We start from the raw sequence: 72,089 nt of genomic DNA on the forward strand, positions 1-72,089 counted from the left end.
ATGTCCAAATAGTGTCGAAACTCTGCCGAATTTTTGAGAAATTAGTTTGTTTTATTTGCCAATGGAATGAAAAAAGACTTTTGTTTTCGAAAAAAATAGTTTGTTTTATTTGCCCGAACTACGCCAGTTTGATTCTCACAGGGTGTGAGATACGTAGACAACCCCCATCAGATCCAACTTCCTTTTTGCAAAAATAATCCAAAAGAACAAAAATTTTACTTTTATTTGAAAATAGTTAGGGTGATGCCATTCTTGTCAGAAATAGCCGAATGTCTCTAAAAGGGCGCCGGAAGGCTATTTCTGCAAGAACAGCTGCATGTGGTCATTTTTCAAGGTTTTCATCGGTTAGCCAATACAGCCTTAAAATCTTCGTCTTCGAGGTGTTGAAAGGCCGTATTTGCAAAACCGGATTTTATTTTTTGAAAAAAAAGGGAAAAGGAAAAGTGTTTCAATTTGTCTTTGAGTCAAATGAGTCTTGATTTTTGCTTAATCACCCTAATAAATGTGCAGAATGAGCACGAGTCCAAGTTTGTCGATAGCAGTCATGAACAAGATCCCTTTGGAGTTGCACATGTGGTGGGAAGATCTGGGAAAATCAGAGCAAGATAAGGTCAATATACATTTAGGAGGTCTCACCGGGTTGTTAAAAATCAGGCCCAGAGGAGATGTCATAAAGGCTTTGGTTACGTTTTGGGACCCGACCCATAACGTGTTTCACTTTTCAGATTTTGAACTCACCCCAACCTTGGAAGAGATAACAGGTTAAATGGGAAGTACTGAAGGGCTGAGGCATAAGTATCCGATCGCTCCAAAAGCTGTTAACTCTCACAAGTTCATGGATTTGCTAAAGATAAGCAAGGGAGTACCGTATTCCGAGTTGGAGGATGGTTTTGCTACTCTACGTTTTATATAACAGAGGTACGGGCATGTAGGAGGATTCAATGATCCGGCAAGCAGGGTTTATAGCAAAGGAAACCGAACAAAATAGGATAAGCATAGGCGTTTCGCCTTCATGGTAGCTTTTTTAGGCCTTGTGATATTTCCCCGAAAAGACGGGAATATTGATTTGCGGGTGGCCGGAGTCGTTAAAGTCCTGATTACTAATGCCAAGAGCATTCTCGCCCCTATGATAGTATCTGAGATATACCGAGCTCTCACACCCTGTAAAGCTGGGGCAGATTTCTTCGAGGGGTGCAATTTGCTATTACAGATGTGGATGATCGAGCACCTGTGCTATCGCCCTCAGTATATGAGTTACGGATCCACAGAAAAAAGTTGTATTGAAGAGTTTGACACAAGAATTGCAGGGTTTAAGTGGCCAGAGGGTTTTGAAGATTGGGTATCCTGCCTTCGCTCCATTACTGCAGGGCAAATAGAATGGACATTGGGTTGGCTTCCTGTTGAAGAAATTTTGTATATGCCCGCCACTAGTCCTTATTTCCTCCTGATGGGTCTGCGAGGTATTCAGCCTTACGCTCCTTACCGGGCGATGAGATAGTTGGGAAGGTGTCAGGTGATGCATCCAGATGAAGATCTTAGTACGCATGCCGTCGAGGTTAGTTCTGACGGTCAATTTCATGAAGAGACAGTTTGTTCTATTTGGAATGAATGCCAGTACTTGAAAGTAAACACTCGAGTGCATGATTTATCTAGAGGCGAAGTCTCACCCGCCTATCTTGCTTGGTATAGAAAGAAGAACACTGCAAGGGATGAACAAGAAAGACCAGCCAAAAAGCCTCACGTTCAGAAATTCGTTGAAGCATCATAAGAACAGTGGGCTTGGGTGGCTAAGGAGAATGTGTACAGGGCCACAATAGGAAAATTGGAAAAGCAAATCAGGGAGCTTCAATTCGAGAGTAGCTTGCAGATTGCGGCGGATGAAGGGGAAAAGAAAAGGCTAGCCAAAGAAAATGAAACCCTTCGAGCTCAAATTCAGAAGATGAAAGTAGCGGCAGAAAATCCAGCCCGAAGCGACAGGGATGAAAAACTCATAGCTAACCTAAGGCAGAAAGTGAGTGACTATAGTTTCGATTTGAACAAAGTAGAAAGTGAACTAGCCAAGGCTGAAAAACAATTGGCTAAAAACGTAGACGAACGGGTATGCCTGGTTAAGTAGTTGAGAGAAAGGTACGACGATGAGGTCGCAGGGTTAAAGAAAAAGGTCATCGCCACAGAAAACAAAATGATCAAGCAAGAAAAAGACTTCAAAGTAGAAAGGGAACATTGTTATACGACATTGGCGCAGTTAGAACTAGATTTACAACAGCTTCAGGAACAAAATTATGCTGCTGAGCAAACTTTGGAGGCCAGGGCCCAGCAGATTGGGCATTTGTTACAAGAAAAGGGCGTCATAAGAGAGAGAATTAGAAACATCGTTGACTACATCGTTATGAAGTGCCACGTCTGTGAGGATATGACTCGCACTACATTCTTTACAGTGGTGATGACCTTTGTTAAACAAATAATGAACGACTTGGACCGACTTCAAAGGGATCTTGCACATAGGCCCGTGGCGAGATCGAATGATGTCCTGCAGGCACCAGGAGCATTGATGTACTCGTGATTTTTTGTTGAGTCTGTATTTCCTTTTCTGTTAGAGTCTATAAGTCATGTTGGGTTTGTATTTTCTTTCTGTTTTTGAGTCTGTATTTCTTTGGAGTATGATAGCTTAATTTCGGAGTCGGTATTTTTTCTTTGCATCAGAGTCTGCTCGTCTTTTGAAATTTGTTAGTATTGAGCCTTTATATTCGAAGCATCTGTGTTTATAAAACTGAAAATCCCAAAAAATGTCTTATTTTACTTTCACACTTATCTACAAGAACTACGCTTGGTCTGATTCATGCGGGGTCATGATATGTAGGCAATATCCATAGGATTCGACCGCAACCAAATAAAAAAAAGAAAGAAGAAAAAAGGAAAGAAAATAAGAGGAAAAGCAAGAGAGTAAAGAAAAGGAAAAAGCGGAAAAGCAAGAAAGAAATATAGAAATAAGAGAGAGTAAAAACAAAGAGAGAATAGAGGCCAGAACGAGAGAAAAGGAAAGAAAAGAAAAGAAAAGAAAAGGGGATGTTTGCAATTAAAAGAAAGGAAAGGTCGGGATGACGCATGCAACCGATCAAATACATAATAGAGACGGTTAACTGTTTAGGTGCATTCATGCCCAATGTTCGGTTACCAATCTGTTAAAGCCTAATCGCTAACAAGGTTGTTGTTTGATGTATTCAGTTCAGGCAGGTGGTTAGTTGACTGGCATTCTAGCAACTCACTCCTACAACACCCGATCGAAAGACAGGCTGAATATAGTCGACTAGGAACCGGAAACAAGTATTGTCGACCCATCGAAAGAGGTGGAAGAAATGGACGTTAATGCAATGAGGGAAGAAATGTATAAGCCGAAACAACAGATGGCTAAAATGTACCAAGCTTGGGAGAAGGGGCATCCACCACCGGTTTATCCTGCATCCTGCTTATATCCCACCATCAGCCTAACCTCCGGAGCCTCCAACTGTGAACTCATCTCCAGCCTTTCCCCTCTACCAATAATGTCATGGCGCCACTTCCCATACTTCTCAAGCTCCACCACCCAAACAAGTCTCATACCCTCCACCACCAATTACACCTGTTTTTGTGGCACCTCCACCTGCTACATTACACCGATCCTTCAGTGAACCTCTGTTCCAGACTCATGACAACCAGTATTATCCTCCTGAACCCACCTTCAAAGTTCCAGAACCATATCCTTACACTCCTTATCTTGATATCCCGGCGGAGACTGAGAAACCGCCTAAGAATCCCGAGCATGAAGATATAATCAGAAAGGTCAAAAGCTTAGAGCAATCGTTCCGAGATATGAGGGGGTTAGGGGGCCAAGTAAGTGTGGCCTACAAAGATTTATGTCTGTTCCCAGATGTTCAGTTGCCAGCGGGGTTCAAAATGCCCAAGTTTGATTTGTACGATGGGCATGGTGACCCGGTAGCACACTTAAGAGGATTCTGTAGCAAGATGAGAGGAGCAGGTGGAAGAGATGAATTGCTGATGGCATATTTCAGCCAAAGTTTGAGTGGGTCGGCACTAGAATGGTACACCAGACAAGATCATAGCAGGTAGTACACATGGGACGATTTGTCTCAAGCCTTCGCCTGTCATTTTCAGTATAATCTTGAAATCATCCCAGACCGTCTGTCATTGACGAAGATTGAGAAGAAGCCTGGTGAGAGTTTCCGAGAATATGGGTTCCGTTGGAGAGAGAGCAAGCGGCGAGGGTTGACCCTCCGATGAAAGAAAGCGAGATGGTTGATTATTTCTTGCAGGCTTTGGAGCCCACTTATTTTGGTCACTTGGTGTCAGCAGTGGGCAAGTCCTTTAATGAAGTTGTGAAAATGGGAGGCATGGTTGAGGAGGTACTCAAGTCCAATAAGATCATGAGTTACTCAGCAATCAAAGCAACCACCCAGGCCATTCAAAACAGTACTGGGGGTGTACTCTAAAAGAAGAAGAAAGAGGATGTTGCAACGATCGAGTCGGCATCTTGGGTTGGATCCAGGAACCTTCCATCGTTCTACAACCAGCCTCGACCCTATCCACAAACATACCCCCACACTCCATATAGCCCACCACAACACTACTACCCACTGCCAGATCCCCATTTTTCTGTCTATCACGCACAAACCTATACCCAACCTCTCGCTCACGCACAATGGTGTGCCCCAGCTCTACAGAGTCCCTACCAAGCTCCACAAAATATCCATCCACCCCCAAAAGCCTACAAGAACCCTCCTGGAACAGGTTTTCTACCCAATCAAGCCTTTAAGAATGAGAGGTTGCAGAAGCAGAAGACTTTCACTCCATTAGGAGAATCATATACCAGCCTATTCCACAGATTGAGACAGTTGGGTATGTTGAATCCGATCGAGGCCAAAATGTCGAATCCCCTTCCCAGAAATCTTGATCGTTTGGTGAGTTGTGAGTATTGTTTAGGGGCCCTGGGCCATGACACAGAGAAATGCTAGAAACTAAAAACAGTTGTACAAGATACTCATCGGATCGAGGTTCAGGCCCTAGAAACACCAAATATCAACTAGAATCCACTACCAGCTCACCATGAGACCCATATGATTGAGTTGATACACAAGGGAGGGGAGGCTAAGAAATCCTCGCAGATAGTGATGATGATCCGCTCCAGTGAAACCAGTTCAAAGGAAAAGGTAACCAGCGGGAAATCAGTGGTTCAGTTGAAAGAGGTAGACAACAAGCCAGTTGTGGTAGCTGAGAAAGGGTCATCAAGCACTGTTGCAGTGAAACCAAAGAAAGCTAAAGTGGTGGTACCAGGGATTACAAGTAAACCTGTTGTGTTCGTGAAGGGTGCTCGCGCAGAGCCTGTTATTATAAAACCAGTAACTCAGCTTCCAGTGATCAACAGCAAGGCGGTCCCGTGGAACTATGAACGAGTGGCAATAACTTACAAGGGGGAAGAGGTCAGAGAAGAAGTGTGTGAGACCCATGGCTTGACTCGATCAGGGAGATGCTTTGCCCCCAAAGATTTGAGAAAAGCTAAGACCTCAAAATATAATCCAGTGTCGGTGAAGAAAGCGGTGACTGAGGAAGAAGCAGAAGAATTTCTAAGAAAGATGAAAGTGCAAGACTATTCCATTGTGGAGCACTTAAGGAAGACACCAGCTCAGATATCGCTCTTGTCATTATTGATCCATTTCGACGAGCACCGTCGAGCTTTGATGAAGATCTTGAACGAAGCCCATGTTCCTGACAAAATCTCAGTAAACCACTTGAAAAAGATAGCGAACAAGATATTTAAGGTAAACTGAGTCACTTTTTCTGATGATGAGTTACCCGTGGAGGGTACCGAGCACAATAGAGCCCTCTATCTGACGGTGAAATGTGAAGACTCCGTGGTTACTCGAGTATTAGTTGACAACGGGTCTAGCGCGAACATCTGTCCCCTCTCCACATTGAACAAGCTGCAAGTGGAGGATGAAAGAATTCACAAGAACAATATTTGAGTTCGGGGATTCGACGGTGGAGGGAAAGATTCAGTCGTGGACATAGTGCTTGAGCTCACAATAGGGCCAGTTGAATTTACTATGGAATTCCAGGTGCTCGATGTGGCTGTTTCATACAATCTATTGTTGGGACGACCCTGGATCCATGCGGCCAAAGCAGTCCCGTCTACTATGCATCAAATGGTCAAGTTTGAATAGGATCGACAGGAAATTGTTGTACACGGTGAAGATAATTTGTGTGTACCCAACGGTACCATTGTTCCGTTCATAGAGATTGACAATGACAAGTGACCATGGGTTTATCAGGTTTCCGACACAATCAATAGAGAAAATTCCGGAAGGAAAGTGCATGCCAACTCCAAAGATGGCTGCGACATCAGTTATGGTAACTGTAGAAATGTTGAAAAATGGTTTCGTACCGGGAAAGGGTTTAGGTGCATCTCTGCAAGGTATTGTGCAGCCAGTTTCTCTTCCAAAGAATCTAGATACTTTTGGTCTTGGGTTCAAACCTGTCGTTGCAGACGTGAGAAGAGCTAGAAAAATGAAAAAGAAAGCATAGGTATTGCCAAAGCCAATCCCGCATCTGTCTAGATCAATCGTCAGGCCGGGTATCAGAAAGCAACTGCTGTCAAAGGTCCCTGGACCACTGATTGGTGCCTATGGAGATTTGGAGAAGGGATTTGAAAGGTTATTCGCTGAGGTTAACATGGTTTAGGTTGGGGAAGGGTCCAGCAAGGCAGACGTGCAATTTGTGGGACCACGTGCAAAAGTCAACAACTGGGAAACTACTCCTCTTCCTACCCGGAGGGAGTCTTGGTAGTGGGTTTTGGTTTTCTTTTAGTTGTCTGGATTATTCCAGGGTCTGTAATTCAGATATTATGTTCCGTCCAGTTGGATGTGTTAAAACCTTGTTATCTTTATATTCAATGAAATGCAATTGTTTCTTTTCCTTCATTTCTTCTAATTTTATTTTTGTTTTCTTCTTTGTACAGTTCTTTTTATGCTGATATCAATGACATGACATGCATGAGGAATCTTCAGCCCAGTTTTAAAAGCCAATAATAATACAAGAAATTGAGTGTGATGACGAGTTGGAATTTGAGGATGATGAGGCCTATGAAGAAATTAGTAAAGAACTAAGTCATTTTGAGGAAAAGCCCAAATCTAATTTGAATGACATAGAAGCAGTTAATCTAGGGGACCAAGAAAATATCCGTGAAATTAAAATAAGTGTCCATCTGGAACCCAACTCAGGGAAGAGATAATTAAAGAACTGTTCGAATACAAAGACGTTTTTGCATGGTCCTATGACGACATGCTGGGTCTGAGCACTGATTTAATGGTTCATAAGTTGCCCATTGACCCGGCATTCCCTCCTGTCAAACAGAAACTAAGAAAATTCAAAACAGATATGAGTGTAAAGGTCAAAGAAGAGGTCACCAAGCAGTTTGATGCGAAAGTTATTCGGGTCACGCGGTATCCCACCTGGTTAGCCAATGTTGTGCCTGTGCCGAAGAAGGATGGCAAGACCAGGGTGTGCGCTGATTATCGCAATCTCAACAAAGCAAGTCCGAAGGATAATTTTCCCCTGCCAAACATCCATATATTGATTAACAATTATGCCAAACATGAGATTGGCTCTTTTGTGGATTGTTACGCAGGTTATCATCAGATCTTAATTGAAGAGGAAGATGCAGAAAAGACGGCATTCATCACACCGTAGGGAACATACTGCTATCGGGTCATGCCATTCAGGTTGAAAAATGTTGGGGCGACTTACATGAGGGCAATGACAACAATATTCCATGATATGATACACCAAGAAATCGAGGTGTACGTGGATGATGTGATCGTGAAGTCTAGAAAGCAGTCTGACCATGTTAGGGATTTGAAGAAGTTCTTCCGAAGGCTTCGCAGGTACAATCTCAAGCTTAATCCTGCAAACTGTGCTTTTGGGGTGTCGTCTGGCAAGTTGTTGGGGTTCGTAGTCAGCCGCCGGGGTATTGAATTGGACCCATCAAAAATCAAGGCCATCCAGGAATTGCCACCTCCGAAGAACAAGACCGAGGAGATGAGTTTGTTGGGGAGATTGAATTATATCAGCAGGTTCATCGCTCAGCTCACGACAACTTGTGAGCCTATCTTCAAGCTGTTAAAGAAAGACGCTGCGGTCAAGTGGATAGATGAATTTCAGGAGGCGTTTGATAAGATAAATAGGTATTTGTCAAATCCACCCGTGTTGGTCCCGCTAGAAACAAGGCGACCTTTGATTCTATATTTGACGGTATTGGACAATTCATTCGGCTATGTATTGGGTCAACATGATATCACTGGCAGGAAGGAGCAGGCCATATATTATCTCAACAAGAAATTCACACCATACGAGGTCAAGTACACTCAGCTCAAGAGGACATGTTGTGGCCTAACCTGGGTGGCGCAGAAGCTGAAACATTACTTGTCATCTTACACTACCTATCTCATATCCCACTTCGATCCATTGAAGTATAACTTTTAGAAGCCTATGCCCACAGGAAGGCTTGCAAAGTGGTAGATCGTACTCACAGAGTTTGACATTGTCTACGTGACTCGAACTGCAATGAAAGCACAGGCCTTGGCAGACCATTTGGCCGAGAACCCGGTTGATGAAGATTATGAACCTTTGAAAACTTATTTCCCTGATGAAGAGGTGATGTACATTGATGAGTTGGAACAAGTCGAGAAGCCTGGATGGAAACTTTTCTTTGATGGAGCCGCGAACGTGAAGGGCGTGGGAATAGGAGCAGTAATTATTTCTGAAACAGGGCAGCACTACCCTGTTACGGCGTAGCTTCGTTTTTACTGTACCAACAACATGGCTGAGTACGAGGCATGTATTCTGGGTTTGAGGCTAGCTGTGGATATAGGTGTCCAGGAAGTCTTGGTCTTGGGTGACTCGGACCTCTTGGTGTACCAAATTCAGGGAGAATGGGAAACACGGGATTTGAAACTCATACCGTACAGACAGTGCTTGCATTATCTTTGTCAACGATTTCAGTCAATAGAGTTCAGGTATATCCCAAGAATACATAATGAAGTCGCCGATGCTTTGGCCACTCTAGCGTTAATGTTACATTATCCAAATAAGGCTTATATGGACCCTTTGCAGATTCAGGTCCGTGATCAGCATGCTTATTGCAATATGGTGGAAGAAGAACTGGATGAGGAGCCATGGTTCCATGATATCAAAGAATACATTAGGATGGGGGTATATCCGGTACAGGCCAATGGTGATCAGAAAAGAACAATTCGACGATTGGCAAGTGGATTTTTCTTCAGTGGAGGGGTATTGTACAAAAGAACTCCAGATCTAGGATTGCTAAGATGCATAGATGCTAGACAGGCCACAACAATCATGGTTGAGGTACACTCCGGAGTTTGTGGACCGCATATGAGTGGGTACATTCTGACAAAGAAGATTCTCCGAGCAGGTTATTACTGGCTCACTATGGAGCGGGATTGCATCCGTTTTGTGCGTAAATGTCATTAGTGCCAAGTGCATGGAGATTTGATTAATTCTCCACCATCTGAATTACATACAATGTCTGCACCATGGCCTTTTGTCACTTGGGGCATAGATGTCATTGGGCCAATCGAGCCGGCAGCATCGAACGGACACAGGTTTATCCTGGTAGCCATTGATTATTTCACTAAGTGGGTTGAAGCGAAAACGTTCAAATCTGTGACCAAGAAAGTAGTGGTCGACTTTGTGTATTCAAATATCATCTGTCGGTTTGGGATTCCGAAGGTAATCATCACAGACAATGGTGCTAATCTCAACAGTCATATGATGATAGAGACATATCAGCAGTTTAAGATTATACATCGCAATTCCACCCCATACCACTCTAAGGCGAATGGAGCAGTCGAGGCAGCCAACAAGAATATAAAGAAGATACTTCAAAAAATGGTGGAAGGTTCTAAACAGTGGCATGAAAAGTTGTCGTTTGCATTGCTGGGTTATTGCACTACTGTTCGCACTTCGGTAGGGGCCACTCCTTTTTCGTTGGTGTATGGCACGGAGGCGGTGATACCCGCAGAAATTGAAATACCATCCCTTCGGATTGTCGCTGAGGTAGATATTGATGACGTTGAATGGGTCAAAACCCGCTTGGAACAATTAAGTTTGATTGATAAAAAGAGATTGGCAGCAGTGTGTCACGACCAATTGTACCAACAGAGAATGGCAAAGGAATATAACAAGAAGGTATGTCCACGGAAGTTTGAAGTGGGTCAGATAGTGTTGAGACGTATCTTGCCTCATCAGGCTGAAGCAAAAGGAAATTCGCCCCAAACTGGCAAGGGCCATTTGTCGTAACTAGGGTGTTGTCCAATGGCGCGCTATATTTGATAGATGTGGAAGGTAAATGTGTATAAATGGCTATCAATTCCGATGCGGTCAAGAGATCCTATGTATGATTTCTTTGTTTGATTGTACTTGGTTGTATTTGACATATTTTGAAGACTAAAATGACGAAGGCATTTTGTTCTGCTATCTAAACACTTGATCCCTCGTCACCCCTTTTGAGCCTTATTTATTTTCATTCTTACCCCTCTTTTGGAATCGGTAGCAAAGTTCATAAACGCAAAGCGCAAAAGATAAGTAAAGAGAAAAAAAAAAAGAAAAAGAGAAAGAAAGAATGAAAAGAGAAAGAATAGAATGAAAAGAAAAAAAAGAGAACAAAAACAACAAAAAGAAAAAAAGAAAGCAGAAAAGAGAAAGAAAAGAAAGAGAAAAGAGAAAATCACAACAACAAAGTAATTTCTATGACATGAACTACGTTTGACCTGATTGTTGTTAAGGATACATAGGCAGCCTCACGGTTCGGTCCCACCAAAACAAAATCCAAAAGTCTCCATGCAAGAAACTGGGGCAGAAGTTATGGTTGTTGTGAGAAACCCGATTCCGAAAGTTGTAATTTTAACCCATTCGTATTGTTTTGAGCCTTTTATACCCTTTCTTTCTAACCCTGTCCAGAAGCCTACATTATGATCCAAAGAAAGACCTTCGGATTAGTCTTTGAGAAATGCCAAGTCGAGTAGATAAACGTAATTCATGTCAGGGGCAACACTCTGGTTCAAGCAGGAAAAATGAAAATGAGAGAATCTTATTGGTGAAAACCTTCATAGGTACCGTAAGGTGACGGGAGTTGAGAGAAATAAAAATGAGAGAGTCTTATTGGTGAAAACCCTCAGGGGCACCGTAAGGCGATGGGAGTTGAGAGAAATTAAAATGAGAGAGTCTTATTGGTGAAAACCCTCGCGGACACCGTAAGGCGAAAGTGAGTTGAGAGATGAACGAATGAAAGAGGTCTGTTGGTGAAAACCTTTCAAGGCACCGCAAGATGAACAAGGTCAAGGTTTGGGTAAAGTAATCAGGTCATGGAAATTCTGGGGAAACAAAGTACGGCAACTGAAAGTGGATTGGTTGGACAGATTGGGCCGATTAGTCCGAAATGCATGTCATGATCATTGGTACTAGCTGTTCCACTCAGATAAGTTTCCTTTTTCTTTTTCCTTTTATAGCAGTCATCTGGTTTTGGATTCTTCTTATCCTTAACCTGCAAAGTCATTGCATTTCATTTTCTTTTGGGTACTTATCTAAAGATGTTTCAGTGACAGTTTTTGTTCAAATCAAGTGAAAGGGATTTCAAAGCTCACTACCAACTTCCAAAATTGCAAAACACGAAGTGGTCAAAGCATACTAAGGATAACATTATGTAAGAGAGAGGTACAAGGAATCACCGAAAGTTTAATCGGTGGAATGGTTTAGTAATATCATGAGTGATGCAAAGGTTCAGATAAAGGGGTTCAGAGGTAAAAAAACAGCAGGGGTATAGAACACTCGGTTCGTCAAAGGTCATGGGGTTTGAAAGTCGGTCAGAAAGTTAAAGCGGTTCAGGGCCAGTTCGGGAAAGCCAGTCAGAACAAAACAATGCAGCAGAAAGATCTTCAGCAAGAATGCCATCAGCTAACCACCACTTTAAACTGACAAAATTTTCTTTGATTGAAACAGGGGCAGAAAATTCGTTGGATTCGGAGAAACTCTTCGTGGAGAAAGGCAGTCACTAAACAGGTTTGATTTTTGATTTTCAGGACCCTCCTGGAAAATGGGACCTAGTTTGAAGTTCAGAAATAGCATAATCTAGCATAAATCTATCCCAAAAGAATATAAGTTAGCTTAGAAGTTTGCATGTTCGAGATAGAATTTAATTAGGAGTCTCCAGGACCCTTCTGAATAATGGGACTTAGCTTTAAAATTTCGATTAGATAATGACATTTGGCGTAAACTCTGCTGTAGAGTAGTATGATTCAGACATGAAAGTTGTCACCCTTAAGATAAAATTTGACATTTGATTTTCAGGACCTTCCTAAATAATGGGGAGTAGTTTAAAGATTCTCTTAGATAGCACGATTTAGCAGAAGTCACACCTGTAGAAGATATAACTTAGATTTAAAATTGTCGTTTAGTTAAGAGTTGTCAGGACCCCCTGCATAATGGGACCTAGCTTTCAAATCTTTAGTAATACTTGGTAATATGATTTAGTTTTACAATCACATCTGTCCCCAACCACCAAACTGGGGCAGAAAATTTTCTTTGTTTTTGTCTGTTTTGTTAAAGTCGGGAGCCCGCCTGGAGAGCAGGGAATACATTTCAAGTTGAAGTCAGGAGCCCGCCTGGGGGCAGGGAATACAGTTCAAATTGAAGTCAGGAGCCCGCCTGGAGAACAAGGGAGTACAATTTAAGTTTTTAGCGTTCAAATTCTTTTTTTATCTATTTTGAAGTCAGGAGCCAGCATGGAAAGTAGGGAATACTTTCAAATGCAACAGTCAGGAGACCGCCTGGAGAACAAGGGAGTACCATTTAAAGTTCTAGCTTTCAAATTCCTTGTTTCGTCTAAGTTGTAATTAGGAGCCCGCCTGGATAGCATGGGAATACATTCATATTTTGAAGTCAGGAGCCCGCCTGGAGAGCAGGGAATACGTTTCAGGTCAGCAGTCAGGAGCCCGCCTGGAGAGTAGGGAATACATTCAAGCGCAGCAGTCAGGAGCCCGCCTAGAGAACAAGGGAGTACCATTTAAGTTTTAGCTTTAAAATTCTTTGCTTTGTTTATTTTGAAGTCAGGAGCCCGCCTGAAGAGCAAGGAATGCATTTTAAGTCAGCAGTCAGGAGCCCGCTTGGATAGCATGAGAATACATTCACGTTTTGAAGTCAGGAGCCCGCCTGAAGAGCATGTAGTGCATTTTAAGTCAGCAGTCAGGAGTCCGCCTGGATAGCATGGGAATACATATCAAGTTCAGCAGTCAGGCACCCACTTGAAGAAGGGAAAACATCTCAGTTTACAATTCAAGTTGACAACAAACGGATGTCCCTGAGAGCATGGAGAACAACAAGGCAACAAGAAACACAAGAGCAAGTTTGAAGATATAGATAAGAATTTTGTAATCCATAGATCATAGTCTAGTCTAGCTTTTGTTTTGTTTTGACATGGTGTAATAAGGAGGTTCAGTAAGCAGTAGCAGCAACAGTGGAAGCCCAGCTTCATGGTAGTCCCAGCTACCAAACATTCCTGAACTACACTGACCTGATTCCTTTTTAGCCAAGGATATGTAGGCAACCTCAGAAGCAGGGTGTAGTCAACTTTTTCAAAGATGTTTTCCACGGAGTATTCAAACGGGCAAAAATCGCTCGTATCCGCTCACTTGTCTTTGCACGAAAACTCTTCGTGTTTCTGGGCAAAGAGGGGCAGCTATGAGCACGTGATTTTTGCCCTATATGAATTACTCTCATAAATTCAAAACAAAACAATTTCTTTCAGTGTTTGCAATTTTGGAGATTTTCGTGATATTTTCTGGTAATTGTTTGCATTTGTCTGTGCATTTTTATTTTATTTAATTAATGAAAATTGCAAAAAATATGTTGCATTTGCATTTAGGATTTAATTTTACATTTTAGGTTTAATTGACAAATTAGTTATTTTATAAAATGGGAAAAATCATAAAAATAGTTTATTTTGCACTTTTAATTTTAATTTTTATTTTGGTAGTTTTCCTTTAATTTGGTTTTAAATTATTTGTAGTAACAATTATTAGGGTTAATTAATTTAATATGGTAGGATAATTTGGTTTAGGATTTAATTTAGGTTGTAATTTTAATTTTGGAAAAAGAAAAAGATTTTTTAAAAAGAAAAGGAATTGAGAATTAATGGAAAATTGGAAAAAGAATTGAAGAGATAGAATTGGGCTGCCTTCAGTTAAAAGTGCCCAGGCCCAAAGCCATTTTTCCCCGTACCCGTCTAGGCCCAGACCGTCCAACCCGGTCCAAACCCCCCCAGTACCATACGACGCCATTTTCAGCAAGCTTGATCTGGGGCGTTGATATCGCCTGATCCAACGGATCAGAACTGGGGGGGTCAATATATATATGTCCGAACGCACCTTACCCCCCCTTATTTCATCGTTCCAATACCTCCGTCTTCAGATAGCCCAAACATAACCCTAACGAAACCGCCCCTTTTCTACCACCATCCACCGGTGGCGCCACATCCAACCACTCCCAAAATAACACCCCATGACCATCAAGAGCCCATTATTCCAAATTCCCCCTCCGTTTGCCTCAAATCAACCTAGAATGTCTCGAATCTGGTTTTGAAAGAAAACCCTAGCGCCTACCTTGTGCTCTCCGGTGGCGGCGTCGCCTCCGTTCAACCCCAAACTAACACCCCACAACCTCCAGGATCCCCTCATGCCAAATCCACAACTACTCTCCTTCGAATCGGCCCGGAGCTCCGTGAATCTCGAATCAGAGGTCAACCCCAAAAGTTCAAAACCACTCTTTCGTCAATCCTGGTACATGCATGGTCAGAAGGCACCGTTCTTCGAGGTCTGAAGTTCGGATTCAAATGTTCGACCTTATCTTTGTTAGGGCTTTCATCTCCGATGGATTCCGAGTCTAAATCGGTAAGCTCTTTTCTTCTCTTATCTTCTCTTCCTTTTTTGATTGTCTTATTCTCTTCTTACTCCCCTTTTCCTTAGCTTAATCTTCTTATATTAGTCTGGTTGAAACTCGACTAATCTCTCGAGTTTAGATTGGTCTTCCGGTCATTGTCCTTCTCTTCTTCGTGAAAGTTTGTTTTCTGATTTCTTTAGTCTGTTTTGTTAATAGCATGGATAATTCTCCGATCTTGCTTTATGTTTAGCCATCCAAGTTATTTTTTTAAATTAAGTTACTTCAACTGAGTTAAATCCTTGCCTAGTCATCGTTAATTGATCGGTAAGTTAGTAGATTTGCTTTGAAATCATTTCATGTTATCATGGCTTGCAGATTTTTCTTTTTTCAAATAGATAAGTGTTCGTATGGGCTTTGGTTTGTCTTTGGTCCATTTGGCAAAGAGCATCCCATCCAAATTGGTTTAGTTTCTTGGGGTAAATTCAGCCGTGAGTTAATTTGACCCATGTCTCATTTGGGGTTTAAGGTAAATAAATAACAGGGGTATGGGGGTTAGTTTGGGTAGTCTTAGCGAGGTAATCTACTTGTAACTGTCTGGGAAGCTTCTAGGAAGCTGGGGAGGGGACTACTTTGCAAAATCTGAATTTAAACCAGGGGTGTTTTAGCTAAAATAGAAACTAAAAAGGGACTGAATGGCAAAAATGTATCTCCTTGGGTCTGCCCTATTTGCTTGCCTATAAAGGCATCTCTTCCTTGTCGTTCAAGGAAGAATTAGAAGGATTCAATAGCTAAAAATACAGACCCAAGAAACTGGGAAGGGCTAAAAATCTCTGAAAATTATAGACGAAAAATTCAGAAAAGGTATTGTTCCATTGAGTTCTTTGGCTAATTTCTTAAGTTTCCCTGATGATACAACAAATCCTGACTAGTCGACCTCAGAAATGGATTAAAATCAGCTTGGGTTGAAGTTTTCCTAGTCCATTGTTTGGATCGAATTGGTTTCTGGTTGTTTATTTCAACTTCTGGGTTTGAAATTCGATTTTTGGAGCTGATGGTCGATTCTTTTGATATGCTTTGCTGCTGACCCTTGCTTTTGCTATTGCGTTGCTGATCTTCTTACCTTCTCTTATTTGTGATCTCAGGTACTTATTTAACTCTTCTCAGTGTAAAAACCTTGTGATGTGGAAATCTGGAAGACTTGAAGCATGTTGGCCATTTGTTCTTATTTTAGGAGCTTAATTTTGTCTTTATTTGGAAACTTTAGTTTGTATATATTCATGTTTGTGTGTTGGTCAATGACAATGCTCCTTGAGGGTGAGTCTGATTTGAAATAGACATGAGGTTAAATTTTGGTCGAATGCTCGGTAACTTGAAAACCAATGATGTATAAATAAACTTTGTCATGATATTTAGTTTCGAATCTGCTTGAAAGCTTAAACATCATGTTCGTGTAGTTGAATCAACGATGAAGTTCTGCATATAACTTTAAGCAGCAATCCGCTTAATTAGATGATTGAATGACTAAAATCAATAGATATAGTAGCCTCTATACATGAGCAATATGATTAACTGTGTTGTTATGAGACTGAAGTTGTTAAATTCCATCTCCTATTGTTAGTAATTGGAATTGGAACTCACGAGTGCTTTCATGATCGGATCATTATTGAGTGTTATCTAACTGGTTAATGATGAGTTAAAACGACTCTCAAGCTTGCTTGTACAGGTACCAGTCCCTTCCTTGGCTTATGTTGAATTCACTGACAGCCTCAAACGGGGTAGGGATTTGATGATTGGTTCTTGACTCAACAACTACAAGGCTCAGAATTTGGGCTCACTTTCAGGCCCAGTTCGGAAAGTGTTTTCTTGTATCAAATTGGGTTGGCCCAAGTCCTTTATGTAATGAATTAAGTTTCCCTCACATAAGCATTCCTATTTAGTTTGAATGGAACCTTTAACTATATTTAGTGTTAATTAATTAAGCCCATCAAATAGATTGAAGGTGAGTCATAATTAGATAACTCATAACTCATGGACCTTCAAGCTATAGTTTGAATATCCTCTTAAAAATGGAATCGAGGTGCGCCGCGCCAAGTAAAATGACAAATCACGTGGCCCTCTTTAATTATGTCTTTAAAAACATTTAGAATTCGAGGCGTGCCATTTAGTAAGTTTCCATGGCCCTCGCATAGTTAAAAATGCGTAGTTGCTTTAGGTGCGATATTTTAATAAAATTACTTTTCCTAAATTCGGGTGCACATTTATGTGACCCAAATCCAAATCCCAACGATGTTAAAATATGTTACAAATCCATGGGTGCATTTATGTGACATTGTTCAAGACGTGTTTTAATAACGTTGTAGTCTTCTTTAAATAATAAAATGAAGCGGTTAAAGGGTCAGAATTTGCACATAGGTTTAAAACTTGTTTAAAATCAAATAATTAAGCTGAATATAACAATTGAGAGACTGTTCTAGAACCACGGAACTCGGGAATGCCTAACACCTTCTCCCGGGTTAACAGAATTCCTTACCCGGATTTCTGTGTTCACGGACTGTAATACAGAGTCAATCTTTTTCTCGATTCGGGATTTGAACCGGTGACTTGGGAAACCATAAGTTATCCCAAGTGGCGACTCTGAATCTTTTAGCAATAAATCCCGTTTCGATTGTCCTTTAATTGGAAAAACTCCCATTATACCCTTCCGGGGGGTGTAAGTAAAAAGGAGGTGTGACACTACCTAATAAATTTCTACCCTAATTCTCGACCTTCACACCCTCCTATCAAGGGTCATGTCCTCGGTAAGCTGAAGCCGCATCATGTCCTATCTGATCATCTCTCACAAATGTTTCTTTCTCCGCCTACACTCACATCCACCAAAACCAGCCCCTCATACCTCCTTACTTGGGAATCTAAGCTTCTCCTTGTTCACATGCATGAACCATTTAAGTCTCACTTCCTATATCTTGTTCTCTATGGGGGCCACACCCACCTTTATCAGGATATCATCATTCTTAATCTTATCCAACCTAGTATACTCGCACATCCATCTCAATATCCTCCTGTATGCTACTTTCATCTTCTGGATATGAGAGTTCCTGACCGACACACACTCTATCCCATACAACATAGTCGGTTTAACCATCACCACTCTGTAAAACTTACCTTGTAGTTTTGGTGGCACATTCTTGTCACACAAGACGTTGAATGCTAACCTCCTTTTCATCCACTCCACCCCTATACGATGTGTGGCATCCTTGTTAATCTCCCAATTTTCTTGGACAATAAACGAAGATACTTGTAACTTTGTCTCTTGGGGATGACCTGCGAATCAAGTTTCACATTCATATATGCACCCCTGATCACACCCAACTATGCCTTATAAAAAGGACACGCGGACGTTGCAAATATAATCTGAGTATTTCGCCCAGAGTCGAACCCACAAGGAATTAACCCATCAATTACTCTTGTCAGACTCACTAAATTCTACGTAATCAACTTCCCAAATGTTATGAATAACAATTAAGGATATTTCTACTAACTATGAATGACTGCAATTAAGTAAACAAAGACTGACTATGATTAAGTTGTAAACAATTAAGAGAAGGATCTAAGGTTATGATTTCCCCTATTGATGGAATCCCTTCCGGTTATGCTTCACATAGATTCGCCTAATCGTCTATATCAATCATGAGCACTCTTATTACCGTAAATCTCTCCCGATTAATCACGACAATTTACAAGACGCACTCTCCCGAGTTACGCTGGCTGGCTTTGTTTATTACAGCTCACTTTAGATTGCACCCAAGGCTTCGTTATCCCTAATACCGCCTTTAAACCCTCGGTTATTGATCCCTCATATACTCTGGGAGTGGTGTTGTTCAACAGTTACCTAAATATGCACTCTCTTCCGAGTTATGCATACTAAATAGGCACAGCTAATTGAGGATCCTATCAACTAACTACAACAAGAACGTAGTTGAACAAATAGAGATTAAACCAGGCATACTATATTAACATAACAAGAAATTCATCCTTCAATAGATTCCATCAAAAGATTAGACTAAATATTTAGCTACTCATAATCGTGTTTATAATTTTCCAAATAAATTGCATAATTAAATTACAAAGCAAAGATGAAGGAATGAAGAATTTGATGCCAATATCCTCCGGAAATTGCTCCAAATGTTTTCTCCATTCCACAATAGCCTCCCTAGGTCTAAGATATGTCAAAAGTATTCAAAAGGGTATTTTTACATTAATTTATACCAAGTAGAGTCGGGCCCAAGCGAAAACACCCTTTCCTGCGCGAACTAGGACTTAGCTCTGTAAAAATTGAACAGTCGCACTGCAGGCTGTGCCGCACCGTGCGACGCGTTAGTGCATTTTATTTGCAGCATCTTATTTTCGAGTCATGCACCATTTTACACTGCTGCGCCGCACCTTGCGGTGCCCCATGCGTCGCAACAGTGCAATTTTCTCAGAGTGAACTTAATTTGTCCTCTTTTAACATCCAGACTTGGTACACGACCCCCGAACACGATCCAGGCTTAATGTATTGGGCTTTTATTCAGACTTCAAAACTCCAAATTGATCAATTTAACTCCAAATTAACTTTTGAGCTCCAGATCACTTCCTGCAAGGCATAAAACATGTACTAAGTGTAATTCACTATCATTTGAGCTCAAACGCACGTAAAAATGCAATCATTGGATTGTAATACCACGGCTAAAACACAAGTTTCTAGCCTAAGTTCAACCCCCATCACGTCGCTGAACTTGCACTCCAAGTTCTATCTCAGTCATTCTCAATTTGAAATCTTTAAACTCTAGGGTTTGTCACCAAACATCCAGCTTGTCTTTACTACCGACTCGTGTCTTATCAATTTGTACTATATTATCTGCAAATAACACAAACCATGGTACCTCACCTTGATTATGGTGCGTCCATCACCAAGGCAAATAGAAATAGGCTGAGGGTAGATCCTTGGTGTAACCCCATCATAACTGAACAATGATCCGAGTCTTCCCCCATTGTCCTCACCTGAGTCTTAGCTCTATCATAAATGTCTTAAATTACCCTAGTGTATGATATAAGGACACCTTTAGCCTCCAAAAATATCCAAAGAACCTCTCTTGAGACTTTATCGTATGCTTTCTCCAGGTCTATAAACATCATATGCAAATCCTTCTTCCTTTTCTTGTACTGTACTACTAACCTCCTAACAAGGTGGATGACTTCTATAACCAAACGTCTCAGCATGAATCCAAATGGGTTCTCGTATATGGACATAGTCCTCCTTACCCTCACTTTCACCCCTCCCCCAAACATTCATAGTATGACTAAGAAACTTGATATCCGGATGATTGTTACAACTTTGGATATTACCTTTATTTTTGTACAACGGGATCATCATACTCCACCTTCATTCTTCGGGCACCTTCTTCGTCCTAAAATTATGTTAAACAACTCAGTTTCTCACTCCAAGACTGCGGTACTCATGTGACTCCAGAATCCCCTTGAGATTTTATCTCGCTCGATCGCTCTACCCCTGCTCAGCTTACACATAGCCCCACGACTTCCTCAATATTTATGTGCCTACAATACCTAAAATCTCGATGACCCTGGGAGTGCTCCAAATAACCCAGCATAATGTTCCTGCCCCTTTTGCATTCAGGAGTATATGGAAATAAGTTTGCCATCTTCGTTTAGTCTGTCCTCATCTTTGATGCACCTTACTTGCTCTAGATCGCGAGCTTTCCTTTCTCTCACCGTGACCAGCCTGAGTAGCTTCTTGTCCCCGCATGTGTCCCTATTTCTTCATACATATGACCAAATACTGCAGTCTTAGCCTTCGTGACCGCTAACTTTGCCTCCGTCTTAGTCTTATTATACCCTTTTTTGTTCGTCCTCTTCTACTCCTCGTCTGTGTTCTCCACTAACTTTAAATACGCCCCTTTTTTTGCTTCTACTTTTTCTTGGACTTCTTTATTCCACTGCCAATCCCCTTTTTGACCGCCAAAGTAACTCTTCGAGACCTCTAACACCTCACTCGTAGCCTTCCTAATACAGTTCTCCGTCATTGTCCACATACTACTCGCGTCTCCACTACTCCTTCAGGCCCCCATAGCCAGCAACTTCTTACCCAACTCTTGAGCTTTGCTCTTAGGAGTTGAGATAAAAGTAGCAGAAATGAGGGTGTTGAAATGTATGTAACTCTTTTAATTAATAACAATAATCAAGATGTGATTAATGTGCAAGTAATAACCCTAATTTATCCAAGATCAAGTAAGGCACGCGTAGAAATAACAGGTGACAAACATATGCCTAATATGTCCTAGTTCTCTAGGTCAAAAACATTAATGAAGTAATAAAGTTCTTAGATGATGACTATTTAATTAAGTAAATGAAAGTATACTCACTCTAACATTAACTTTGGGCTATAATGACCACACACTTCAATAGTAACAAGGAAACATATAGTTGGAAGTTTCTTGTATGCATAAACACTAAGACATCTATATGCATACTAATACTATATATAATATGTCAAGAAGATATATTTAGGACAAAACAACGACCATCTGAAGTTTACATCAAACTAATGCAGGGGCGGTCCGACGAATTTTGTTGTCTAAAGCCAAATTTTACGAGGGACTTTAATTTTTTTTAATTATTATTTTTTTAGTTTGAAGTCCATTTTTCTATTTTTCATATACAAAGTTATTATTAGTTTTTTTATAATCAATTTTTTTCTAATAATTCTTTCTGAATTGACAATACAATTAATCAATTTAACCTCTCTTCAGATATTATTGAGCATAGTTAAGATTTTATCAATTTTAATTTCGAAAAACTTCTTTTTGCTGAAGTAACGGTAACATGAATTATTAACATTATTCTATAAGCAATATAAGCACTTGGAAAAGAATCAAATCTTTTTATTTGATTGAGTATATCAATTAAACTGTTATCTTCTAATTGTACTATTTTTTTTAACACTTTTAATTTAAAAAATAAATATAAACCATCAATATCAGATTGATTATTATCCTTCAAGGAACACTCAAGATTAAGACAGTATTTTTATAAATTTTCATCATCTAGTGATCTCAGTGTTTTACGTTAAATAGAAAACAAAAAAATATTTTCATATGCTTCGAATTGTTTAAATCTATTTTGAATTGAAAAAAATAGTCTTGTCTACTATGCATAAAAAACAATTTACTCTAAAGTATTCTTCGAGAGATTTTGAGATTTGAATATCAATATTCTTGGTAAATTATTTGTTTCTATATATCACACGTTTCTTATGAAGTTTAGGTTTGGTTTTCATTTCAGATGCAGTTTCCTTGGTAGAAATCATACTAGTTGCAAATCCTTTTACCCTTTAAGCTTTTAAGACCACAAGTTTTAAAAGCCTTTTTTTTTCTTAAACTCTGTGGTGAGTCAAACAACCTCATCTAAATTGAAACATATATAGTATATAATATATTAAGTGTAAGAAAAAATGCCCCCCACCCCACCCCCCACAAATGTGAGGTCTAAAACAGTTGTTTTACCTGCTTTAGGGTAGGGCCGCCCCTGAACTAATGTATGCTAAGACATTGATAATTCATTGTAAACACCGGGTGCATGTACAGTTTTGCCGTGGTAGACTATAAACCCTGTACATAGGGTATCTATCTATCAACCATTGAGAATTATAACTGCGTTTGGCACTGAAAAGAACGTGAATATTGAAGAAACAGTTGCAGAGAACAGGACTTGTGCCTATATAAATCACAAAATGAGAAATTTAAAGTCAAAATATTTCTAAATAAGTACATGATATTCTTTTTGAGACAGACTAAAAAGAAAAGTATGACATATAAATTGTGACATGAGAAATAGTATATCGTATCATCTAATACGCACAATCACCCTACATGACTAACGCTCTAAAAGGAAAAACTTTCAATAGTAATTTGGCGACGACCTATCTTAGTAGGAGCGTTTAGTCTTTTGATTATAGTAGCAATCGCGAGAGAGCATAGTGCATATCTCGAGATACCATAGTTTTTTGTTAGTCTATTTATAGTTGCGACTGTTGTTATAATATACATCTGATTCAATGTCTTATTGTTCTGTAACTTGCCTTTCTAGTATGTCCAAGACAGTGGAGAAATACCACAAATATAATTATGCTGCAGTGGAAGGAAGCAGAGGCGGATCCAGGATTTTAAGTTTATGGGTTCCTGTCGCAATTTTAAATTAATATACAATAATAACTGGGTTCACAAATAGATATTTATAGATATTTAATAAATTTTTTAACAAAAATACAGGATCTACGCAAAAGTTACTGGGTTCCCGGGAACCCGTATACTATATGCTAGATCCGCCCCCGGAAGGAAGCCAACCTTCAACAGATTCACAGGTTCGTTCTTCTTCCTCGAGCATGATAATTGCTCAAATTAAAGTTTGCTGAAAATTTTGGAAATAGTTCAGTTTTTCACCTGAAAATAGTTAGTAAAAGTTAATTTTGATTAATAACTTTGAGCAAATTGATTTGCTTGCTATGCTTTTGTGAAAACAGAACACGTACCAGGAGTATTTGAAACTTAAAACAAGAGTGGGATGTTACAACAATCTCAAAGGTGAGTTAAATACTGAGTAGATCAAGAATATAACTTTTAACTCTAGAGCACTACATTCTCTATTTAAAAGAAAGGCAGCCGTCCACTAAGCTCCTATTATATATGGGGTCCAAAAAATGTTCTGACCATATTTTCTTTTCTATTGTACGTAATTTTATCTTGGATTTCTGCAAGAGACTATTTTCATAGCTTAAACTTAAGACCTAGCTCCTGGTCACATTGTAGCAACTATGGTGCATTCTCCATATATTTTTTTCATTTATCGTATAATATCTAAGTTGCTCCAACACGGCAGTTTAGGTGCCGCACCCATGTCGACATGACACTAGTATGGGTGTGGGCATGGAATCCGTACTGGATCTGGTCAAACAATTTTGGATACTTTAACCACGATAGACGGAAAAATTCGAGCCGAGATACAATTTGATTTCCGAAATCAGAACCCAAACTAAGGAAGAAAATAACATAGCTTATCTAGGAAATCAATCTTTTACTTATCTACAACTTGAGAATAAAAAAGAACTCTACACTTTACAAACTATACGTAATTATTCTCCAAAATTTCTCATAATTTTGAGATATTTTTATCTTTTTGAATTATTTTTAGCCGGATCCGTGCATCCGTATCCGTTCCGTATCTCTGAATCTTAGAATTTACATCTCAAAGGATCCGACTTCCAGATCTGCACCCGTGTCCGAGCAACTTAGGATAATGTATGACCGTTTAACTTTTTCATATTCGTTAGGCATATTCTTGGAGAAGATTTGGGACAATTGAACACAAAAGATCTGGAACAGCTTGAACGACAAGTGGATTCATCATTGAGGCAAATAAGGTCAACTAGGGTACGTACTATGTACTTCAAATGGTATTTACAAACAATATTTTTGGCTCTTTTTACCAGGATATTACCATATTCAAAAGGGAAGAATAGCTGTTTAATTATCCAATTATAAGGTCTTAAGGTCCCTTTTTAAACTTGTTTTCAGACACAACAGATGATTGAGGAACTTACTGAACTTCAACAAAAGGTACATATAGTATACTCATATATAAGAAATCATGATGATATTACTATTTGCTCAACTGTGTAGGAAATATGACATTTCCTATTTGCTTCTTGTACAGGAAGAATCTCTTACTGAAATGAACAAATCTTTGAGGATGAAGGTAACAATATATACTGACTAAACTTTTAGTTCTCGTTTAGCCATAAATTTTGGCTTCGTTTTTTCAAAAAATATTTGAAAACATTGTTTGTTTATAAAATATGATCATGTTTTGAGATAAAAGATAATAACGGGGACTTTTATAGACCGAAAGGTTAACGATGGTAAATGTAAGACAAATCGCATAAAAAAGAGGCTGATCACATGAGGTTGTTTCCACGGCTTAAACCCTGATCACCTAATCACATGACAACAACTTTACCAGTTACACCAAGGCTCCCCATGCAAGACACAAAAAAAAATGGTAGACACTACTAGAAATCCGGTAATTACCGACCAAAAATAAACAACCAACTTTGATCGGTTATGGCCAATTACCGACCAAAACGCGGCCAAATACGCTTGGTCGTTATTTTGATGGTCGGTATATTAAAATGACCATCTGAAGAATTTTAATGACTTACCGGCCAACTTTCGTCGGAAACATATTTTAAAAGTTGGTCGGTGTATGCAATTTATGTTTTTTTAATTAATTATTAAATTTAAAAAGATACCGACCAATGTTGGTCGGTAAAAGAAAATATATATTTTTTTAAAAAAATTAAAATTTAACAATACCGACCAAAGTTGGTCAGTAATGATGAATTCTGGAAATTCCTTGTTCATTAACCGACCAACTTTGGTCGGTAATTGTCAATTTTTTTTAATGAATACCGACCAACTTTGGTCGGTAATTTGCAGTAAATTTTTTTATTATTAAAAAACCAACCAACTTTAGTCGGTTTTCTAGGTATAATTTTGGTAGAAAATGCCTGTTTTGGTAGCTACACCATCTGCCAGCATATACCAATACAACAGCAGAACAACAAAAACACAACAACAACAACAACAACAACAAATTAAAGTTCAATTGAACATAAAAATTCAAAACCAAGTTAAAACTAATTACAACAAGTTCAAAACTGGTTCTATTTGTCTAGTTCAAAGTATATAAAAGTCAAGGGGTGTTTTGTACAACATCATTATCACCGTCTGATGAACCTTCATCTACAAGACGGTATAGAGAAGGGTCTTGTGGAGGACGGGAAGAACGACCACAAGGAGGACGGGAGGAACGATCACGAGCAGGAAGGGAGAAACGATCACGTGGCGATGACTCACGAGACCGGGGCAACGAAAAAGCTCCAGTAGATAGGAGAGTTCTGATCTGAGCTTGCAAGCCAATGAATTGAGCATCTCTAACTTTTTCTCTTTCCTTGGCCGCTTCTAGCTCGGATGTGAGCTTTGTCATAGTCTCCCGCATAGCGGAGAGGCTCTCTCCATTAAGTTGCTTGCCTTGCGAGGAAGTCCTTATTCCTTGCATCCACACTTATAGCGGTGGAACTTTTTAGTAGGAAGCCCGTATACCTTCCTCCATTTTGGACCGCCAACAGACTCCAACCATATTCTTTCAGCATCCTCGTCCGAAGGTTTGGTTGGCTCGCCCGATTCACCAGCTGGATGACTGCGAATGAATTCCTCCACGTTACTTTGGTAGCGACCCTATATGAAAATTTAAATTGAACTAGTATTTCAAAATTTATATAAAAGTAAATTATAATACTTAAAGAAAAGTGAAAGCTTACATATGCAGTCGAGGCCCGGTCCTCGACCCACCAACTTTGGTCGAGTTCTTTTAGGGATAGACTTGTGAAGATCCTAATTAGTATATATAATTTATCATCAAATATATCTATTTGTAAATTGATTCATCGACTTATAACTTACTTAGATGCATCGTTGAATATTAAAAATAAAACGTTTGACCTATCTCTCTCTATATATATATATATATATATATATATATATATATATATATATATATATATATATATATATATATATATATATATAACACTTCATTGTACTACTTTAGCTACATATATAGCATGTTATATCATATGTTAGTGTATTCATTATTTGTATTACAAAAGTGTTACCGGATTACATTTATATTATTGAGATAGTAAATATAAAAGTGATTCATAATTTTGACCAATGCTGGCCTAATAACCAACCAACTTTGGTCGGTTATTTTCCAGAAATTAAAATATACCGACCAGAGTTGGTCGGTAAATGTTTCCCCTGCATTAACCGACCAACGTTGGTCGGTAAATTTAAATAAAATTTCTTTAAATTTTATAAAATATTTAAAATAAAAATATAACTATTAAAATTTTAAAAATTGGGTCCACATTACCGACCAAAGTTGGTTGGTAATGTGAAAGTTTCTTTGACTAAGCAAGTTTGACCAGCTCGGTACAACTTGTTGACCAATTTACCAACCAACTTTGGTCGGTATTGTTTTTAAAATAAATGTAAAATATTTTTTTCCTAGTTTCCGTCCAAGCTAGACGGTTTTTGGTCGCTTTTGTTTTTTACCGACCAACGTTGATCGGAAAAATTTGGTCGTTTTTTTCCGTATTTCTAGTAGTGAGAAAGATAACTTCTTCTTTTTAACTACATTGGTTTGTCTATTTAACTTCTAATTGCAGTTGGAAGAACTTGGTGTTGCCCTTCAAACATCATGGCAATATGGGGAGCAAAGTTTACAGTATAGAGAGCAGCAGCCTGATGGATTCTTTCACCCTGTGGATTGCAATAATACAATGCCTCTCATGTCGTCTTGAGAATCTTCTCTGTCTCTCTCTATATATGCATACACACATAAGCTCTCTTTTTTCTAATCTCATAGACGTATTAACTCTCTTTGTTCCGATTCATGTGACATAAACTCGGCACACGCGTAATTTAAATATGGCATAACATTTAAGTGGTGTCTATGTTATATATATCCAAATATGACAACTTTTTTTTTAATGAGCTAATAAGAAAATATTATCAGGTGTAATTAACTAGAACACTAGAAATATATACTAGAAATATTATCACATGGCAAACGAGGAAGGGCGGTGGAGAAGGTGAAATCTTAACCGCAAAAGTTTTAATTTGCCCCACTTACATGTTTGTTTGTTCTTAACCCGCCCCGCGATGCTCCGTTTAAGTTCTTTTTTTTTTTTAACGTCCAACATTTCAAGAAATTGGTCTAAAATATTGAAACCTGTAAATTTTCATTTAATCCGCCCTATGCCTTGTCGGTGATTTCTATGTTATGCAATGGCGGTGCCTAAGGGCATATCGGTTGAAGTGGATTATTCTTTTGATTAATCAAAACTCTTTCCCAAACTGTACAAGCTTATTCTTTCAAAGCATACGGCTTGATTTTGATTTTAAAGAAATATTTAATTAGCCCACCCCACTCTATGCCATCTCTAGTAGTAGATAATTTGAGTTTCAGAGCTTGCTTATATTCTGGATTCGCCTCTGATTTTATAACCTAAATCTATCAGGTTACAGGTACAATACTGTGAACCAGAAGATGCAGAACCATCAACACAGCATGCTACTGAAGTTGTACCTGGATATCAGTTTGATATTGGAGGGACCTGATTATAGCATAAAGGATTGGGAAACAAAGTTGATGAATGTTAGAGAAAAAAAGAAACTAATAAAATGATGCATATCTCTCTTACATAGAAATAGAGTTTCACTATTACTGCTTGAAATATTTACTTAGCGATCGAACTCTTGATTATATATATGCAGAACAATATGACATACAATTAAATGGTTATCTTGTTATATGTTTGTTCTGATTTTCTTATCATATTTTATTTTTTATCTCTTAAAGGAAGGCGACATATTTGTCATAATTGATTTTACTTTTTACGAAAAGGAAAATATTATTCTTTCGGATTTGACTTGTTTTATTTATTTTTTTGGGTCAAAAAAGTTTTGGACTTCTATAAATTGAGGATCGTTCCTTTTTATTTACTAGCACCCACAATGTACTTCTTAGAGGATTTGAGAGTCTTATTTATGGGGAGAATTTGTGAGACAAGTATTATTAAACTTAACGTCATTTCTTAAAGTGTGATAAAAATACATATTAAAATATTAGTATGTGATAAGAACTACTAATAAATGTGATAAGAATTGATAAATGTAACTCACTAGTTCTTATTTTTCACCATTTCTTAAAGTGAAAAAAAATAAATTTTAAAATATTCAAAAGATGTTAAGTGGGCATTTGGACATAAGAATTGTAAAATTCCAAAATAGGGGAAAAATTTCAAGTAAAAATGGTATTTGAAATTTAGAGTTGTGTTTGGACATGAATATAATTTTGGGTTGTTTTTGAAGTTTTGTGAGTGAGTTGAATGAAAATTTTGAAAAACAGCTTTTTGGAGTTTTTCAAATTTTTGAAAATTTTCAAAATGCATCTTCAAGTGAAAATTGAAAAATTTATGAACACACGCTGATTTCGGAAAAATATATGGGTGAAATTTAAGAATAGCCAGATTTATAAGTGATAATTGAAAAATAGTCACAGTTTCAAAAGTAGTCGAAATTTAGCCATTTTTCATGTAAAGGTAAATCTGAACGAAAAAACAATTCAAAATACAGAAAATATTCCAACATAATACACTGGAGTTCGAATTTTTTACATGCGAACTTCCATCATTGTAAGCACGTAATTTTTGACCCGCACAAATTTTAAAGTTAATTTTAGTATTTTAATATTTTTAAAATATTTACTTGACTTTATTTTAATATAATTTTAATCTTTTTACTTTTAGTCCTAAGACATAAAAAAATAGTTTTATTTATCGTGTTTATCGCTTTTCTATATTTTTATCTTTAGTTTAAGATCAATTATATTTTTATTCATGGTATCTTAATTTTATCATGACTTTAGCCTATTTTCTTTACTTTTTACTTTATTGTTATAACATTTAAAAATACAAAAAAAGTAGTTTCATTTTAAAATTTTGTTTCTTTACTTAACTAAGTTTAATTAATATTTTGGTGGGATTTTTGAGTTTGTCTTTGTCCAACAAGAAAATTTGTAGGCCCAAAGGTGCGAACTTCCATCATAATATACTGGAGTTCCAGCAATATATTGGTCCAGCGTAATATGCTACAAGTTCATACATAGATGCTCCAATCTCGAGTGTATTATGCTGAAACTTTCTATGTGCTGGAGTTCCAGCATAATATGCTGAAAGTTCATACATAGGTGCACCAATCTTCAGTATATTATGCTGGAACTTTCTGTGTTGCAATAAGATGGTGACTATTTTTCAATGACTTTATAAATACTAGCTATTTCTTAATTGTCAGTCCAAAAATATTCTAGCCCGTACTAGTTGTCTTGCTTCAAAACTCATTATAACTCATATAAAAAAAATATTCACATGCTTAACTCACAAAAACAAAAAACAAAAAAAAACAGGTTCGCACATGAAAATGAACTTTGTTAACAGAAATATATCCTTTACCTAAATGTGCAGAACTAAATAATTAATTAAAAGTACAGTAAACAAATAAATTTAACAATTTGTTGTGAGACTACTTACATTCCACTAATTGTATTTTTAAAAAATCTAGTATCAACAGCAGTGATAAAACAATTTAAAGAAAAGTTAATAAAGCCGCATCATAAAAATACAATTTTTTTTTAAAGAAAAGTGCTATATGGGATAACTTATCCTACCATTTTAGTGTAAAAGTTATCTCTGAATTAGCTAATACATCCAAACCAAACATAGTATAAAGTTAATCTCACACTTTTTCTCGAATTATTATCCTTATCCCATTTACCAAATGATTCGTTAGTAGTTAGGGGGCATGATTGTGAGTCCTTCACTTTTAATTTTTTGATTTAGAATCTTTAAATTATTTTTTTAAATGTTGTATTCTACTAGTTGTTTTGTTTGGCATGAATATACTTTTTTTCATTTTAATTTATGTGAACAAATTTCATTTTGAGTCCGCAAAAATATTATTTTCTATTTTATTATTAATTAAAAACTTTATAGTCATGCATATGTTATGACAATGTTTAAAACCTGAAGATTCAAAAAAATTATTTATTTCTTAAAATTCGAGTTTACTTGAGTAAGTTCACATAAATTAGAAATAAAGGAAGTACCAAATGTCTAAGGTAAAAATATGTTTAAAAAATAAAGAAAAATGAACGCCGTCAACAGTGTCGAGAAAAGACAGAAATAAATACTGTAGTACAGTGATGTACAATTCCTCTTGTACGGAAAACACACTTAAATATCTGTGAGAAATATCCAGCAGACACTAATGTATACCATACTACGTTGTACCTTCAACCAATCATAATTCGACAACGCATTCTTAAAAACCACCTGGTTCCTTAATACCACTTTCCCTTTTCTTCTCCTTCATTTATGTACACCTTTTCTAATTAGACCAATATATATCTTTACTCTATCCAACTCCATTATTTACTTTTTCTTTAAGAAAAAAAAGTTGGGTTCTTTCCTTTTTTTATAACTAGGTTTTTTTTGAGGGTATAATTTCAGGGTGTCTATTTTTAGGTTTGAAGAATGGGGAGAGGGAAAGTGCAATTAAGGCGTATAGAAAATAAGATTAACAGGCAAGTGACATTTTCAAAGAGGAGAGGAGGTTTAGTGAAGAAAGCACATGAAATTTCAGTGCTTTGTGATGCTGAAGTTGCTTTAATTGTTTTTTCTCATAAGGGAAAGATCTTTGAGTACTCTTCTGATTCTTGGTAAGTTTTTTTTTTTTTAAATTTCCGTTGTTAATTTAATTAGAGTCGGAGTTAAAATTTTAAGTTTATATGGGTTTTTTTTTCTAACTTTAGCTCCCAAGTTTTTTATTTTTATTGTTTGTATAATTATTTTCTTCTATTAATATTTTCCTTCTGAAGGGATAACATTTTAGTTTTTATTAGATCAAAATATATATATATATATATATATATATATATATATATATATATATATATATGTAGCATGTCAATCCTCGGATAGGGGTAAAGTTCTGTACACACTCTTCCCCAGACCCCGCTAGTCGTATTTCACTAGGTCCTTGTTGTTGTTGTTGTATATATATATGTTTTTCTTAGAATTTGTTAAGGATTTATTCTAGAACAAAACAATGAATGAATACTTAGGAGTAGCTTGTTAAGTTATTCTCGAGATTTTTAATGTTTGGTTCATATGATGATTACTGAACGACATGTAGATAATTCAAGTTAGATATTATTGCTGCAACTTTTTTTTTTTGCCTCTTCTTTTTCTTGATGTGTCCATAGGAAATGACAGACTGAAGTTCTATGCAAATATGGCTACTTCTAAACTAGTCTTAGTTCCAAAGACAATGGAATGGTTCCAACAATTCCAACAAAACCAGACCAATAGGATAATCACATTAAAGAATATAGAGTATATTTTTTGGACGGGAGAATATATACTCCAATATATTGGAAGTATCTAAATATTCTCCAGAGATTTAATCTAGTGGTAAAAGCACAACATGTGATGTGTGGATTGAGCGCACATTAAGGGTTTGAGCCTTATCGTACATTAAACCCTGATATTTAAGTAAATAAAGATAAAGAAGACAACCCTATTATCCATTGAATTTCAAAACATGTATTCTTATTAACCCTCAGATTTTTTTCAGTTATCAAATAAATACCTAAATGTTTTAGCAGGAGAGGAAATAAATGACACGCAATGAATTATCTGGTCTATGATCAGATCTCTCTACTCTAAAAAAAACACTTCAAGAAACATATTTCATATTGATATAAGGGTTGTATAATTACCGAGGAACTTTGTCATCTGCGGAATCCTTAATTAACATGCCAAACTACTTTCTTTGTCGCTGTCCTTCTGCCACGTACGACTTTGTATGCCTTCCATTTTACAATAACAACATACCCTGTATATTTTTACTTTATGGGGTCTGAGGATAGTAATATGTATACAGACTTTACTGCTTCATTATGGAGGTGGAGAAGTTGCTTCCGATAAACCCTCGTATGCCTTAAGTTTTCTTACATTTAAATAATGTTTTATAAACATGGTGGCTCAACCCCAAGGCAAAAAAACTGGTGCTTTATGCTCCAAAAATATATGAGGCCTCATAAAGTACTTACTATATTATATGTATAATATAATACTATAGTATATAATTTAAATAATTGTACGTTAAAGTACTTTGTTATCTATAAAAAAGTAAATCCTTTCAAGCATTTGCTGTCAGTTGTCATCAATAATCATTAGTCATACATAGTTGCAAATCTTATGCTATTTTCTTGGAGTTTAAGTATAACGGATGAAGATTGCAGAATCAAATTAATAATCAAACTGCTCAAAGGTAATATCTAAGGGACTATTTTAAACCTACTCTCAATCAAAAAAAGGACCAGTTTTGACATGTTTTTGTACTTATAAGCACTATTACCGCAGTGCATTGTAACAGAAAAGTAAGAATATTATCTGTTTACTTACCTTCTTCAGGAAAAGTGAGAATTATTTTATTTTCTGGTGTTAGGACATTTTTGCACATTCTCCTATTTGATAAAAATGAAGATTTACAGGAGTTTAACCAAATTAAGAAGTGAGAAAGTAAGAGAGGCATTAGTCCTCGGTAAAAGTTGAACACACTTGATTAAAATTTAGTACTATAGTTTCAAGTTGACGTTTTATGAAAATTTTGAGTTACGTATCTTTGATTATAAATCTTGTGGAACGAAAACTTTTGAGTTACGTCAGTTTGACCCAAAATTTAGATCTAGGTCTAAACAATTAGATTTTTTTTGGTAATTAATTTTTATTATTACCAGGGAAATATTTACAAATATAACAAAAAAAACCCTCTCAAAATTCACTTAGATTTGGACATGCAGCCCCAAATCTAGTGCCCTCATTCCTTCATGACTACTCAGCTACAGTCTATGGATAAAAATTGAACTCCTGCAATTTCTTAGCTATCTTAAAATTCAAATTTCCTCGATAATGCACTTCTTGAACTATCATTCTGATTAACTCCTCACAGCTCCTTTGTGTTCCTCGAAATGTTCTCTAATTTCTTTCCTGCCAAATGTAATACACAACACAAGCTAGCAGCATTTTATAGATTACATATATTTGTTTCTTCCCTGCTGCATGTCTTACAGCCCACTGAATTTCATCATTCCACCCCTGCACATCTCTTGTTATTCCCAGCCATTGTAGCAGCTTCCTCCATATTACTGTTGAATAGTTGCACTTGACAAATAGATGATCATGGCTTTCTGTTGCTCTTCCACATAGTGAGCAATCTGAACAAATTTCTATACCCCAGCCCAGTAATCTGTCTCTCGTGTACAGTCTTCCAAGAATTACCAAGTACAAGTTGAATATCCATTTTGGGCTGCTAATGTTGTTACAAATTAATCTCTTCCATTCCACTTTAGGTAGTTCACCTCTGAGCTTATCATATACCAGCCTGATGGAGTATTCACACATGTTCATCACTTCTTTTATTCCTATACTTGCCTCATTCAAGTATTTAGTAGCACCTAAGATTTTCTGAGTGAGCCAAGCAGCTTGTTTTACCTTCACATTCCATACTACATGTTGTTTGATATAGTACGCGTGAATCCATTGTATCCACAAGCGGTCCTTCTTCTTGTTTATATTCCATAGATGTTTGATCAAAACAGCTCTATTCCATATTAAGATATTTGTTATGTTCAAACCCCCTGCAGATTTTGGCCAACACAATTGCTTCCAAGCTACTAGAGCTTTATCCCTGTTCTCAGTTTCTCCTGTCCATAAGAACCTTTTGTAAATTGTCTCAATTCCTTGAATGATCTTCTTAGGCAGAGGGAAGATTTGGGACAAAAAAGATTGAATAGTAAACAGTACACTTTTGATCAATTGCAATCTTCTTGCATATGATAGGAATTTGGTTGTCCAGTGCTTGATTCTGCCTAACATCTTATCTAGAAGAGGTTGGCATTGAGTTATGGATAACCTCTTAGTACTCAGTGGGACCCCTAGATACCTGAAAGGTAGGGAGGCTGTGGAAAAACCTAAGCATTGAATAATTTGTTGTTGAATATCCTTTGTAACCCCTCCAAAATATATGGAACTTTTATCTTGGTTTGCAATCAGACCTGAAGCTTTTGAAAACTGATCAAAACACTCATATAGTAGTTTAATGGATACCACATCACCCCTACAGAACAACAACAAGTCATCTGCAAAGCTGAGTTGAACAATATACAACTTCTCGCACATGGTATGGTAGTTGAAATCAGGCTTTTCCTTCAGAGTCTTTAATATTCTAGTGAGATACTTCATGGCTAGAACAAAGAGATATGGCGACAATGGGTCTCCTTGTCTAACTCCTCTTCTTGCATCAAATGGTCTTGTTGGCTTTCCATTTACAACTATAGTATAGGACACTGTAGTAACACATGCCATGATCCATAAGAGAAACTTTCCTGGGATATTCATTTTTGTGAGCACTTATTCAAGGAAATTTCATTCTATGGAATCATACGCCTTTTGCATATCAATTTTTACCATACACCCTAGTGATACACCCTTCCTCTTATAGCCTTTAACAAGTTCATGTCCTAGTAGAATATTATCACTCAATATCCTGCCTGGTACAAATGTTGTTTGACTCATATCAACTAGGGACTCCATTATTGTTTGCAATCTGCTTGTGAGCATCTTGGAAATAATCTTATATATGATAGTACAACAAGATATTGGTCTGAACTGTTTGACAGCAGAGGGGTTTTTCACTTTTGGGATCAGAGTGATTGTTGTGATATTTACTGGTTTGTACATTAACCCTTCGTTAAAGAACTCCAAAACAACTTTTGTAATGTCCTTACCAATTATGTGCCAAGTCTTCTTGTAGAAGTAGGCATTGAACCCATCCCCACTTGGTGCCTTTGAGTCTCCTATCTCTTGTAATGCCTTCATCACATCTTCATTAGTGAAAGGAGCTATAAGTTGTAGCTGCTGAGATCTTGTAAGCCCTGGACCTTTCCTCATTATAGTAGGATTAATAGCAGGTATGTTATAATGGAACTCTCTAGCAGTCCTTTGTAGAACCCCACAATATATTGTTCAATATCTTCTGGTTTGCTGATCAACCTTCCCTTGTCATCCTGTAGGAATTTTATCTAATTCGGTGTTGCTCTCCCTTTCATGCTTGCAAAGAAAAAGGCTGTGTTGGAATCATCCAATTGGAGCCATTGGATTCTAGATCTTTGTCTATAGATGTTCTCCTCTATTGTACTCCATTTCTCCAGTTACTTTTTTGTATTTCTCTCTGAATCAAACATGTCAGCTGTTGTTGTAGTGGTTCTCATCTGTGCTTGAATGTTGGCTAACTCCTCCCTCAATTGTTGAACCTTGTTTGTTGTACTGGTAAATTCCCTTTTGTTCGGATTCTTAAGGGCCACTTTGACACTTTTTATATTGTGCTAGATATCTTTCATACTTCTGTTCTCCTTATTCCATATGTCTCTAATTATACTATCAAAATCTGGATGCTCAGCAAGACAATTAAAAAATTTAAAAGGTCTCCCTTTATGTTCCAGTTCTGCTTCCAGCTCTATACATAATGGAGAGTGATCAGAGAACTGAGGATCCATCACATGTACTTGCATTGGAGGCATGTTTATCATCTAGTGTGCATTGACTATGGCTCTGTCGATTCTACTATAAACATGGCTATTTGTCCATGTATAAGATCTACCCACAGTACCAAGTTCATTCAATCTGCAATCCTCCATTAGAGATCTAAAGTCTTTGATCTCATTTTCCTGTACCATTGTGCCATTTGCCCTATCTTCAATATCCCTTATTGCATTAAAGTCTCCAATGATTAGCCAGGAGTTAGTCAGCTGAGAATCTATCCTCTTAGTGCTTACCACATGTCACACCTATGAGCGATGGTATGCAATCTATAAATGGCTGTAAAAGCAATTTGTTTGTTAGAACAACTATGTTCAACTATGCCATGGATGTATTGAGCATGCTTCTGAATCAGAGTGAACTGAATACTATTAGTATCCCATAGAATCCATATTCTCCCTTTCTTGTTAGCTGAACTATTGGAACACCAACTCCATCTATGTGCATATTTATTGATGGTCTCTTTTTCTTTATTGGTCTGTACTCTGTGTTCTACTATTAAGACTAATTTTATGTTTTTTCAAGAAAGTTTTCATCTCCTTCTGCTTATGTACCTTATTGAAGCCCCTCAGATTCCAAGTGAATATCTTCATATAGATTTTGGATTAGGTGGTACTTTCCCTTCTTCTTCTCCCATACTATTTCCAACTATACCATCATCTGCCCAACTTGTACTGCCTTCCATTGTTTCCTCTCTTAGTGGAGAGAATCCATTATTAGTAGTGAGTACTTGCTGTATTGGACTTGTCATTCCTCCTCTGTCTTTAGCTTTTGTCCACCCTTGTTGATCTGCATTAGGCTTCTGTGGATCATTCTGTTGCTCTTGAGCTATCTGCTTGCCCGTGTCCTTCCATATTTGTTTTGTTGGCCCTACTGCCACCCATTGAGTTACTGATTTCTTTGGCTGCTGCATATTACCATTTACATTACCATTCCATCCTTGTTGCTTAGGCATTATTGGTCTTTGCTGTTGCTGCTCACCTTACATATTGCTTTTGGTTGCTCCATCTCTTCCTTGTTCTCCCTCACAGTCATGTCCCACCATCAAACATTTTTTACAATACTTTGGCACCCAATCATACTCTACTAGTTGTTCAAACTCTTTTCCTACAGGATCTTGTATTTTGATGCTTTTGGGTATAACTCCTTACTGATGTATTCATGAGAATAATCTCTAAAAGGTCTTATCTCTAAAACTAGCCGTTATTGTCCTACTAAAGGTAGTGCTCGTCCCCGTTCTTCTGCTGAGTCAACTCGACCTTGCCTTCGTCCTTTGTGAAAAACACATCGATGATGCGTGGCATCGAAGGCTCTCTTAATGTTGACTTGGCCCACATATAAATATGATAATTTTGAGCCCATTCAATTTCTTTTATTTGTTACATTAAGATTTGACTCAGTGTATTCCTTTTATTAAGTTGTGTAAATGACATTAAGGAAAATAACTAACCTTATTATCATATGTTTCAATTATACTTATGATTTATTTTTTATTTTTTATTTTTTGGGAAAATAATACTCCATCATGAAACTAATTTAATGATTAGCTTTATTCTTTCTAATATATGCTTTGAGACAGCGCATACCGGATGAATGGAATGAATCCTATATCGGACCAGGATGAGTCTCCTTATAAAGCTTGAGCAAGCATTCTCCCTTCGAGCTAACTTTTGGGGTATGAGTTAGGTCCAAAACTTATCTTAACAGGGTATTAAAGCCAGGCCCGTGATCATTGTGGGTACCCAGAAAGGGGGGGGGGGTTGGCGGAATGCCCTCAGACCAATTAAAGCAGGGGAGGGGGTCGAAATGCCCCTGATCCATAATTGTTGCTCCAGATAAGATAGTGGAACCCCAAATAAAAAAATGTCCGGATGTGGGCATGGGGTGGAGTGGGGTAGGGGTAATGAATGGAATGAATCACATCGGATCGAGATGAGAACCCCGGTCTCCTTATAAGGCCGGAGCCTCATTTTGAGCTAGCTTTTGGGGTGTGAGTTAGGCCCAATGCTTATTTTTAAAAATACCTTCTAAAAAGTCTATGGTATCTTAGCTTGTATTTGATAAATTCACTATATATGTTTATTTTCATTCGTTCACAATCTTTTTTACTCTTATTGCATGTTAATCTGTTAATATTAGTTCTTGGTGCATTATACATTTTTTTTTACACATAATCATCACAAATACCCACTCATAACTGTTATTAGAAGGACTTTTACTTAACACAGAGAAAAACTAATGATCATTTTTCCTTGAAACAGTATGGAACAGATTCTTGAACGATATGAGAGATACTCATACACAGAGAGACGTTTGCTTGCAAGTAATTCTGAATCTTCGGTATGACCAAAAAAAATATTTAAACTAAATACAAGGTATATAATATTAAGGGAAAAGGATCAAGTTTACCCCTCTACTTTCAAAAATAGTTTATATTTAACCTCAGTTATGCTTTCCCAACAAAAAATACTCCTACCCTCACACAAAGTTGGCAAAATTGCCCCTTCATCTATAAAATCCTTCCACCATGGCAGCCAACATCCCACGTAGCATGCCACATGGCATCATCTCACCCAAATGTTATGCCACGTGGGATGTTGTTGGCCATGCTGGATCGGTTAACGGACATAGGGGCAGTTGGTATTTTGGTTCGCAGACTATTTTTGAAAGTAGAGGGGTAAAGTTTGACCCTTTTCCCTAGTATTAATGTTCCATTTTCATCTTAAAGTTGATGTTTTGGTATTTGTATAATACAGGTGCAGGAAAACTGGAGCCTGGAATATGCTAAACTCAAGGCTAAGATTGATCTCCTACAAAGGAACCACAAGTAAAATATGATTGCTTAATTCTATTGCAGCACAAATATACTATTCTTGTTTCCACCTTCAATTTGAACAGACTCAGTTTTCATATTCAATTTTTTAAAATTATTTTCAGGCATTATATGGGAGAAGATCTTGACTCATTGAACCTAAAGGACCTGCAAAACTTGGAACAACAACTTGATACTTCTCTTAAGCTTATTCGATCAAGAAAGGCATGCCATAATCCTTCCTTTTTTCCTTTTTTTTTTTAGTTATTCGATCAGTGTTCTTTTCTAGTAGAGGCGCATTCAGGATTTAGACTTGATTGTTTTTTTTCCTTTTACTGTTTTCTTTGTCTTGGACCGTCAGGAATTGAGTCCTTAACTATTGTAGGTCAAGTAAAGCTGACCATAACAAAAGTGAAAGCTCATTCCTTCCATTACCATCTGCCTTTTTGAAAAAAGCCAAAGTACATTCTTTTAAGCTAGCACGCATCTTTACTATTCTACTGGGTAACCTAGGCAGAAACAGACCGAGGATTTGAAGTTATGGACTTCTGAATTCTAACTCTTCGGAGTTATTGGTTTCTAAATTTATAATTTGTACATATTAAATGAATTTTTTAAAACAAATACAAGATTCGGCCAAACAACTTAGCTCTGCCGAACTTGTATTGTAAACAGTACATTCGCCCTTGAGCACATGTATCTGTAACTCTGTCTACCAAGGTTTGGTTAGATGAGAAGAGATAACCCAGCATTTTTTGTCTCAGCTACAATTAGAACCCCGATCTTCCATAGTTTTCACTCACTTCATTAACGACTGAATCACACATTCGCCCATGCTTTTCTTTCATTCAAAATTTGATATTTTTTGTGACTTCAGATGTTTGTGTGTTGCAGAACCAACTCATGCATGAGTCAATCTCTATGCTACAGAAAAAGGTAATTATATGCATGCCAAGTTTAATTACTACTACTAATTATTAAGTACTGTAATCTTGGTTAAATGCCTTGAGTGTAATATTTTATACTTTCATAGGAAAAGGCAATCCAGGAGGAGAATAACATGCTATCCAAGAAGGTGAGTTTGTCTCTTGTTATTTATTCTAAGTTTTTCAGAAATTAGCAAAGCTTTCAACAGTAAACCATAACTTAGCACTTCATATATCTTAGAAAATTTGTTAAATATCATAGACATTGTATTAATAGGTTATGTTCATTTTTTCTAATTCCTTTGCTTCTTAACAGATTAAGGAGAAGGATAACACAGTAGGGCAGCAAGTTGAATGGCATCAGCAAAATCAAGTTCCTACTTCAACATCTTTCCTCCTACAACCACATCCATGCCTAAATATTGGGTAATTGTTGTCCTCTATAACAAGATAAATAAACAAAACCAACATAGTTACTAGTACTATTTTTGAAAGCATGGGATCTTTACACAAATAGTCGGCAGATTCATTGTTTGTTTTTTCTAGCCGACAGTGTTGTCAAAGGCACCTTAAATCACGCTTAAGCCTTAAGGTGAGGCGCAAAATATGGGGAGCGCTTTACCTCGCCTAGCGGGCGTGTCAATGCATCATCAAGGCTCTATGGCATACTTTTTCCAAATTTTGTAACCATATATTTTTTATTCATGAATATGATTATTAGTCTTGGACTACACGTTTATATTTTTATTTTCTCTCTTTTTGCGCCTTTCTTCATCAAAGCCCCACATTTATTTGCGGTTAAAGCCTCAATGGACCATAGAGCTTTTTTCCGCTTTTTGCTTTTGATAACACTGGTAGCTAGTATACATAAATTATAATTGATTATTCATGGTTATACACATATTCTATATGAATTATACATTCGCTGGTTATTTTAAGTTTAAGCAGTTGGATGGCTGGCTATTTAGGTTAATTCTTTAATATTTTATTTTCATTGTTCAGCATCTTACTGAGATTTTGAATTGCTAAGTAGCTTTTGTTTACAAAGTTGGTTAAGCACTACTTGTTTGATTGTTTCATTAATTTGGTGATGGTAATTGTTGATTAATTAGAGGTAATTACCAAGAGGAAGCAGAAGAAGCAAGGAGGAATGAGCTTGACCTAAATCTTGAGTCCTTGTATCCATGCCATATGGGATGCTTTGCCACATGAATAAACAACTTTATATGTTGCATCTGAAGGAATGTCCTTTTGCTGGAGTTCAAGTTTTCCAATTCTGTGTTCTCGTCTGCTTTATGTGGAGGAAAATAAGATTTTAAGCCTTGTCTTGGGAAATTCTTAATATTGTGTGTCTTTATATTGATATATATATAGGACCTTATTGTCTTTCTTTTTATATGGTGAAGAATGTTAATTTCCTAACCTTCATAAATGGAAGAGGAGGTCCATTTGTTGGCATCTGTTTACATTTTTGCCTTACAATTATTGTCAATACAATTATGTATTTTTCTTTGAGTTCAATACAATGTTATGCCCAAACACTGATTTGCTCAAGGTCATTGGGAGGGCTACTTGCAAATCTGTATTCTCATGAGAAATGTTTCATTCAGCACCTTCTAATTGCTAAAAAAATTTGATATCCTCTAGTGATATTGACTGCTTTGGGTCTAGACCAGTACGGTTTTAAAATACGTCACCAGGATCTAAGGCTTGTTTACTTGTATACCAAGTATCTTTCTCGTGTTTTGTCGATATAGGAATTGCCTAGGGACCCCCCCCCCCGGACTTAGTGAGGACATTGAGGTTTTTCCCAATACCATTCAAAGTTGCACGTGAAGTGGCTCTGATACCATATTTAACAGCCTAGTCCACTAGGGATATTGTCCGCACTGCTTTAAAACGCATTACTAGGGTCTAAGGCCCGTTTACTTATATACCCAGTATCTATCCCGTGTTTTGTTGATGTGGAATTTGCCTAGGATGTCACCTATATCCTACATTGTTTTGGTGTTTCTTTGAGTAATTTAATAATTTCATCAGTAAAAAAACTCTGTACTTAATGTTAGCATAGGCAACTGGCAAATATAAGCATTTTGAGATGTAAAAGACTTGTAACATTGTGCCACCAATCTTAATTAAGATGTAAAGACCATGGCGCAAATAGATAGTATAAGCTGATAAAATCAATCATCTAAATTTCATTAGCACAAGTAGTTGGTCTGACTTGTTTTACATATAGCAGCAATCAAAAAGCCGAGGCGCCAAAAGTATAAAACCAAACAGATTTTAAGGGGAAACAAGTGTTCTCTTGACTGTATATCGTGTTACTCTTCAATCCGTTGTATAACAGGGCATGTTCCAAATAATCAAAAGTTAAAAACACCAAAGAAAGGAACAACTCCAGAGCAAATCTAAGATGTTGAGGACCAGTGTAGTCAAGAATTATGTACACCTTACTAAGCTGCAGGAAATCTTCACATATACGTCTGGTTTTCATTCTCGTTTAGCTCTCTTTCTCTTCAGCTCCGTACACTAATTTGTCTCCTGGAATTGCATCAACTGGGAAAGGAAATCAAGGAGTGTTAGAGAATCAGAGGTAAATAACTTAAACTGTATGACCAGAAATCTATCAAGTTTAGGCATCACTAGCGCTCTTCGCACATTTTTTTTCCAAGTATAATTCTATGATCTTTTGTTCTCTTTTAAATCAAAGGTATACAACATATTTGTTTCTGAAAGTAGAAGATCAGATTGCAGATATAAACTAGAGAACAGATTGCATCTATAAACTATATATATATATATATATATATAGGGGCTCAATAACTGAGCCATCTGAATGAGCAAGTGACCGCTTGCTACCTACACTGCTGTCATTTTCAGATAACAAGACATTATTCTTAAACCTATGTACGTTAAACACTGACAAAGCATGTAATAACATGCCATTTAGAGTCCTGAGCGGAACAGAAACATGTCGCAAACTAGTAAAGAGGAAAAGCAAATATAGGAAAACAGTGATAAAGCATTAGTTATTTGACTAACATAAAAAATGTTTTACTCCTCCCTTGTGGAAGAAGATCTTAACTTGACTATGCAGCAAATACGATATTGCAAACTAGCAATGCGCCAGAGTAACTTAAACAGCAAAAGGTAAAAGAAACAAAAACTCTTGCCTTTCCACAAACTGGACATTTTTCACTTCTCTCCTGCCACTCATAAATACAGCTGAGGTGATAATGATGTGAACATTTTGTCGATATCTTGGGGTTCTCTGGTGTAAACTCTGCATAAAAGAAAAAGTCACTTCAAAAATTATTTATCCAACTACGTAGCATGCTAATTGCAGATCAAATAGTTCAACGCAAGCTACCTTCGAGGCATGTTGGACATACATCCTCATCTTCTGATGAGGAAACTGCATACTGGAATCCAGTCTCCAACTTTGATAAATTTACCTTTTCAGGGGACTCGGGACAACCTTCTTTATATCCTCCTTCACTGTCTAATTTAATCAGCTTGTCTGCTTGTAGAAGTCTTTGTGTTATTTCAACATCAGCATCTCCAACTGGTTCAGGCTCAACTCGTGAATGACTTGTTCCTTTGTCCTGTCGTCTAAATGCAACTTCTTGTTGCACTTGTGGCTGTCTTGGAGCAGCATTATTTGATAAAACTCTACCCTGAGAACTGATTGTATTACATGAACTATTGTTGGTAACTACAACAGTCGAAGATGATGGGCCTTGATTAGCTGAAGTCACAGCAGTTTCTTGTGCTCGACCAAATACAGCTCCACACTGATGACAAGTAATACTTAAAAGTCAATTTCATGATAAGGAACATTCAGCATATTGTAAAAAGTTAGCATCTTAACGAGGAAAGAGTCATTACGAAAACGAATCATTAGCAAAAAGGATGCAACTACACGAGCAATATATTCATGATTGTTGTTACTACAGCTATAATTAGAATTTTCCAGGTTAGCAATAATAAACAATGGATTCAAGGCTGCAATATTCGTTTCTGTGGTTTGTTTCACAGTTCTTCAAAAACAAGAGAGCTTTTCCATGTTTAAACTATTAAAGATGATATGTGATCACATTAGCGTCACGTTTAACATTTTGCACCAAGCGACGAGTTTTGCTATTCTGTGAGTTAGTAATTTATGAGCTAGTAAAATATGAAAAAGAAAGTTCCATCAAGTGTCATCTTTGTTCATAATACATTAGAACAGAATATTAAAAGCAAACAACGACTGATATTTGATGTATTAATCGGTTAAAAGCTAATCCAGTATCCATAATCAAATGGTATGTTGCAGATTGAGCAAGGACAGAAGATGCTGCACATTCTTCATGTTAGTATAATCGAAAATCCTTTAGGTTTGGGATTCAAAGAGCTACATTATTCTTTGCAAAAGAGCAAGGCAGGTCATCTCCCTAGTTCTTTAAGGTAGTTGAAGTTTTTCCTTGGAATCATCTTCACCTGTTGTGCTACTTAAATATTCATTATTGCTATAGTTAGTTGAGCTGGTGGTCCAACTAATTAACTAATTCAGCTAGACACGATTAGTTTTCGGTAGTTAAGAATCTTGCCATCATTTATTCATAGAAAACTGACAAGGCAGAATTAGCTTAGTGGTAGAGGGCAACATTGTGGACGAAGCATTCACGTTCACGTAGGGTCAGAGGAAGGGCTGCACCATAGGGCCTGGGTAGTCCCTAATGCAAGCATTAGTGGCTGATTCCACGGCTCGAACTCGTGACCTATAGGTCATACGGAGACAACGTTACTGTTGCTCCAAGGCTCCCCTTCCAAACAATGTGAAACATTAAATAGTTCATCGCACCATCCAAACATTAGGATAAGATAAACATATACAATTACTTCATAGCCAAAAGCAAAAGAATTTTCGACAGGTACCGTATTAAGTATGTTCTGAAAGCAGCAACTAAAACACTGGCAGCTGCTATGGTTTTGATCATTTGAGACAGCAGCATTCTCTCCAACATTAGAAACAGTGAAACAGCAACAAACTGAACCCATGATTTTTCTTCAATTCATTACACAAATCTTCAACCTTTTAGTATCAATTCCCTTTTAGACCAGTAGCCAAACTTTCCTTTAAAGCAATAAAAAATTACAAATAAGCAAACAGAAGTAAACACTAAAACTAAAGTAAACAAACATGTCAGACCAAAAATAGTAAATTTCTTTTTCCCAATTTATTGCTCTTAATGCAAAGATTAAACAGAAATACAGTCATACTTTTTATAACACTCTAATTTGTTCCGAGTTTTTTCGGCTGTTATAGCGAAGTGCTTTAACAGAGAACATATATTATAACATAGCATAAAAATTGGTTCTATAAAAACTTGGTTTTTATAGTGAATGAGTATTATAGAGAGCTCTAACCGTAAAAAATAAAATTTTTCTTTTTTTCCCAAAAATTGCTAGGAAAAGTACTTTAAAAAATTCATGAAACTGTAAAATAATGCAATCAATCACTGAAAAATTAACTCATCATCAAAGCAACCTTAAGACCTATAGAAACAGAACAGGGATTCTATTGCTTAGTATTTGGAAAATCACACTTCACACACACACACAGAGGTATATTGATAAGAAAACACCATAACCATAACATGCAAGTCTCATTGATCACAAAAAAGAAGCAGCAAATACAACTCATAATCATAAAAAGAATAACACACAAAAACATCATTAAATTTTATATAGAAGAGAAACAGAGAGAAAGAGGGGTGACAATACCAGAGACAAGATTTTGGATAGCAAAGGGTCTGTGCTGTGGAAACAAATAATGAAGAGTTTTGAGAATTGAGGAAAGAGAGTTGACACAAAAAAGGAAAAGTTTCCACCTTTTTTAATTAGAATCTTTGATTATATGGAAAACTCTCTCTATTGGGGGTGTATAAGGTATCACGGCGAGGAACTAGCTGAAAAATTATACCTCTGTCCCTTTTGTTCTGTTTAAGGTACACCTAAATATATTTTACTACTAAATACTAAATCCTACTCCCACTTGATCTAATATTCCAAAGATTTTAAATATATAAAGAAGATATTATAATGCGTTATAAAAAGAACTTACGTACAGTTTCTTAATTTTTTCAATTTTGGAGATGAATTCCGCCATGCGAATAATAGGTTAAAAAAAATAGATTTAAAGGAAAAAAAAAAAAGGACTTGAAAGTCATACTTTTTATGATATGGTCGAATAATTGGTATATGTTTGTTTTTTATTTAAACAATAAACTCTAAAATTAAGAGACTTTTTAATTAGAGAACGTTTTACTTTTTTTTAGCAAGTCTAATTAACAAATTAGTAAACCATAGTGGTGTAGAATTGAATTGTAACAATTATACCATAACTTCAATTACATATTAGGAGTACTTATATTGTCCCCTCTTGTCTTTTCAATTTTTAAGATCGACTATATATTCATTTAAAAATCAATTGATTATCATTGATATACAGACCTCCATTTGTCAAAATTCGTCATCTTTCTAACTGTTTCTACTATTTTCATGACCTTTGATATTTCCGTGATATGAAAGTTAAATTAAATGATCTTTCCCCCAAAACTAAATAAAATATATAACACATGTCATATTCTACACAATAACGAGGCCCTATTTCAAAGTAAAATTGTATCTGTCATTTTTATATAAGCTCATCTGAATTTTATATATATACACGCGCATATTTAACGAATAACATAATGCTAGGTCAGGGTGTGCGTGCACATATTTAACGGATAACATAATGCTATGTCAGGGGCTGAACTTATTTGACTATAAATTCAGTAAATATTTTAATTGTATTAGAAAATTTATTAAATATATATAAATATTTAATTGCGAAACTATAACTAAGACAAATTCAAAACTTCAAAGCGTCTCCTCTTCCTCTTGTTTAGATAAAAATTTTTAGATAATGATTCAATAAATATAAGTTTAGCTGACGTTGGTGACCAATCTTATCTATAGGGTAGTGAAATGAATTACTTATAATAAAAAATGGGGAAAGGATATAAAGAAGCTTCATAGTTGGTACATGGAATCAATGGTGAAGAATCTTTCTTTATTTCAGTGGGGAAGCCATTCACAATTTTCAAAAATAAAGATGTTGACTCTTGTGCTTTTATGAGGTAGTTCACTTAATTGACATTTTCCATTTGAAGATGACAAAAGCACAAGCAACTATGGCACCATCATCATTATTTTAGTCTCTATTTATATATAAGTAATATTTTAAACATCCATGATATTTATATTAAATTCAAATTCATTTCCTCAAAAGAGAAGTAAATGCAGTGACATGTTGCATACACTAACTTTAAAGATTCTGAATGTGCTTCGACATAAATTAGAACTTGCAACTGTTTGAACTACATAATATGTAAATTAGGGATATTCGTACTTCCTACTATCTAACAATCGTCTTAGAGTGAGAAGGTCTGTCATCTCACTACTTTCTTCCACAACATTTCCATAGTAGCAATGGTCTTTCCCACTCTCCAACCATCAATCCTCTCAAATCCCTCCTAAACCTCCTGATATACTTCACGAAAATGAAGGTATTAATTCACCTACATCAACACCGTGTAGGGATAATCAGCAGGATGATGAAGGAAATAATTCCTCAACGACTACATGAGCAAAAATACTCCAACACCAAAACTCATCATATAAGGAGATCCTCCTTTTGGACTCTATCAATATACACTACTAGAAATCCGGAAAAAAACGATCAAAATTTGGCGAACAAAATTGGTCTGTCAAGAAAAGCGATCAAAGTTGGTCGCTAAATTGGAGAAAATAATTAAATAATTGTTCTAAATACATTAGCGACCAAGGTTGGTCGCTTTTTGGTCGATAATTTAGTCAAAATGTTGACCGGACTGGTCAAACTTGCTTGGTAAAAGAATTACTGAAATTAGCGACCAACTTTGGTTGCTAAAGTGGGACCCACTTATAAAATTTTAATAATTATATTATTATTTAAAAAAATTATAAAATATAAATAAATATAATTTAAAATTAGCGACCAAAGTTGGTCGCTCACGAAAGGAGAAGCAGATAGAGACCAACTTTGGTCGCTAATCTGGGACCCAGTTATAAAATTTTACTAATTATATTATTATTTAAAATAAATTATAAAATATAAATAAATATAATTCAAAGTTAGCGATCAAAGTTGGTCACTTACGAAAGGGGAAGCAGATAGAGACCAACTTTGGTCGCTAAGCTGGGACCCAGTTTTAACGTTTAACAATTATATTAGTATTTTAAATATTATATAAAAAATTAATATATGTATATATATATATATATATATATATATATATATATATATATACACACACACACACACACAAACACATATATGTTAGTGTGTGTATATATATAACACACACAGTTAGTGCTACTTTAACTACATATATAGCATGTTATAGTACATGATACCGTATTCATTATTTGTATTGTAACAGAGTTAATGAATTACATTCATTCATCACTAGGTTATAAGTCGATGAATCAATTATAACATATTAATTGATATAAGTCGAGACATTTTGTTTTTAATCAATACTATATATATATATATATATATATAACTTTGATCGCTATTTTGGTCAAACAGTCAAAAAATAACGATCAACATCGGTCGCTATTTCGGTCAAACAGTCAAAACTTAATTAGCTACCAAAATAGCGACCAACGTTGGTCGCTTTTTGTAAATCCAGAGTCAAAAATAGGTTTTCCCCTTCCATTCTCTTATTTTCTTCCCAAAATTTTTCCGAAATCTCTCTCAACACATTCCCCTCCCCTTCTCTATTTCCCTCACACAAATAAATCCCCCCACCCCGTGCCACCACTGTGACCGCGCCACCATCGCCGGAGCCGCTACTATCACTGTCCGCTGCTATCACATTCCCCGCCGCTATCACTGTCCGCCGGAGCTGCTGCTATCATTCTCCTCCTTTGCAGCACCACCACTGCCATTGTTGTTCAAGGTTAGTAATCTACCTTATTAGCTTTTAATTTTTGCTATATAATTTTATGTAATTTTTTAGAGTTTTTGTCTATTTAGTATTAGGGTTTTTGGTTTGAACTACATTAGATTTAGAATTAAGGTATAGAACTCAAATTAATGCATTTAAATTATTTAATGTATAGATTATGAACTTAAGGTAGAAATTATGAACTACCTTAAATTATGAACTTATGGTTCTTAATAGAACTCAAATTAATGTATTTAAATTATTTAATTTATAAATTATTTAAGGTATAAATTATGAATTGAACTTTTTGGATATGAATTGAACTTTTAGTTTATGAATTGAACTTTTAGTTTATAAATTGAAATTTTAAGACATGAATTGAACTTGAAATTATGTAGGACAATTGGCAAATGCAAACAATTTGTTAAACAGAGGAATAGGATTGAAGGATCTATATGCGAAGCTTATCTTGCAAAGGAAACTGCTCATTTTTGTTCTTATTATTTTGAGAGTAATGTGCCATGTGCTAGGAATAGGCCCAATAGACACACGGTCGAATGTGTGAATGATCCATTATATCCGCCTATGTCCATATTCAATCAACCAGGCCGATGTTCTAAGGATGTTAGAAAGAGAAGTTTGAGTGATATGGAGTACAAGTCAGCTACACTTCATGTGTTGCTAAATTGTCCTGAAGTTGTACCATTTCTCAAGTAAGTATTGATTTAGTAGTTATCAAAATATAAAATTTACTGTGATTACATCTCAATGCAACTACTAAAAATATTTGATGTGTCACAGTCACTTCGTGGGTCAATTTGGCCATGATGCTGTATATACGTCATTTGATACGTGGTTCAAATAATTTGTAAGTTTATCCTTAAAATATTCTAACACTATGTAGGTAAACAATGTTTGGAAGTTATGCTAACTTATGAATATTTTTAACAATATGTAGGTAAATGATCTAAATAATGGTGTAAATCAATTTTTGAAAGATATATCTTGGGGACCTGGGCTTGAGGTCATAACAATGTCTAAGTACGTTGTGAATGGTTATAAGTTTCATACAGAGGATTGCTCTAAAAATAAAAATAGTAACAATAGTGGGGTGTGGGTTTAAGGTGGTGATGGCAACCAAGTTGGAGATATTGATTATTATGGTGTGCTCAAAGAAAAAATAGAAGTAGAATATACAGGTTGGCCATTTAAGAAATTGATACTCTTTAGATGCAAGTGGTTTGACCCAAATTCAATAAGAGGTACAAGAATACACAATCAATACAACATAATTGAGGTTAATCATACGAGGGAGTATGATCTCTATGATCCTTTCATAATTGCACATAATATTAGGCAAATGTATTATGCTCCTTATCCATTGCGGTGGAATAAGTCCGATTGGTGGGTTGTAATCAAAACTAAGCCTGTAGGTAGGGTGGAAGTCGAGAATGTGTTAGATGTTGCACATCAAAACGATATCTCCAGTGTTCACTAAATAGTGTACGAACTTTTAGAAAATGATTTGGAACATCCTGAACTCATATTGGAAGAAGTTGATATAATTGAAGTAAGAATTATAGAAAACGAGGAAGAAGAATCAACTGATGAAGCTCAAACTAGTGAGGAAGAAGAATTCTCTAACGAGGAACAATATGTCGATGAGCTTTAAAAAGTTGGTTTCTTTAATAACTCTCGTTTATAGCTAGTTTCTTTATATATTTCAATCTAAATATGTATTATATTATGCAGATGACAGGTAAGGGTCGAGGTAACAATGACCCTACTGGTTCTCGGGGTCGAGAAAAGGCTAGGAAACCAAAGAGGAGGGTAGAAGATAATACTCAATCTTTTCCACCCTCTTCAGAGATGCCTATGCCTATGCTTATGTCTTTGCCTCCACCCCAGGGCTATTATGAGTTGTCACAGCATCACGAGCCCTACACCTTCGTGCAAACACCATGTCTTTCGTCACAGGGCCATAGGACTATACGTCCGATATATAGTCCACCTACCTTACGACTACGTGGATCGCAGCCATCTGCATCGCATGGATCGCATCGATTCATATCATATCCACATGGATCACAGTCATCAGTGTCACAGTCAATTGGGTCACAACAATCAGTATCATAGCCACTTGCGGTCCGTCCAGCTATGTCGTAGTCACAGGGATCGTAGCCATCTTCATCAGGGACTCCATCTATTTCAGGCCTTCGCCTGCGAGATACTAGCTCTAACCCCCTACACCTTCCACACATGCCTCTGATATACATGCTTCGGACGGTGATGCTGATGATGACGAGGAGGTGCATTATGATCAATATGGCAGGATCATCATAGTCCCTGAGGGTGATGGGTAAGAGTTATTTGTTATTTTTACGTTTATTGTTTTCTACAATTTTTACTAAGATATTAATGTATTTTTTTATTAAATTGCAGGTTCATCCCGAGTAATATTACTATGCGAATAATCACCAAAGCAACCAGAAAGCTTTATGATGGCCCTTATGCGACTTGGAGTGAATTTCCATTCTCGCTGAAGGAGCAAATTTTCAACCAATTTAAGGTATAAATGTTCTTTTAAGCAGTATAATTATTTATATTTTTGATATTTTCATATAATATTTAACTTTTGAAATACAAAGTAAGTGTGTATGGGAACATCGCTATAGCGCGGAAGTGGCTGCAAATTTTCATCTCAAAGCTCGTAAGCGGTTGTCGCATAGTTTCTCCAAAGCTAGAAAGTTGAATCAGAAGCCTGAATGGTTGCTTCAGAATTTATGGGAGGATTTGCAAAGGCAATGGCTTACCGCAAAGTTCTTAGAGAAGATCGAAAAAGGAAAGAAAGCTCGCGCATCTGAGAAGGGAGGATCCTTGCACACTGGAGGTGCGATCAGCCTAGGGACAATAAAAAGAAGAATGGTACGTAATTGCTTAATTTATTTTAATTTTCAAGGTATATCTATTCTGTTTATTAACTAAAATTTATGAGTTTTCAGGAAAAGAAGTTGGGGCATCCGATGAACCAAGATGAGCTATTCAAGGAGACTCATATTGTAAAGAATAAGAAAGAGACAGATCAAGAAAGGTGGGTCGAGGGCCGAGCCTCGACTGTACATGTAAGTTTTTACTTTTCATTAAGTATTTTGATTTACTTTTATATAAATTTTGAAATACTAATTCAATGTAATTTTTCTTATAGGGTCGCTTCACAGCTGAAGTAGAGGAATTCATACGCAGTCAGCTACCTAATGAGTCGGGCGAGCCAATCCAACCTTCGGACGAGGATGCTGAAAGAATGTGGACGGATGCTGCTGGCGGTCCAAAATGGGGGAAGGTATACGGGCTTCCTACTAATAAATTCCATAGCTATAAGTATGAAATGCAAGGAATAGAGACTTCCTCGCAAGCCGAGCAACTTGATGGGGAGAACCTCTCCGCTCTGCGGGAGACTGTGACATAGCTCACATCTGAGCTAGAAGAAGCCTAGGAAAGAGAAAAGCTTAGAGATGCTCAGTACATTGGCATACAAGTTCAGTGCCAGGGCGTGCAAGAGCAACTAAAATCTCTCCTAGCTTTTGGAGGTTTTTTGATTCCCCGGTCTCGTGAGTCATCGCTAGAGGCTCGACTTCCCCGTGCTCGTTCCTCCCGTTCTTCCCGTACTCGTTCCTCCCATCCTCCCCATGATCGTTCTTCCTGTCCTCGACAAGTAGACCCTTCTGGATACCGTCTTGGTGATGAAAGTTCATCAAACAGTGATGATAATGATGTACAAAACACTCCTTGACTTTTATACACTTTGAACTAGACAAATAGAACCAGTTTTCGAATGGGCTTGTAATAAGAGTTAACCTAGTTTGGTTAGCTTAATGTGTTAGTTTTATTGAACTTTATACATTGTTGGTTTTAATATTGTTGTTAATGTTGTTGTTGTGTTGTTGTTGTTGTGTTGTTGTTGGTTTTGTTGTTGGTATTGTTGTTGTTGTTGTTGGTATTGTTGTTGTTGTTGCTTGTAATAGGGAATTTGGTATGGTGGCAGGTGGTGTAGCTACCAAAACAGGCAGTTTCTGCCAAAATTATACCCAGAAAAGCGACCAACTTTGGTCGCTTGTTGGTCGCTTTTCTATTTTAAAAAAATATTTTCTTGGAAATAGCAACCAAGGTTGGTCGCTAATTAACCCAGATTTCTTAAAAAGCGACAAACCTTGGTCGCTATTCTATTAAAAAAATTTCCGAAAAATAGCGACCAATTTTGGTCGCTTATGTTTAAAAATAATTAAATTCTTGAAATTAGCGACCAATTTTGGTCGCTTATGTTTAAAAAAAATTTAAAAAAAGTGACCAACTTTGGTCGCTATTTTCCAGATTTTAAAATATAATATTTGGTTTACAGAGCAAAGTTGGTCGCTATATTTTGATTAATAATAAATAGAAAAAAATGTAATTTAAATATAGACAAACTTTGGTCGCTAAATTTATATTATTAAAATATTAAAGCGACCAAAGTTGGTCGGTATATTGTTTACCCGGAATATTTGGTCCTTTTAGCTTAGAGACCAAAGTTGGTGGCTAATTAGCGACCAACTTTTGTCCCTAATGTAAAGGGACCAGCAAAATAGCGACCAAGCCTGTTTGGACGCTTTTTGGTCGCTTTTTGACCTGTAAGCGACCAACTTTGGTCGCTTTTTGTGGTCATTTTTTTTCCGAATTTCTAGTAGTGATTCAGGTTTCTCAACCGCCTCTACATCCAATTACTACTCAAGACACCCCTATGCAATTAGACTGCCAATTTCAAGACGTGCCTAGCCAAAATATTTGCTCCCAAGCAATCCAAGATCTTAATGATAACCTACAAGTCTCATCACAGTAGGCGATCTCCATAGGATTTACCAACCATGGAGGTATTCTCTCATTATTAAATTTATGGAAAAATGTATCCTACACCAATACCTAAAGAGAAAATTATATTAGTTGTGGAAACTAAATGAAAACTTCACCCTCATGGACCTAGGGGCTGATTACTTCATAGTAAAATTCAACAAGGAGGAGAATATGTCTAGAGCCCTCAGTAATAGACCATGGTTTATCAATGGTTACCACCTATCAATTCAAAAATGGGAGCTACAATTTGTAGCCAGTGAGGCAAAACAATTAAAATCAACAGTTTGGGTTCATCTTCCCCAACTCCCTACTGAATTTTATGATTCTACCATTTTACAAAAAATCAGTAATACCATTGGCTAATTACTTAGGATTGATGCTTGCACTTTCTCTACTCTAAGAGGTAGGTATGCTCGACTATGTGTTGAAGTATCCATGGAAAAGCCGGTTAAGCCTTTTGTTTACATCGGAAACTATAAACAACATATACATTATGAGGGTGAAAACCTTTTATGCACCAATTGTGGTAAATTAGGCTATAGACAATCAAAATGTTCAGTGCGTTCATCACCCTCCAATACCAGTGAGCAACAAGGAGGCCCAACAGATATCCCAAAACAAGACACCCAAAGTGATTGGGTGATTGTCACCTTTAACAAGAAAAAGAAGTCTACTAGAGTGAAGCAAATTCTAATTACTAAGATAACCAATCCAGGTACACGTCCAAAACTCAATGTCATTGAAACATGCATGTCTTCTAATTCCAAAAATTTTATTTTTCCTAAATTTAAATATATGCGAAACAATCCATCCAATATTCCAGCTACTGACTCAAAGGTTAGACAATACACGGACAAAAACTCTAAAACTAATATCATCTCCTCCAATGTTGGCCGAAATTCTAATAAATATTTTTGAGATTCTTCAAAGTAAGGATGAAGAGCCCATGGTTTTCGAAAATGGTTTAGCAAAAAATCTACCGATAATCCCTAATGACCAATGCATGCAAAGTAGAAAGAACAAACTCATACATGTGTCCAAGACCAATGACACCTTTGAACCAATACCCCAATCGTTAGATGAAGCTTCCACTAAAAACAAACCTTGTAATTACTTGGCTACCTCTAAACTAAAAAAATATTACTAATCCTAAATCGAATATTACCACTACCCCTAAATCATCAACATTACACATGGACATGCATGTAAAAGAGGATGACCAAATGGCAGATTACTCAGAGCACCTGGCAACAACGAAATCCACCAAAAAATTTATATATTCTCACACGCCAAGCCAATTATTTTCCATGCAGCCAAAGAAATCTATAGAAATCAAGAACCCTAGGAAAGCTACCAATTCTATTACCAGTACTAACCAAATATATACCCCACAAGAAGAGAATGCCAAGACTCCCACTCACAACTAGGAGAAGATTTTGGCTAGTTCACATACCAAACCAACACAGAATCCCTCCGATGGCCAACCCTCCACCCATGCCACCACAATTACAAAATCAACCACTATTCTTCACATCCCCCGTTCAATCTCAAAATTACTAAACAACCTCTTGGCTAGAAGCAGGCATTCAAGGCTATGCAGTAACCTTCAATATCAAAATCAATGGCCAAGAGATGGTAATAATAATCCAGAATACCCGCTACCTAGCCCAACTAATATCAGAGGAATTGCACTTAGTAATGAACAACTACACCAATAAAGCATGGATTAACAATATCCTACACCCCCTAGCCTCACACATGAATCACACCTTAATCCAGGCCATGTAGGAACATTGGAACCTTCCACAAACCCCCAACCAATTCATCAATCTCCCAATGAATCTACCTTTCTTCCTATCGAAGGAAAGCATGACGATCAATCTGATCTTCATGCTATGGAGCCACCATGCAGTCCAGGAACCCAACAATCCACCAAACATGGCCCCAATAAACCTGGAACCCAACATCTAAGTCAATGTGCCAGGACCAGATCCACCACAACATCCAGTAGAGGAAGAAGAAGAATACCTTCCACAAGGTACTCAATCGAGTGTGGAATTTTCAAGTCTAAACGAGGTAAAAATACTACTCTTCCCAGAATTATGGAGCAAGAAATACATCTTCAGTTGCCCAAGCACCATGTAAAAATGGTCAATGCATGTTCGACCACCACAAGATCCCACAGTAGGAAAGCAGGCAATAATTCTAGTTCCATCAAGAAGGAGGAGTCACAACTCAGTGGAAAGGGAGTCCACGTCAACCAACCACAAGCATCTCAAATGAATAGAGCCTTTACTATAATTTTTTGGAACGTTAGAGGTGCCAATAATAATGTCTTTCATCGTAATGTTAGGGAATTAATCGACATTCACAAACCTTGTATGGTAGCTCTTCTTGAGACTAGGATGTTGGTGCATGCCCCCTTCTAAATGAATTCAACTTCTCCGAGCTCATAGAGGCTCCAGCGGAGGGCCAGTCAGGAGGCATGGCCATCCTCTATAACCAAAATGTGGTGATAATGGAACACTTCACCAAAAATTGTCAAGAAATTCATGCACTTTTAGAAGTACGACCTTTTAACTTTGAATGGATTTTTCAGCTATATATGCTAGTAAAAAAGTTGACCTTAGAGATATTATGTGGGATAACCTTAGGAATCTCTCACGAAATTATAAGGGACCTTGGATGTTAGGGGGAGACTTGAATGACATTATTAGTAGTAATGAAAAAATAGGTGGTAGACCACTGAAAACTTTTAGGGCTTCAAAATTATGGGAAAATATTGACTATTGCAATCTCATTGACCTTGGTTTGAAGGGTAGTAAATTTACATGGTCTAACTATAGGAAAAAGAAAGGGTTAGTTATTGAAAGGTTATATCGTGTTTTAGCTAATGATGATTGGTTAAACAAATTTCCAAATGTTACCATTACATATCTCCCAAAAACCCACTCGGTCCATAAGCCAATTCAAGTAAAGTTAAATAATATCACTCACCATTGTGAAAAAATTTTCCGTCTTGAGAATATTTGGTGTACCCATCCAAATTTTGGTAATATTATTGCGAACCTATGGAGGAATAAAGACTTAATGATGGCCACCAAATCTTTCACCGAATATATTAAAATATGGGGTAAGGAACACTTTGGCAATGTTCTTAAGGAAAAAAAAATTCTTCTATCTAGATTAAATGGTATACAAAAATCCCCTAATTATAACCATAGCTTCTTTCTTCAAGAATTAGAAGATGTGACGACCCGGCCAGTCGTCTTAAGAATTAATGCCCCGATCCCCTATTAACTACTTTTCCCAAGTTTATTTTTGCTAATTTGATTTGCCGGAATGTTCGATTTTGAGTTTCGGAGAGTTTTGGGATAAGAGTTTAAGTAATAGAAAGTTGATCATTGTTGGAACAGTGTGAAGACAGCCTCGGAATAGAAATCTGATGGTTCTGTTAGCTCCGTTGGATGATTTTAGGGTTAGGAGCGTGTTCGAATTGTGTTTTGGAGGTCCGTAGCTAATTTAGGCTTGAAATGCCGAAAGTTGAATTTTAGAAGTTTCCGGTTCGATAATGCGATTTTGATCCGAGGGTCGGAATGGAGTTCCGAGAGTTGCAGTAGTTCCGTTGTGTCTTTTGGGATGTGTGTGCAAAATTTCAGGTCATTCGGACGCATTTTTGGTTGGGTTTTTGATCGAAAACGGAATTCGGAAGATTTTTGAAACTTAGGCTTGAATCTGATGTGTTTTGGTTGTTTTGATGTTGTTTGAAGTGTTTTGAAGATTTGTACAAGTTTGAATAAGGATATGTTGATGCCTTTGATTGAAGTCCCGGGGGCCGCGGGATGAATTCAGATGGTTAACGGAGAAAATTTTGGAGTTGAAGTTGTGCAAGAGCTGGTCTTCTAGTATTTTCGCATCTGTGGTTTGGGGACCGCAGATGCGGAGCCGCAGAAGCGGCTATTACACCGCAGAAGCGGAAAAAGGGAGGGCCAACATAAACCGCAGAAGCGGACACTCCATCGCAGAAACGTGTCCGCATAAGCGAGGTCTCTTCTTGCACCTGCGGGACCGCAGGTGCGGCTTATATGGTCGCAGATGCGAAAATTGCTGGACAGAATGTTTTAAGTCCTAAAAATGGGACTTCGTCCCATTTTCCATTTTTACAAAATTTGGAGCTCGGGGATAAGCGATTTTCGGGAGATTTTTGAGGGAAACAACAGGATAAGTGTTCTTAACTTAATTTTGGTTAGATTACTCGAATCTATTACTAGTTTTGGCATTAAATCTGTGAATTTGGTTGGAAGAGTGTCAAAACCCTCTCGGATAAATTTGAGGATTTGAGGGTCGAAATGTTATGTGATTTGGATAATTTTGGTATGGTTAGACTCGTGAGAGTACAAGATTTCTGAAAACGTAAATTTACCCGATTCCGAGACGTGGTCCCGAGGGGCGTTTTGGTTATTTTATATAATTTCGCGTATTAGCTTAGAATTTAATTGTAGAATCAGTTACTTGAAGTGTTATTTGCATTATGAAATTGAATTGAATAGATTTGGGCTATTTGGAGTCGAGTACTCGCGGCAAAGAAGTGGTGCCGGGTTGATTCTGAGCTGGTTCGAGGTAAGTGGCTTGTCTAACCTTGTGTGGGGGACCTTCCCTTAGGATATGATATATTCGGTAATTGAAATGCCTTGTACGTGAGGCGACGAGTGCGTACTTGAGCTAATTGTTGAAAATTCGATTTTACTTTAAGTATTTCAATTGAGTTCCTTTTTCCTACTTTATTCTACTTGCGAATTTAGTATGTTGTAGTTTAGAAAAGCATGTTTAGTTGATTTAATTGCTTATTTGCTTAAACTGCCTTAATTGCATTACGTGAAGCATGTTAGGCTAGAATTAATTTTTTACTTGGTACGAAATTTTGTATTTAATTGAGTATTCTTGTGTTGCTTCTATGTGTTTAAATTTGGGACCACGAGACGACATCCTGGGAGATCCCCTGTACATATTTATGAGCTGGACTGAAGTGCGGGGAACCAAGAGATCTCTGGCACATATATTGAGGATACTAAGAGATTCTCGGGATACCAAGAGATCCCTAGCATATATTGAGGATACCAAGAGATCCTCGGGATTCCAAGAGATCCCTAGCATATATTGAGGATACCAAGAGATCCCCGGGATACCAAGAAATCCCTAGCATACATTGAGGATACCGAGAGATCCTCGGGATACCAAGAGATCCTCGACATATATAGAGGGTACTAAGAGATCCTCGGGATACTGAGAGATCCCCGGTTATCATCCTTGTTATGAGTGGTACTTCCTAGTGTTTGCCATAATTTATATTTCCGTTATTGTACTCCTTATTATCCTGTGTAGATTCTTACTATAGATTTTTTCAACTGTACCTCTTATCTTATATTGTCATGTCTCATATTCTCTATATTTATTTAATCTTAGTAGGGCTCTGACCTTCCTCGTCACTACCCAACCGAGGTTAGGCTTGGCACTTACTAAGTACCACTGTGGTGTACTCATGCCTCTTATGCGCATGTTTTTCATGTGTAGATCCAGGTACTTCTACTCAGGCCTATCATCCTTGAGGGAGGCGACTGCTCTAGAGACTTCGAGGTACATCTGCCACATCCGTAGACCGAGAAGTCCCTTTCTATTACTACCTTTAGTATTTAGCCCTTTTGTACTTTTCTGTTCTTATTTAGACATTCCGGAGTTAGAGCTATGTAGCATCGTCTTAGCTTGTGATTCATGGGTTTACGGGTCTTGAATTTGGATATTGGTTTTGAGATTTATACATGGTGTATGCCGAACGGCATATTTAAACACTGTTATTGCCTTATTTCTATTTTTAAATTGTTTACTTCCGCAAGTTTTGGTTATCTTCCACAATTTAGGCTTACCTAGTCGTAGAGACTAGGTGCCATCACGATGGTTCACGGTGGGCGAACCGGGGTCGTGACAAGTTGGTATCAGAGCTCTAAGTTCATAGGAGTCATGGATCACAAGCCAATTTATTAGAGTCTCATTGATCGGTACGGAGACGTCTGTACTTATCTACGATAGGCTATGTAACCGTTAGGAAAAATTCCACTTCATTTGATTTCCTTGTCGTGCAATATTTTGACATCACCATTCTAAACTTCTATCTTCTATTCTCTCACAGATGGTAAGGACACGTGCTACTCGGGATGATCAGGCACCCGCGCCCCATACTGCAGCCGTCAGAGGCCGGGCCGGGGTAGAGCCCGAGGACGCATACGTAGTGCAGCCAGAGCACCTATGCGAGCTGCCACCGAGGTACCACCAGCGGATCCAGCTGGAGTCCAGGCACCTGACATGCCTACTACTACTACTACTCCAGCTCTTCAGGAGACTTTGGCACAGTTCATGAGCATGTACACCACTTTGGCTCAGGCAGGGTTGCTTTCCCTTACTGCAGCTACATCCTAGGCCGGGGGAGGAGCACAGACTCCTACCGCCCGGACTCCTGAGCAGCGAGTGCATGTGGAGCAGGTCCCTGAGATTATTCTGGTACCTCCTACAGTGCCAACTTAGCCAGAGGACAGGGCAGCTGCTTCCGTGGATGAGCAATTAAGGCTTGAGAGGTTCAAGAAGTACAAGCCTCCTGTATTCAGTGGTCTAGCATCGGAGGATGCTTTGGGATTTCTTGATGAGTGTTACCGCATTCTCCATACCATGGGTATCTCAGGATCGAGCGGGGTTTCTTTCACTACCTTCCAGCTTCGAGGAGCCTCCTATGAGTGGTGGCGCACCTATGAGCTAGACAATCCAGATAAGGCTGTTTCACTGACTAGGGCTCGGTTTTCAGATCTGTTCCTGAGGGAGTATGTTCCTCAGAGCCTCAGGGATGCATGGCGCGCATAGTTTGAGCATTTGAGCCAGGGTGCTATGACTGTTTCAGATTATTCTATATGTTACACCAGTTTGGCTAGGCATGCACCAGCCTTGGTTTCTACTATCCGCGAGAGGGTTCGCCGGTTTATTGAGGGTCTTATTCCCAGCATTAGATCTAGCATGGATCGTGAGTTAGAGATGGATATTTCGTATCAGCAGGTGGTGAGCATTGCTAGGAGGATTGAGGGTATGCATTCTAGGAGAGAGAGGAGAGGGAGGCCAAGAGGTCTCGAGAGTCGGGCCATTATTCTGGTGCCCGTACCCCAGCTGCAGGTCGCAATGGTAGGGGTTATATGAGTCGCCCTGTTCATTCAGCTCTTCCAGTAGCCAGTAGTGCTCCAGCCCCTCCTAGATCTCAGGAGCCTTATTATGCACCTCCGGTTTCTAGTACACCTCCTACGCAGGGTGCTTTCAGAGGTCAGTCCAGCAAACCTGACCCTAGCCAGTCACAACCACCGCATCCTCCCAGGGCTTGTTTTGAGTGTGGTGACACACGTCACGTGGTGAGGGATTGCCCTAGACTTGGGAGGAGTGCACCTCTACAGACATCTCAGCCACAGCGTGCCCCGCAGAGTTCTCAGGCTATGATTACAGCTCCAGTTGCTACCCCACCTGCTAAGCCAGCTAGAGGTAGAGGTCGGGGAGGTAGAGGTCGCCCTCGAGGGGGAGGCCAGGCCAGATACTATGCCCTTCCTGCCCGTACCGAGGCTGCTACCTCCAATTCTATCATCACAGGTATTATATTAGTTTGCCACAGCGATGCATCGGTTCTATTCGATCCAGGCTCTACTTACTCTTATGTGTCTTCTTATTTTACTCCGCATTTAGATGTACCTCGAGATTCTTTGAGCTCCCCTGTTTATGTTTCTACTCCTGTAGGAGATTCTCTTGTTGTGGACCTCGTTTATCGGTCGTGTTTGGTTGCTCTTAGTGGTTTTGAGATCAGAGCCGATCTATTATTACTTAGCATGGTTGATTTTGATATTATCTTGGGCATGGACTGGTTGTCCCCCCATTATGCTATTCTTGATTGTCACGCAAAAACCGTGACGCTGGCTATGCCAGGTGTACTGCGTGTTGAGTGGATGGGTACTTTAGATTACACTCCCAGTAGAGTTATTTCTTTTCTTAAAGCTCAGCGTATGATTGAGAAGGGGTGTGACGTATATTTAGCTTATGTGAGAGATGTCAGTATTGATACCCCTTCAGTTGATTCAGTTCTAGTAGTACGAGATTTTCCCGATGTGTTTCCAGCTGATCTTCCAAGCATGCTGCCCGGTAGAGATATTGATTTTGGCGTTGATCTGTTGTCGGGCACTTAGCTTATTTCTATTCCTCCATATCGTATGGCTCCTCCTAAGTTGAAGGAGTTGAAGGATCAGTTACAGGAATTGCTTGATAAGGGTTTTATTCGGCCCAGTGTATCACCTTGGGGTGCTCCTGTCTTATTTGTGAAGAAAAAAAGATGGTTCTATACGTATGTGTATCGATTATTGCTAGTTGAACAAGGTTACAGTGAAGAACCATTATCCTTTACCCCGTATTGATGATCTGTTTGACCAGCTTCAGCGCGCACGAGTGTTTTCTAAGATTGATTTGCACTCAGGTTACCATCAGTTGATGATTCGGGATCAAGATATCCCGAAGACTACTTTTAGGACTCGCTATGGTCATTACGAGTTCCTTGTTGTGTCATTTGGGTTGACCAATGCCCCAACAGCTTTTATGCATTTGATGCACAGTGTGTTCCGGCCATATCTTGACTCGTTCGTCATTGTCTTTATTAATGATATTTTGGTGTATTCCCGTAGTCGGGAAGATCATGAGCAGCACCTGAGGACTGTGCTTCAGACTTTGAGAGAGAAGAAGTTATATACTAAGTTCTCAAAATGTGATTTTTGGTTGGATTCAGTGGCATTCTTAGGCCACATGGTATCGAGTGAGGGTATTCAGGTGGATCAGAAGAAGATAGAGGTCGTGCAGAGTTGGCCCATACCATCCCCAGCTACCGAGATGTGTAGTTTACTTGGTTTGGCGGGATATTACCATCGTTTTGTGGAGGGGTTTTCATCGATTGCAGCCCCTATGACCAGGTTGACCCAGAAGGGTGCTCCGTTTCAGTGGATAGAGGAGTGTGAGGCGAGCTTTCAAAAGCTCAAGACAGCTTTGACCACAGCCCTAATTTTGATACTATCTACATGTTCAGGGTCTTATACGGTCTATTGTGATGCCTCAAGAATTGGCCTTGAAGCGGTGTTGATGCAGGACGGTAGGGTGATTGCCTACGCGTCCAGAAAATTGAAGATACATGAGAAGAACTACCCTGTTCATGACCTTGAGTTAGCTGCCATTGTTCACACCCTGAAGATTTGGCGCCATTATTTATACAGGGTTCCCTGTGAGATTTATACTGACCATTGGAGCTTGCAGCACTTGTTCAAATAAAAGGATTTAAATTTTCACCAGACGAGGTGGTGGGAGTTGCTAAAGGACTATGATATCACTATTTTGTATCACCCCGGCAAGGCCAATGTAGTGGCTGATGCCTTGAGTTACCGGGCAGAGAGTTTGGGGAGTTTGGCTTATTTACTAGCATCAGAGAGGCGTATGGTGATGGATATACAGGCCTTAGCCAGTCAGTTTGTGAGATTAGATCTTTCGGAGCCCAGTCGAGTTCTAGCTTGCGCGGTTTCTCGGTCTTCCTTATTTGATCGTATCAGGGAGTGGCAGTATGATGACCCTCATTTGCTTGTCCTCAAGGACAAGGTTCAGCACGGTGATACCAGAGATGTGACTATTGGTGATGATGGGGTATTGAGGATGTAGGGTCGGATTTGTGTACCCAATGTTGATGGGCTTCGAAAGTTGATTCTGGAGGAGGCCCATAGCTCCTGTATTCCATCCATCCGGGTGCCGCAAAGATGTATCATGATTTGAGGCAGCACTATTGGTGGAGGCGGATAAAGAAAGATATAGTCGGGTTCGTAGCTCGGTGTTTCAACTGTCAGCAGGTGAAGTATGAGCACTAGAGACCGGACAGGTTGCTTCAGCAGATAGAGATTCCAGAGTGGAAGTGGGAGTGGATCACCATGGACTTTGTAGTTGGACTCCCACGGACTTTAAGGAAGTTTGATGCTATTTGAGTGATTGTGGATCGGCTGACCAAGTATGCTAATTTCATTCCTATGTGTACTACTTATTATTCGGAGCGGTTGGCAGAGATTTATATCCGGGAGATTGTTCGTCTGCATCGTATTCCAGTTTCCATTATTTTAGATAGAGGTACTCAGTTCACATCACGATTTTAGAGGGTCGTTCAGCGTGAGTTGGGTACTCGGGTAGAGTTGAGTACAACATTTCACTCTCAGACGGACGGACAGTCCGAGCGCACTATTCAAATTCTTGAGGATATGCTTCGTGCATGTGTGATCGAGTTTGGAGGGTCTTGGGATCAGTTTTTGCCATTGGTAGAGTTTGCTTACAACAACAAATATTCAGATGGCACCGTATGAGGCTTTATATGGTAGGCGGTACAGATCTCCGGTGGGTTGGTTTGAGCCGGGTGAGGCCAGATTGTTGGGACAGACCTGGTTCAGGATGCTTTGGAGAAGGTTAAGGCGATTCAGGAGAGACTTCGCACAGCCCAGTCCAGATAGAAGAGTTACGCGGATTGGAAGGTTCGCGATGTTTCCTATATGGTTGGAGAGCGGGTTTCGCTTCGGGTTTCGCCTATGAAGGGCGTTATGAGATTTGGGAAGAAATGGAAGTTGAGTTTGAGGTTTATTGGCCCTTTTGAGATATTGAGGCGTGTGGGGAAGGTTGCTTATGAGCTTGCCTTACCTCCCAGCTTGGCAGGAGTTCATCCGGTATTTCATGTTTCGATGCTCCGGAGGTATCACGGTGATCTGTCGCACGTGTTGGATTTCAGTTCAGTCCAGTTGGACAAGGATCTATCTTATGTTGAGGAGCCAGTGGCAATAGTAGACAGGCATGTTAGGAAGCTGAGGTCAAAGAACATTACTTCAGTAAAGGTTCAGTGGTGGGGCCAACCGGTCGATGAGGCGACCTGGGAGACCGAGCAGGATATGCGCAGCCGTTACCCTCATCTTTTCATTACTTCAGGTATATCTTTATGCTCGTTCGAGGACGAACGAATGTTTAAGTTTAGGAGGATGTGATGACCCGTCCAATCGTCTTAAGAATTAATGCCCCGATCCCCTATTAATTGCTTTCCCCAAGTTTATTTCTGCTAATGTGATTTACCGGGATGTTCGATTTTGAGTTTCAGAGAGTTTTGGGACACTTAGTCCCTAAATGAGAGCTTAATTGTTGGAAAGTTGACCATAGTTGGAACAGTGTGAAGACGGGCTCGGAATGGAAATCCGATGGTTCTGTTAGCTCCGTTGGGTGATTTTAGGATTAGGAGCGTGTTCGGATTGTGTTTTGGAGGTCTGTAGCTAATTTAGGCTTGAAATACCGAAAGTTGAATTTTGGAAGTTTCCGGTTCGATAGTGAGATTTTGATCCGAGGGTCGGAATGGAGTTCTGAGAGTTGTAGTAGTTCCGTTGTGTCATTTGGGATGTGAGTGCAAAATTTTAGGTCATTCGGACGCGTTTTAGTTAGGTTTTTGATCGAAAACGGAATTCGGAAGATTTTTGAAACTTAGGCTTGAATCCGATGTGTTTTGGTTGTTTTGATGTTGTTTGAAGTGTTTTGAAGATTTGTACAAGTTTGAATAAGGTTTTAGGATATGTTAATGCCTTTGGTTGAGTTCCCGGGGGCCTCGGGATGAATTCAGATGGTTAACGGAGAAAATTTTGGAGTTGAAGTTGTGCAGCAGCTGGTCTTCTGGTATTTTCACATCTGCGGTTTGGGGACCACAGATGCGGAGCCGCAGAAGCGGCTATTACACCGTAGAAGAGGAAAAAGGGAGGTCCAGCATAAACCGTAGAAGCGGACACTCCGTCGCAGAAGCGTATCCGCAGATGCAGAAACAGTCGCAGAAGCGAGGTCTCTTGTCACACCTACGGGACCGCAGGTGCGACTCATTTGGTCGCAGATGCGAAAATTGCTGGACAAACCCATTTTCCATTTTTACAAAATTTGGAGCTCGGGGAGAGGCGATTTTCGGGAGATTTTTGAGGGAAACAATGGGATAAGTATTCTTAACTTAATTTTAGTTAGATTACTCGAATCTATTACTAGTTTTGGCATTAAATCTGTGAATTTGGTTGGAAGAATTTCAAAACCCTCTCGGATAGATTTCAGGATTTGAGGGTCGAAATATTATGGGATTTGGATAATTTTGGTATGGTTAGACTCGTGAGAGTACGAGGTTTCTGAAAACGTAAATTTTACCTGATTCCGAGACGTGGGCCCGAGGGCATTTTGGTTATTTTATATAATTTCGCGTATTAGCTTAGAATTTAATTGTATAATCAGTTACTTGAAGTGTTATTTACATTATGAAATTGAATTGAATAGATTTGGGCCATTTGGAGTCGAGTACTCGTGGCAAAGAAGCGGTGTCGGGATGATTCTGAGCTAGTTCGAGGTAAGTGGCTTGTCTAACCTTGTGTGGGGGACCTTCCTCTTAGGATATGATATATTTGGTAATTGAAATGCCTTGTACGTAAGGCGACGAGTGTGTACTTGAGCTAATTGTTGAAAATCTGATTTTACTTTAAGTATTTCAATTGAGTTCCTTTTTCCTACTTTATTCTACTTGCGAATTTAGCCTGTTGTAGTTTAGAAAAGCATGTTTAGTTGATTTAATTGCCTATTTGCTTAAACTGCCTTAATTGCAATACGTGAAGTATGTTAGGCTAGAATTAATTGTTTACTTGGTACGAAATTTTGCATTTAATTGAGTATTCTTGTGTTGCTTCTATGTGTTTTAATTTGGGACTATGGGACGGCATCCCGGGAGATCCCCTGTACGTATTTATGATCTGGATTGAAGTGCGGGATACCAAAAGATCCCTGAAATGTATATTGAGGATACTAAGAGATCCTCGGGATACCAAGAGATCCTTAGCATATATTGAGGATACCAAGAGATCCTCGGGATACCAAGAGATCTCTAGCATATATTGAGGATACCAAGAGATCCTCGGGATACCAAGAGATCCCTAGCATACATTGAGGATACCGAGAGATCCTAGGGATACCAAGAGATCCCCGACATATATAGAGGGTACTAAGAGATCCTCGGGATACTGAGAGATCCCCGGTTATCATCCTTGTTATGAGTGGTACTTCCTAGTGTTTGCCATTATTTCTGTTTATGTTATTGTACTCCTTATTATCCTGTGTAGATTATTACTGTAGATTTTTCAACTGTACCGCTTATCTTATACTGTCATGTCTCATATTCTCTATATTTATTTAATCTCAGTAGGGCCCTGACCTTCCTGATCACTACCCAACTGAGGTTAGGTTTGGCTCTTACTGAGTACCACTGTGGTGTACTCATGCCTCTTCTGCGCATGTTTTTCATGTGCAGATCCAGGTACTTCTACTTAGGCCTACTATCCTTGAGGTAGGCGACTGCTCTAGAGATTTCGAGGTACATCTGCCGCGTCCGTAGACCGAGAAGTCTCTTTCTATTCCTGCCTTTAGTATTTAGCCCTCTTGTACTTTTCTGTTCTTATTAAGACATTCCGGAGTTAGAGCTATGTAGCATTGTCTTAGCTTGTGATTCATGGGTTTTCGGGTCTTGGATTTGGATATTGGTTTTGAGATTTATGCATGGTGTATGCCGAGCGGCACATTTAAATATTGTTATTTCCTTATTTATATTTTTAAATTGTTTACTTCTGCAAGTTTGTGTTATCTTCCACAATTTAGGCTTACCTAGTCGTAGAGACTAGGTGCCGTCATGATGGTTCACGAAGGGCGAACCGGGGTCGTGACAGAAGAGAACCTTCTCAGAAACTACAATAATATCCTTAAGCTTGAAGAAGACTATTGGAATTTAAGGTCCAGAATTAGTTGGCTAAACAAAGGAGATGCTAACACTAGGCTTTTTCAAATCAGTGCTTCTAATAGGAAGAGACAAAACCACATTAGCTTCTTTAGGAACAGTGAAGGTGCATGGCTAGATAATCACCAAGATATCCTTAGTCATACCCTTGAACACTTTACCTCTCTATATACTACTGGTCATACATATACTAATTGCACTCACATGTTACATGGTCCAACTAGTTTCCAGAATATTGACCTATCAGTATTGGATAAACCCTTGCTAGATTGTGAAATTAATACTGGTATTTTTTCCTTTAAGCCTTTTAAATCACCGGGCCCTGATGGTTTACACCTTTTTTTATCAAAAATATTGGAAAATTATAGGGAACTCTGTTTGGGATTTCTATCACAAAATCTTTAGTGATCATGCAATCCCTCCAGAAATCAATACTGCCTATATATGCCTAATCCCTAAATTTCCTAATGCAAATAACCTCAATAATTTTAGGCCTATTAGTCTATGCAATACTATCTACAAGACTATCACAAAAATAATTGCAAACAGGCTAAAGTCATTGCTTAATACTCTCATAAGCCCTATTTAATCTAGTTTCTTAAAAAATAGAAGGATCGGTGATAATGCCATTATTATCCAAGAACTCATTCATCAATTTAAAAAAACAAAAGAAAAAACTGGCTAAATGCTGGTCAAAATTGATCTTGAAAAGGCATTCGATAAGTTAGAATGATCTTTCATATACAGGATCTTTTTATTCTTTACAATCACCCCAAAAATGTCCAAACTAATTATGTCCTGTATAGCTACATCATCCACATCTATTCTAGTCAATGGGTCTAAAATCAAGTTTTTCCACCCATGCAGGGGTATCAGGCAAGGTGACCCAATGCCCCCCTATATTTTTATTCTATATATGAAAATGCTATCAAATTACATAAACCATCTAGTAGATATTAGGTCATGGGATCCTGTTATGATGGGCAAGGATATCCCTCCTCTATCCCATCTTTTCTTCGCAGATGTCTTGGTTTTAATTGGGAAAGCCAATAATAAAACTACCTCATCCATTAAGTTTTTCCTTAAGCAATTCTGTGACCTTTCCGGGCAAATTATAAACTACAATAAATCCAGGATTATATTCTCAAAGAATTGTAGCAAAATAAATAGCTCAAATATCTCACATTCCCTTGGGATGAAGGAATACAATTCTTTTGGGAAATACCTAGGTTTCTCCATTATTAATAATAACCCCAATCATAAGGATTACCAATTCATCATCGACACAATGAGAAGTAAGATTTCTGGGTGGAAATGTGATAAACTAAACTTGGCTGGTAGAAGCACTTTAATTACATCAACTCTATCCAGTCTACCAGCATATTACATGCAATACACTTTGCTTCCCCCTAAAACTCTTAAGAAAATTGACCAAATTCAAAGAAATTTTCTTTGGGGCACAACTGATCATAAAAGGAAACTTCACCTAGTCAATTGGGATCTGGTTACTAGAACTAAAGAGAATGTAGGTTTAGGGCTAAGAAAAGCTCATTCAAAAAAACTAGCCTTATTAGCTAGCCTAGCCTAGAGATTAGCTAACAACACCACCAATTTATGGGTAATTATCCTTCTTAAAAAGTACTCTCATAAGCCAAGTTAAAAGGGATCTTTCATTTGGAATAATATCATTAAGGGATGCAAAATATGCCAAAAAGGTATGACTTGATCAATCCACAATTCCTCCGCTCTTAATCTATGGGAAAATAGATGGATCCCCAACTCAAACACCCTTAGAAGCTACGTCCTTGGTCCCCTAACCAAAGAGAAAGACTCCACTACGATATGTGATGTTAGATCCAAAAATAGGCGGAACTTGCGAAAAATTACCTTTGTTATCCCGGAGAAAATAGCACCAAATATTCTTTCAACGTTCATCCCTAATGATAACAATAAGGACTTCATATCCTGGGATAGTAACGCTAATGGGATTTTCATGACTAAATCTTGCTATGAACTAGTTGAAGGAAAAATTCATCTTGAGATAAACTGCAAATGGGTATGGAACTTGCATTGTCCTAACAAAATTAAGTATTTCTTATGGCTTTGCAACCTCAATAGACTACCATGCAGAAAATATTTATCCCAAATAGGCTTGAACATAGATGAGAAATGCACAATTTGTCATAAGGAAATAGAATCTCTAATGCACATCTTCCTCACCTGCCCTCAGGTCCATACCCTATGGCACAAACTAGGCATTAATACTAGTAAATTCCAACCAAAGTGCCATAACTGGCTCCAATCTCTTCAATTGGAAAATCTGAAAATTCCAAGCAAGAATCTAACTTGGAATACTTTGTTCCCTTTTGTAATTTGGAATATCTGGCTTACTAGGAATAATAGCAATATAAAAAACACTACTATCCCTTTATCCCTTAGTAAGATCATTAACCAATCAATCGAATATACTCTTCTAACGGATAGAGAATCAAATTGGGATAGAAAAATCAACCTAACAATCAACTGGATGAAACCTCATTCAGGCTGGTATAAGCTCAATATAGATGGTGCTTTAAAAAAGGAAAATGCTACTGGAGGCATAAGAGGGGTAATAAGGAATTAGCATGGTGACTGGCTAATAGGTTTTGCTTCCAAAGTTATCACAAAGAATCCAGTCCATGTAGAGCTAATGGCACTCTACCAATGGCTCTGTATAGAAAACAACAAAAAGCTATTTCCTTTTGAAATCGAGACTGATGCTACACAGGTAATCTCTTTTATTAACGACAGTTGTAAGACTTACGAATATATTATTAATTCATGCAGGTTGCTTCTAGCACAAATGGGCACAGTGGAAATGCATCAAATCTTCAGGCAAGGGAATGAAGTAGCCCATAACCTAACAAAGCATGCGACGACCAACTTAGTATTAAATAAATTAGAATTTTGGTTGTTTTACCCACCTTTTGTTCTGGCCAGGATGCTGGCAGACAAGGGTAGTGAGGGTGTTGTTAAAACAATTTCCTTTAACTGTTGTAGAATCCTTGCAACTCTAGGTAAGCCATGCCATGCATGATTACCATCCATCAATGATCCTCAGGATCATAACTAATGTTGTAATGTTATGACGACCCAAAGGGTCATCACCTGTTTTCTTATCCATTATGTGCTTCCGAGCCTTGAAAACCTCATTTAGAGTCACCTCGATTTGCGTGCGGAATCCGGGCATGTAGCCGGAAAGCTTAAATATAAAATTTTGTGAAAAATGCTACGTTTTGAGTCTAAAATGAATAAATTTGACTTCGGTCAACATTTGGGTAAACAGATCTGGACCCGTGATTTGATGGTTCCGGAGGGTCCATATGAAAATATGGGATGCGAGCATATGTCTGGAATCGAATTCCGAGGTCCCAAGCCCGAGAAATAAATTTTTTAAATAAAATTATTTTCTGAAAATGTTTAAGAAAATTAGAAATAAAATCTGATTAGAAAGCGATGGTATCGGGCCCATATTTTGGTAATGGCGCCCAGTACAGGTCTTATATATGTTTTAAGTTCTTCCTGTAAAATTTGGTTGAAATCGGACGTCGTTTGACGTGTGTCGGACTTAAATTTCTAAATTGAAAACTTGATGAAGTTTGAGGAAAAATTCTTGATTTTGAGGTTTGATTCATTGATTTTGAGGTTATTTATGCGATTTGATTGCACGGATAAGTTCGTATGATGTTGTTGAGTTAGTGCATGTGTTTGGTTAGGAGCCCCGAGGGCTCAGGAGCGTTTCGGAGGTGTTTCGGAATGGGTTTTGGCTTTAGAAGTGTTGCAGATTTTCTGTTGTTGTGCCCAGGGAATTTGTTCTTCGCGTTCGCATGGTCTCACTCGCGAACGCGTAAGGCAAATATCCCAGGTGCCCAGTTTCTTATTCGCAAACGCGGAGGTTGATATGCGAACGCGAAGCTCAGGGGGGAGACCTTTTGCGAACGCGTCCTTCCACTCGCGAACGCGTAGGGTTCAGGGGAGGGGCCACCAGTTTGTTCTATGCAAACGTGGCCACTGGCCCACGAACGCGAGGGCTCGAGGTGCTAAAACATCGCGAATGCAAGCCCAGTGTCGTGAACGT

General features: G+C 38.0%; 2 protein-coding genes across 2 annotated transcripts; one reads left to right on the forward strand and one right to left on the reverse strand.

The window, feature by feature from the left end:
* Positions 1–31,125: 31,125 nt before the first annotated feature.
* Positions 31,126–41,728, forward strand: LOC104239074 (agamous-like MADS-box protein AP1). Its single transcript, XM_070160056.1, has 8 exons — positions 31,126–31,455; positions 38,662–38,740; positions 39,157–39,227; positions 39,338–39,437; positions 40,107–40,148; positions 40,246–40,287; positions 40,455–40,564; positions 41,251–41,728. Exons 1-8 carry the CDS (start codon positions 31,271–31,273, stop codon positions 41,348–41,350), a joined length of 729 nt encoding a protein of 242 aa, XP_070016157.1. The 5' UTR covers positions 31,126–31,270; the 3' UTR covers positions 41,351–41,728.
* A 588-nt stretch (positions 41,729–42,316) lies between these two features.
* LOC104239072 (E3 ubiquitin-protein ligase At3g02290-like) lies at positions 42,317–46,097 on the reverse strand. The gene is made up of 5 exons (XM_009793602.2): positions 45,911–46,097; positions 45,062–45,260; positions 43,512–43,935; positions 43,315–43,424; positions 42,317–42,697 (listed from the first exon to the last, which is right to left on the reverse strand). The coding sequence occupies exons 2-5, from the start codon at positions 45,182–45,184 to the stop codon at positions 42,671–42,673; spliced, it is 684 nt and encodes a 227-aa protein (XP_009791904.1). The 5' UTR covers positions 45,185–45,260; positions 45,911–46,097; the 3' UTR covers positions 42,317–42,670.
* Between the last annotated feature and the right edge of the window lie 25,992 nt (positions 46,098–72,089).

Source organism: Nicotiana sylvestris, chromosome 10 (assembly GCF_000393655.2).
Source record: "Nicotiana sylvestris chromosome 10, ASM39365v2, whole genome shotgun sequence".
Taxonomy (NCBI): Eukaryota; Viridiplantae; Streptophyta; class Magnoliopsida; order Solanales; family Solanaceae; genus Nicotiana; species Nicotiana sylvestris.

Coding starts and splice junctions, on each gene's coding strand:
- LOC104239074 (XM_070160056.1), top strand. CDS start 31,271: ATGGGGAGAGGGAAAGTGCAATTAAGGCGTATAGAAAATAAGATTAAC. Junction 38,741..39,156: donor CAAGTAATTCTGAATCTTCG/GTATGACCAAAA, acceptor TGTATAATACAG/GTGCAGGAAAACTGGAGCCT. Junction 40,288..40,454: donor ATAACATGCTATCCAAGAAG/GTGAGTTTGTCT, acceptor GCTTCTTAACAG/ATTAAGGAGAAGGATAACAC.
- LOC104239072 (XM_009793602.2), bottom strand. CDS start 45,184: ATGGGTTCAGTTTGTTGCTGTTTCACTGTTTCTAATGTTGGAGAGAAT. Junction 43,425..43,511: donor ATGTCCAACATGCCTCGAAG/GTAGCTTGCGTT, acceptor TCTTTTATGCAG/AGTTTACACCAGAGAACCCC. Junction 42,698..43,314: donor AATGTCCAGTTTGTGGAAAG/GCAAGAGTTTTT, acceptor TTCCTTTCCCAG/TTGATGCAATTCCAGGAGAC.